We start from the raw sequence: 72,089 nt of genomic DNA on the forward strand, positions 1-72,089 counted from the left end.
CCAGCCCAGCTTCAAAAGGCATCTCTTCCTCAAACCCCCAGCACATAACTTATTCTGAGGCCTAGTACAGATAGCAGTTTACCTATCACATACATGCCTCCACCCAGGGGGTACCCTAAGGGAGAGAGTGAGTCTGACCAGCTCCTCCCAAATATTTATTTCTTCACTAGCCATACCTTCTGAGCTAGCCTCCCAGGAATTGGCGGAGTTGGATAAATTGATCATAACTCCAGGGGTTGATCCTCTCAGTCTGCTTTCTGGAACATTCTTCCAATATCAGGCAGGAGCTATAAGCCAACAGATTTAGGGAGACCCAGAAGCATAGGCATGCACAGGGGGTGTGCCAGGTGTGCCTGGGAACACTGTAATCACTCTGTGCTGTGCCAAGTTCCCCTGCTGCCCGGGCTTTGCCCTATGTTATGCCCCCACAATGCTGCTGGCTTCCCTCCTCTCCTCTTCCCCCGGCTGCTGCAGGGGATGTTTCAGGATGGAGAGCAGGGGAAGGGGCTAGTCAATGTCATTTGTCAGCCCCTTCCTTTTCTAAATGAACATAATGAACACACTCACTCATTGTGTTCATTCATAGCTGAAGCATAGTAAAGAGTTTTACTTACTGTTTACTATGCTTCAGTTTGGGAATGAACAGGAAGCCGCTCAGCACAGAGTACTTCCCATTCAATCACTGTCTATTGCAGCTGAGGCTGCAGAAAAAGGCATGTGTGTGTGTGTTTGAGCTTTGAGGTGCCCACCCTAATGCAATAAGCTGCGCACACCTATGCCCAGAAGAATCCTAAAAAACAGATTTAATCTCACCTGGCTACAGCTCAGCCATAACACTGAATTTAGTTAGTTCAGTGCAGAGTACCTACTTATTCATTGGCCTGTCAATTGAAGTATTATCTGAACAAAGTGCTGGTGCTGCAGTAACAAGTGAATTAGCTACCTACCTACCCCCAACTTCTACAGTGCACTGTGGCCCAATGGAACATTTTCTGATGCAAATACTTATACAGCATAGGTAGGTAATGTGACAACATTCCTGAACATCATATTGTACAACCAGGTCTATGTCATTGTTGACAGATAGTACATATATTTCATGGCCCTTTAGACCTGATAATTAACTGATAGTACAGTATGTGCTAAGAGGGCAGAAATTCAACCTTTTTACACTTCTGCATTTTATCAAGATGACTGGGTGACCACTGTGGGTAGATTTTTATCCTTCATATCTACTTCTAGCCATGTGTGATGCATGTGATGGTTTTACCTAAAACAGGTAAAATAGGTATGATTCAATTTACTTAGGGCTTTAAAGTGCGACCTAATCACCATATGTATTTTCATAATAGTTTTCCCCCAAACCTTTTCCTGGAGAGAAATGCAATCAAGTCATGGTAAGGACAGGTTTATGTGGAATGAAGAAGTTAAAGCATGCAAAATATACCATGGTGCTGTAGTGATTATTGAGCACAGTAAAATGTTTTTATTCTAAGTTTTTTTGTAACACTCCTTTTTACATCTTCCTGCGTCAGCTTCCTTTGAGACTCTTGTTATTTGGTCACATGACATCTGCAAAGGAAGCCAGTGCTGAAGATCGCTCTTTGGCAGTTGCTGTGATCACAAGTCTGAATGATAAACAATAGCTAAATAATGCCCACCATGCTCTGATCGATGTCTGAGTGGAGAAGTATCTCCACTTTGGGGATCCAGCCCAACACTATACAGGCATACCCCACTTTATGTACGGACACGTTGGCGTCTATGGGAAATACTGGTCAGCTTGACATGGCACTGCTCCCAGTTTTTAACATTGGTGTCTATGAGAAATCTTGGTCTTCTTGACATGACACTGCTCCCTGTCTTTAACATTGGCGTCTATGGGAAATCTTGTCAGCATGGCACTGCTCTCGAACCATAAGTGACAGGGACAGCAAACTTAGGGAGCACGGAGAAGGGACCCAGGACTACAACGTAGCTGATTTTGAGGTCGGCCAGTTTGGCTAGTTAATCAGTTATGCCTGTAAATGATTATTGTAATGTTGTACATGCATTGAGTAGTGAAAAAAAGTGTATTGCTTCATTGTAAGTACATTTTCATTTTACATTCATGCTCTGGTCCCATTGTGTACTTAAAAGTGGGGTATGCCTGTATACACTATATTGCCAAAAGTATTGAGACACCTGCCCTTACATGCATATTAACATTAATAGCATCCCAGTCTTAGTCCGTGGGGTTCAATATTGAGTTGACCCACCCTTTGTAGCTATAACAGCTACAACTCTTCTGGGAAGGCTGTCCACCATGTTTATGAGTGTGTCTATAGGAATATTTGATCATTTTTCCAGAAGTGCATTTATGAAGTCAGGCATGTTGGACGAGAAGGCCTGGCTCGCAGTCTCCCCTCTAATCCATCCCAAATGAACTGGGTTGAGGTCAGGACTCTGTGCAGGCCAGATAAGTTCCTCCACCCCAGACTTGCTCATCCATGTCTTTATGGTCCTTTCTTTGTGCACTGGTGCACAGTTATGTTGGAACAGAAAGGTGCCATCCCCAGACTGTTCTCACAAAGTTGGGAGCATGAAATCATCCAAAAATGTCTTGGTATGCTGATGCCTTAAGAGTTCCCTTCACTGGAACTAAGGGGCCAAGCCCAACCCCTGAAAAAAAACCCCACATCATATTTCCCCCTCCACCAAACGATTTGGACCAGTGCACAAAGCAAGGTCCATAAATTTGGCCAAAAAACAAAACTGTAAGGCAATGGCATAATGTGCTAGTATGCATCGCATACTAGCACATTATGAAATATTTACCTTACAATGAAGCCCTGCAACACCACTCTGTCACCGCTGAGAGGGCTGACATCTTCCCCTGGGGTAGATAGCACAAAGGGTAAACAGTGGGATTATAGTGGTGCCAATAAACAAAAAACAGCTTAAATCCTAACAAAGTTTATTCAATACATAACTAAAAGGTATAAAAGTTTGATATATTTGTTTTACACATATCCAAAGGAAGGTCGCAATAGATGTTCACTTTACACGTATGGTAGAAGTGTAATATCTAATTGCAACATGTTTTACTGAAATTGGCTTCCTCAGGGGATTAATAGAATATCACTAACAGTTAACCAATTGTTCACCCAGGACTGAAGTCATGACCATCTACACCGTCATGGTGAAGAACACCCAGTGACCGCAGGAGACACAAAAAAGATCAGGATAGTGTGTAATTTGGTAAATAGAGATGGGGGCGTCTATATGTGCATGGCTAATGCCCAAAGAGGCTACGATACTATAGCAGCGTGCAAAATTCACCCCCACTGTCCCAACCACTGTCCCAGACATGGTGCTCTTTTCGGAGATATTCATTTTACTTGCAAGTAAGCATTATTATAGGCTTACCAGTAGGTAAGAATCACAAAACGGGCGTTAATATTGATTCAAAGTGTATTTTTAGTTTTGCACTAAGACCCCTTTCACAACGAGGACGTTTTGCAGGCACTATAGCTTAAAAATAGCGCCTGCAATCTGCCCTCATACAGCTGCTCCATTGTCGAGGGCTTTCACACTGGAGCGGTGCACTGGCAGTACGTCAGAAAAAGTCCTGCCAGCAGCTTCTTTGGAGCGGTGAAGGAGCGGTATGTTTACCGCTCCTCCACCGCTACTCCCCATTGAAATCAATGGGGCAGTGCTGCGATACTGCCGGCAAAATGCCGCTATTGCGGCGCATTGCGGGCGGTTTTAACCCTTTCTCGTCCGCTAGCAGGGGGTAAAAGTGCCCCACTAGCGGCCAAAATGTGGCGCAAATCTGACGGTAAAACGCCACTAAAAATAGCGGCGTTTTACCGCCGACGCTATGGGCGGCTCGGTGTTAAAGCCGTCTAAATGTCACTTCTGGTCTGTATGACCTATCTATAGCTGCTGCAGTCTGTTCTTTAGTCCACCAAAATTCTATATATACAGAGTTTATTTCTTATCTTTTACAGCTTTTCACATTTGTTTCACAAAAGGGTTTTTCAGGACAATTTTCACTGCTATGTCATTTTTGAAACAAAAATATTTGTGTGTCTTTTGGAATAAGAAAATGTTACGTTCTGACATCTATTAACAGCTTCACTTTAATTACCAAACAAGATCACTACTTCTAAAGTCAATACAGTGAATAATGGACAGAAACACCTTGCAGAAAGCATATATGTACACATTTTATTAACTTGCAGAAAGCACAATTTATACAGTATATAAACAGAGTGTGAGAACTTTTTAGTATCTGAAGCTAAGGTTGTGTTTTTTTTTCCAGTTAGACGTTATGTGGGTTAGTAAGTCTTGATTTTTCTACCCTAGCTGGCCACAATCTTTCGTTTTTCACTGTTAAAACTCCATCAAATTAGCAAAGTTTGCAAAGTATTAACCACAGACATGGCAGTGATAGAAATTTCCTTATGCAAGCAGCCTTTATAGATTTCTGCTATTTCAATGCAAGTCTCGGAGGACCATTTGAATCCATATTAATTTCCTTTCTGGCAGTTATATGGCTGAGTATGAACTGCGCTATTTTACGTTTAATATGTCAGTAATTTAGTAATGTGTAAACTAATTATGCACAGATATTAATGTAATCGGTTTGGGGAGCTATAAAATCAATGTGTTTGTACAAGCAGCATTTAGTCCAGCAATATGTTGTACAGTCATAAATCAGATCCTGATAATTATGTTAAAAGGTTGTATTCATATTTTGATTTCAAAGATTTTTATTTTGAAATACAAGAGAAATACATATGAGAATGACATCATGTATACAACAACTGTTGAAATGCATTGTAACTGTGCAGCATGAAAAGCAAATGGGACATAAAAACAAGACCTAAACTTGAGAACCTGGAGATAAGAGGATCATGGCGTGAATTAGGATAAAGAAAAATTTCCAGAGAGTCGTGTGAAAGGACCCCCCGCCTTCCGGTACCCCATATGGGATCTAACTGTACCGGATTAGGGGTGTCCGTCCCCCGACCCCTGTCAAACCCTGCCTAAGAGGGAGAGAGAGTCGCCATGAGTTGTGTTACCCGTATTAAACTTCTGAGTGCAGGAATGATATGAGGCTACCTGTCGTTTTCTTCTGTAAATATTCGAAACATAGGGGGAATAGAGTGGAGGGGGAGGAGGGGAAGAAGGGGAGAAGATCCGGAGGAGAGAGAAGAAATGAGGGAGAAGAAAGAGAGGAGCAACAAACCAATATCATCTTAAAAGTTAAGCTGGGTTTGGGTTAGTGGACAATGGGGTACCCACATGGTTAGCCCAGGGTGGTTGTATTCAGATTTATGAGCTCATAGTCTATTAACACACATACATACCTTTATCTAAATACTAGTAATATATACATACATGCAGGGGGTATATAAAGTTTTACAATAACAACTAATGGATCTAGTTAACACTATAATGTTCAAAGAGGGGCATTTAGTGCTTGGAGATTGGCAATGGTACCTTTTTGGCACAGGAACAATGGTTCCCAAGGCAGAAAATATGAGTATGCAGAAGAAGGAGTTACTTTCAATAGGGAGTATTTTAGGAGTTGGGTTTATTCACCATTGATTCAGTGGTTCTGGGGTCTAGTTTAGTGTTAAGTGATATGGCATTGCATTAACTTCAGGCAAAAACATTTTTCTAGTTTAGCTTATATTGGAGAAGGGATAAACGCTTTGGCTGTCTGTTCCCCATTGGGCTAATTCCCCCCAGCTATTTCTATCTAGAAATGACATTAGGAGGTAAAAACTTTCAGAGTTTTCATCTGAATAGGTCTCCTCGGTAGACGGTCTTTATTGTTCACTTCTGTTCTGGTGACAACTGAAAACACTTAAGATTTATCCCCACTCGATAGTGTTCACCATCCTGGAAAGGGAGCGTGATTTTGACTTGCATGGATAGAGACAGCAATAAACACCTAAATGCAATTAAAACCAAAAAGTGAGCACTACACCAATTATCATAGAGTCCAAAGATTTACAGTAATCATTCCATAATTGAGATAACACAAGATGTCAACCACCCAAACATTTCAGGGGTTGCCAATATCTCTTTGCATCAAGACAGCTATTTCTGTCTGTATTGAAAATAGACTTATATGACTGTACTCTAGAGCAAAGTAATTATTTTCAAGAAGTCCTTGTGTTCTTCTTTTGGGCTCTACTTTTTTTAAAAAATGTTGGCTTTCTTTAAGGGTAATTCTTCTTAATACGGATGCAAATAGCAATACAAATTTGGCAGAAGCACAGATACTCCTCCAATCTACTCAAAACCAATTTGGACTCTACTGCAATTAAATACAGTACTGTATATTATTTTAGGTTAAGTGTTTGGGTGGGGATAAGTATTAAAAGGTGATTTGAATCCTCCTGATCTGGAAGGAGGGACACTTGTACAATAGATAGAGGGTGCACAGTTTTTATCTTTTCTTTTCCTTTCAGCCTTTTATCTTCCTTTTATTTTTTCTTTACTTTTTTCTTCCTCTCCTCATTCTTTTGCATGCTGGTTTAACTCTTATGCCATTGTTGGTCCTGTGTGACTTCTTTTTCATATGTACCGGAGAAGGGCTAATAGAATTCCACAGAATCGTAAAGGTTGTAGTTAACTACATGATGCAACTTTAATCAACATTGTATTGTTTTCTTGATGATTGTGTTATTGCTGTTCTCAGTGTGTTTAGGTTTTATGTCGATTACAGCCCTGTTACCTGACCAAATAACAGGAGGTTACTCATAGGCTGTTTGTTATTTGCTGACACTTTTCTGCAACCATTACTATGTTACAATTCTGTACCTTTTTGTTATTTCTGCTAACACTAAAAAAGAAGATGTTTTTATGTTGGCAATATTTTAATGATATGCATTAAAAACATTGCAATTTTTTACTTGTATTGAAAATTATTGGTGCCTCATGCCCTGTTAAAGTGCCCTAGTAAAGTACACTCTGAGAACCATAAATTATCTTTGTTTGCTCTTTTTAAATTAGAACTGTGGCCAAACTATGGAAGTAAATATTTATATACTCTTTACAAGTAGAATATAAGCTTTAAGGGGGGGCGTGGCTACCGTGCAGCTGAATGGACGACCTGAGCAGACAGCACCGCTCCAGAGATAGGAATCCTAGCATGCCAAGGTGCTCCTAACAAGCCCCCACCGCACCAACTCACCCCCAAAATGCTGGACGACACATTGGGATGCCCCGCAAGAGGAAAGAATCGTCTGAACTGAAGAAATTACTACATTTCTTCCCTCCGACAGCCCGCAGCCCGATCCAAGATGGCGCCGGCGGCGTCTCTCCGGCCTCCTCCAGTGGTTCCAGCTTTGCCACACAGAACCAGGCCTCATAGGGAAACCCCAGCCGCAGATCTCCTGATGCCTCCATGCCATTATCCTGCAGCCCGGCTAAATCAAAGCCCCGCATGGCATCGGATTTCTGCAACGACAAGGTGAGCACATGTCATGAGTCCATGGAAGACACCAGAGAACTTCCTGAAATAATTTACACTTTCCCCACTGCAAATCAGCCCATATCTGAATCCACACTAAAGGATATGCTTGTCTCCCTCTGCAACTCCCTTCATGCTGACATGATGAAGTGCATGAGAAGTTTTAAAACCAAAGTAAATGAATTAGGGGAGAGGGTTGATCATGTGGAGCAGAAAATGGGGGAACATGCTTCTTCATATAATTTACTGGTAGATGCCCATAATGACCAATCTGATGAGGTGACCTGGCTGAAGGCCAAGGTGGCTGACCTCGAAGACAGGTCAAGAAGGAACAACTTAAAACTGTGAGGTGTCCCTGAATCCACACTACCTGTTCAATTGCAGCAATATGCCCAGGACCTCATGAAAGCTTTTCTACCTGAATTATCTGAATCAGACTTGGTAATAGACAGAATTCATCGCCTACCCAAGCCATCCCATCTCCCTGACAACATCCCAAGAGTACATTTTTTTCATGTAAAGGAGTGTTTTATGATGGTGTTTCGCAAATATAGACATCCACCTGAGAAATACTCCTCCATTCAACTTTTTGCTGACCTTTCACAATTTATATACAGAGGCACAAGTCCCTATTACCTATCACAAAAGCTCTACACAATCATGACATTGCCTACCGCTGGGGATACCCATCTAAGCTGACTATCATACGAGATAACAGCACATCTGTAATCAACTACCTTGAAGAAGGGCTCAAACTGCTCCGGGCCTGGGACATCCTTCCTGAACAAACCAATGAAGGATCACCCTCCACATCTAAGATGGAGACCCAGAATACCTGGCAAGTAGCTTCATGCAAAAAGAGTAACAAAAAACAAAACCTGAACACCTTGGCTTCCAAACTTATCTTATTTCACTTGATTCCTATAGCACTGTGGAGTTCTCAGTGCACAAACATCCCCCTCCTGACTAATGTGCAGTAATACTGCCATCAGATTCACATTGGAATCTTCCTTTTTACCCTGTTGGTTTAAACTGTTTGAAATGACTTGTTTTTGTTATTATCACTTTTTGTTTTTTCTTTTCTCCCCTCTTTTACCACATCCTATCCGAGATGGACTCTCTTCTGATATGGAACAAACTACTCAAGTTATCACACAGTCTGCAATCGATTGGATGCCACCCAGGATCAAAATTTCTGGATCTTCTTGAGGTACTGTCTTCACCACTCACACTGACTAACCATGGTGATTAACATAGTCTCCTTTAATTTGCACGGGCTGAATCACCCAGCAAAAAGATGCTCTCTATGGAGGGAAGCCCTGAAACTGCACGCTGATATCCTGTGCATACAGGAGTCACACTTCCTTACCTCTAACCCACCCCGTTTCCAACACAAAAACTACCCTCATGTATATCTGGCCTCAGCTCCATTAAAACAAAAAGGAGTGATCATCGCTATTAAAGTCTCTGTGGCCTTTGTCCCTAAAGAAGTAATATAGGACCCAGAAGGGAGATATTTGATCCTTGTTGGAGAGTTCAACAACAGGACTTACACAATAGCCAATCTTTATGCACCCAATACCCATCAAATAAGATTCCTTAAAAGAATCCTCAATAAACTCACAGCGGCCAAGAAAGGTGCCCTAATCATTTGTGAGTACTACAACATCACAGCGGACTACACTGTGGACACAACTACTAGATATACATGCCCCTTGCCTATGCTACAGTCTATACTCTACAAAGAGGACCTTTATGATGTCTCACTATGTCTATGAATCATTACTTGCCAACAGTTATGGCTCTAGGAAGAAATTTGGCATGCAATGGGGGATCTGGAGGGAGAGGCTTAATATGACCCAATGACATATACAGTGGGGACGGAAAGTATTCAGACCCCCTTAGATTTTTCACTCTTTGTTATATTGCAGCCATTTGCTAAAATCATTTAAGTTAATTTTTTCCTCATTAATGTACACACAGCACCCCATATTGACAGAAAAACACATAATTGTTGACATTTTTGCAGATTTATTAAAAAAGAAAAACTGGGGGCAGAGTTTGCCACAGAGGAAGATGGACGCTCACTAGAGGAGCTCCACAGTGCTCAGGAACAAACCGGCACACATCGACTGACTAACCTAAATCTGCACAAAACCACCCAGCGGACCTGTCGCATAGCCCGGGGACCTGATCGATCATGCCACTGTAAAACAAAGAGCCCCGGAGGCCGCAAAAACTTACTGAATACTATCCACTCGGGCCTAAGCAAGATTGCGGCGGTTGGACAGCAGCCCGAGGTATGTCTAGCACTCCCCTATATGACCCAGGCAAAGGTAATCCTCACAAGAGGAATGCCCCACAAAGAAGTACACAGTCTCCTATACATACCCCTACCTCAGGGAGCCCAGAAAAAGCAAGATTGAGCCTGAATGCTTCGGATTCTAGTCAAGACCTAGCACAAGGCCTAGACTCAGGGGAAGACACCAGAGATCTCCCTGATTCAATAGATCTCTTTCCCACTAACAACCAACCAGTCCTGAATACCACATTAAAGGACATGTTAGTTTCTCTTAGGAGCTCACTGCATGCTGATATGCTGTCATGTGTTCACAAGTTTGGGGTGGAACTGAAGGAAACTGTGTCCAGAGTAGATCACATAGAACACAAAATGGGGGAGTTCGCAACCACCATCAACGATCTTGTGGACGCACACGATAGTAATGCTGATGAATTGGATGCCCTTAAAGCTAAATTAGCAGATATTGAGGACAGCTCCAGGAGAAATAATTTAAAAATAAGGGGGGTCCCCGAGTCGGTCCAACAATCCGACCTACGCACCTACACAGCCCAACTTTTCCAGGCCATACTACCTGACCTAACAGACCTGGACATTACAGTGGACAGGATTCACCTCCTTCCCAAGCCATCTCACCTACCTGACAACATACCCAAGGATGTTATACTCCGGCTACACTTCTTCTAAACGAAGAGCGCCTGATAGCGGCTTCCCGCAGCAAAGATCTCTTCCCTCCACAGTATAAGGATCTGCAATTTTTCGCCACTCTATCACAATTTACTTTGCAGAAGCATAGGAACCTAAATACAATCTCCAAGGCACTAAGAAATCACAAGATCACCTACAAATGGGAGGTTTCCTACTAAATTGATCATCACCAAGGAGGGGAAGGAACATGTTGTTGACACTCTTGCCAAAGGAATGCAGCTACTCCAAAGATGGCATATTATAACGGAGGCTACCCCAAGGGCTCATGACTCCCGCAGCCTTGAACACATTGCAGAAGATTGGAGCTTGGTCACCTCCAAAAACTCCCGCAAACATACCTGAACCGACTGCAGCCAGTGCAGGGTATACTCTACTATTCCCTGAGCAGAGGAAAACACTAAGCTGAACTGTTTCTTAGTTTATCCCCCAAATGCAATTTAAGTGACTTCAAGTCAGACTCGGATCACACCGACCTATACCTGGTTTTGTTTAAAGCCCTCATATGGTTTTTCTTTGTGTTGTTTCTTTTCTCTGTTAACCACTCTATATGTCCACAGCCGCAAAACTTACCATACCAAACATTCATCTGATTGACCAAGCCGAACCTCAGAAACACTATGATCACAAAGAATCAAGCCTTCGTCGTATTTGGATCAACTTTACCGAGCCTATTACCACATGTAAGTGTTACCAACACATGCCATATAACGCACTCCAACCCAATCTTGCACAATGACTATTACCTTTTTAACAATCAATGCCAGAAGACTTAAAAGGTGACATCATTTGCGTACAGGAAACGCACTTAAAAAAAACAGGCCCAGCCTACATGCTCTCACCCCAAATTTCCATATGTCTTCTTTGCAAGCTCAGACGTTAAAAAGAAAGGGGTATTTACGGCAATAAAAGACACAGTAGGCTTTTGCCTTCACACGGAAGTGCAGGACATGCAGGGTAGATACCACATTCTGATTTGTGACCTCAATAATACTACCTATACGTTAGTGAACGTCTATGCCCCAAACACCCATCAGACTCGCTTTCTTCATAAACTCATGAAAAAGGTCTCACGACTACAGAAAGATCACTTGATCCTGTGTGGGGACTTTAACCTGCCACCCAACCCAAAAAATGGATTCCAGTTCACTAACTACTAGGAAAACCCAGACCTTACAACCACTTTTGAGGAACTATGACATATATGATGCATGGAGGTGCCTTCATGCCACGGAGAAGGACTACTTTTTTGCAGTTAGTCATAAAATTTATACAAGACTTTTTTGACAGACAAATGGTTATTAACCAAAATGAAAGCATCTACAATTAATAGTATCACTTGGTCGGATCATGCTTCGGTGTCGCTACTGGTGGATGACACATCCAAAAACAACTCCACTTATATTTTGAGATCCAATCCGTGACTATTCCAGGATGATCCTTCCAAAACGATATTACAGAAAAATCTAACTGAATTTTTTGAACATAATGTAGACTCAGTTACTGACCCCTTTGTGACATGGAATGCACACAAGGCATTTATGAGAGGTCTCCTAATTTAACTGGGAGCAAGGACTAAGAGGATAAGGGGGCAGCGCATACTGGATGTCTCTAGGCAAACTCAAACATTAGAAACCCCAAAACAAAGCAAATTTTTCCCCTGATTTATCAGAGCAATTAACCAAATTGAGACTTGATCTCCGAATGATACTGCTGGAGGACTTTGAAAAGTCTTCCAGGAGGTTAAAAATGACATATTATGCAAATGGTAACAAAGCAGGGAAATTATTGGCAGATCGACTACGAGGACATAGACACAAAACTAAACTTCCTTACATCATACATCCAGAAACCCAAACTAAATTATACCATCCCCAGGCCATAGCGGATGCCTTCAGTACCTACTACGGTTCTCTAAATAACCTGAAAAAAGACCCAAACACGATTCAACCACTATCCCACACAATCTCTGAATTTCTTAGCAAAATTGAACTCCCTCAACTCACAGAAACTCAAAACACTACACTAAATTCTCCATTCATGACACAAGAGATATCAAAAAGCGATCGACTCTCTGCCCAGTAATAAATCTCCTGGACCGGATGGTTTCACAGGTGAATATTTCCAGACGTTTAAGGACATACTAATTCCTAGACTCACAGAGATATTCAACCAAGCTGCCTCTTCCTCCTCTTTTCCACCTGAAATGCTAAAAGCAATGATTGTGGCACTACCGAAGCCGGGGAAGGCCTGCAATACCCCTCAAAATTTTCGCCCAATATCGTTACTCAGTAATGATCTGAAAATCTATGCTAAATTAATAGCTAGCAGATTGGTGGATCTTCTTCCATTATTGGTTCACCCAGATCAATCTGGTTTTACTACAGGTTGTCAAACAGCGGATGCGACCAGATGTCTGATCAATCTCATACACCTAGCTAACAAGACTGGAACGCCTTCTCTGCTCCTTGCTTTGGACGCAGAGAAGGCATTCGATAGGATTCATTGGAAGTATCTAGAACAAGTTTTAAGCAAATTTGGTTTTCAAGGCCAGATGTACCAAGCTATTATGGCACTATACACAACCCTGTCAGCACAAGTTTACGTATCAGGTATGCTATTTACCCCATTTAACATAACAAATGGTACCCGTCAAGGTTGCCCACTATCCCCTTTAATTTTTAATCTGCTGATGGAACCTTTGACAACTTACATTCGCCAACACCCCAAAATTAACGGGATCACAATTGGGGGGTAGGATGCATACCATCAGCTTGTTTGCAGATGACATCATTCTGATCCTTACTGATGTGCTGTCCTCCCTGGCTTCGGTTCACCAAGCCCTACAATTATTTAATGCAATATCTTATTATAAAGTTAACAAAACCAAATTGTATCTCTTAGGATTGGGTCTAACTGACACTATGAAACAACACATCAGCAATAACTTTCCTTACATGTGGAAAGGAAATGGTATAGCATATCTAGGCATTACACTTACTTCTACAGTTTCTGATCTAGTCAAGGAAAACTATATCCCATTTCTGAACTCCCTGAGATCCAAACTAGACAGGAAGGAGGCTTGCTGCATTCAAAATGCAGGTCCTACCACAATTCTTATATCTGTTCAGGACTCTACCCATACCAGTACCTAAATCCTTTTTCCAGCAGGCACAATCTGAAATAGATAGGTATCTGTGGTTAGGGAAAAAAGCACGATGCGCCTTCAATAAGCTTATTAAACTCAAAAAAAATGGGTGGGATAGGTCATACTTTAATTAAAGATTATCACCTTGCTACCATTTTAGCCCAGGTGAAAGATTGGTTCCCTTCCCACAATAATACCCTATGGACAGAACTAGAGAGTTCCCAAATTAAAGGAGGAAATCTATATAATTACCTAATAATTAGTCCACACCACTTACCTAAATTATCTACAATTGCACCTACCATACAGGCTTCTATCGAAGCCTGGCAATATCTCCTTAAATATATAACACCCGAAGATCCCCAAACCCCTCTAAAATTCCTGATCACTGCTCTGGAATTTATGATACCAGACATCTCACTAATTAACTGGTGTTCCAATGGAGAACTCTTATTGGAAGATCTTTTTGTTGGGCCTACGATAAAAACATTCAGAACATTACAGATTGAGTACGATATCCCAGCTTCTGACTAGGGATGAGCTTCGAGTTCGAGTCGAACTCATGTTCGACTCGAACATTGGCTGTTCGCAAGTTCGCCGAACAGCGAACAATTTGGGGTGTTCGCGGCAAATTCGAATGCTGCGGAACACCCTTTAAAAGTCTATGGGAGAAATCAAAAGTGCTAATTTTAAAGGCTAATATGCAAGTTATTGTCATAAAAAGTGTTTGGGGACCTGGGTCCTGCCCCAGGGGACATGGATCAATGCAAAAAAAAAGTTTTAAAAACGGCCGTTTTTTCAGGAGCAGTGATTTTAATAATGCTTAAAGTCAAACAATAAAAGTGTAATATCCCTTGAAATTTCGTACCTGGGGGGTGTCTATAGTATGCCTGTAAATGGGGCGCATGTTTCCTGTGTTTAGAACAGTCTGACAGCAAAATGACATTTTGAAGGAAAAAACTTATTTAAAACTACCCGCGGCTATTGCATTGCCGACAATACACATAGAAGTTCATTGATAAAAACGGCATGGGAATTCCCCAAAGGGGAACCCCGAACCAAAATTAAAAAAAAAAAAATGTTCTAAACACAGGAAACATGCGCCCCTTTACGGGCATACTATAGACACCCCCCAGGTACGAAATTTAAAGGGATATTACACTTTTATTGTTTGACTTTAAGCATTATTAAAATCACTGCTCCTGAAAAAACGGCCGTTTTTAAAACTTTTTTTTTGCATTGATCCATGTCCCCTGGGGCAGGACCCAGGTCCCCAAACACTTTTTATGACAATAACTTGCATATTAGCCTTTAAAATTAGCACTTTTGATTCTTCATGTTCGTGTCCCATAGACTTTAACGGTGTTCGCATGTTCGAACGAACTTTTTTCCTGTTCGCATGTTCTGGTGCGAACCGAACAGGGGGGTGTTCGGCTCATCCCTACTTCTGACTATTATAAATATATTCAACTATTCCATTTATTAGACAAAAAGGGCAGCAATCTTCTCACCCACCTACCCTGGCAAATCGTCACCTTCTTTACAACCAAAAGCTCAAAACTCAAAAGGTACGTCATTACTTTACAAATTCCTTCAGAATAAACAATCCTACAGCAAAACCACTAACATAAAAGCATGGGAAAGGGACTTTGAGAAAAACTATACAGAGGATCAGTGGAAGAAAGCCCTTAGTGTCACATATGCATCAACAAGAAGTGCCAACTTATGGGAACTGCACCACAAAATCCTGCTGCGGTGGTATCTTACCCCTTACCATATCTCAAAATTTGCACCAGGAGCTTCTCCAGAATGTTGGAGGAAGTGTGGGAAAACGGGTACACTTCTACACGTGTTGTTGTGGTTGTGTCCACGCATTCATAGGTTCTGGGCGCTTATATTCCAGATAATAGAACAAATTACAGGTATAAAAGCTGCATCTTCCCCGGGTATGGCACTTCTTTCTTTAGAAATAGATTCTTTTTTTTTTAAATTGTTTATTTATTAAGTATATTCAAGTATACAGAAACAAAGTATACATTCACATAGAAAAGTCATTGATAGCAGTATAGTCTCAATGAGAAAAAAATTCTGTAGCTTATTATACAGCAAGAAGAAATAACATCAAGTGTCAAATGATTTTCAGACACTACTTACACATCATGGTAGAGAATAAGAGGGTCAGTTAGTGAAACAAAGCAATGTTATGGTCATTGGCCCTGCTTTACTCATACAATAAAGGAATCTGTCATTACACCTCATTAACTCTGGACTACCTGGGGAGTCTCTATATTGTATTCAGAAGAGTCTCAGTGTCCCCATATAGCATCAAATCTGGAAAGGGAGTCATCAACTGACAAAAATTGTGCAAAAGTAGGGGGGGTATTGGCTAACCAACATTGGGGTATAACCCGTTTAGCCGCTAGTAAAATGAAGGCCATAAGTTTCCTAAGGGTTTTTGGCATCTTTGGGAGGGGCAGGCCTAGCAAGAGATGTACAGGTTGGTGGGGTACAGAGAATTTTAGGATCTTTTCCAGTAGGGCATGGATCTGTGACCAGTATGGCACTATCCAAGGACATTCCCAGAATATGTGGAAATGGGTGCCTAGAGATGAACTACATCTCCAGCACTGTCCAGATGTAGTCAGTTTCTGTCTTAAAAGAAATTCCGGGGTTCTATACCAGAACATCAGTATTTTATAGGTTGTTTCTTTCTGAGCCACACATCTAGATGTCTTAGATGCACTTTCCCAAATATTCTTCCATTCACTTAATAGGATAGGTCTGTTTAAAATGTGGGACCATTTGCGCATATATGTGTGAGTCTGTTCTGTGATAGGAGAGGCAGCATGTAAAATTTTATAAATAGTGGATATTAGATGAGAATCATGAGGACCTCTGGAGCACACCATTTCAAATTCAGTAGGAATAGATAGGGTCAATTGTGGTATTTTGGTGAAGAAGAAATGTTTGATTTGTAGAAAGGAGTAAAAAAGGTTTTTTGGGATTTTATATTTAGTTTGTAGGTCAGGAAAAGTGAGGATTTTATGTGTCACTGGGTTAACCAGATGGCGTAGTTGGAAAAGAGAGGCTATCAGGGATCTCTGGATTAAAGATAACATTTGTTAAAGGAGAACATGGGGATGAAAGCTAGAGCAACTTTTCCATATTGAGAGTGTAAGTAGCATCGGGTTTAAGCTGATTTTATCTGAGGATGGCCATAGCATGTAGCATGGATGTGCGGGTACCGTAATACCCATTTCTATCTCAGACCATCTGTTAGAGGCATATCTAGATGTCCAGGAGGTTATTGCTCTTAGATGTGAGGCGTAATAATACTTGATTATGTCGGGTGCTCCCAAACCTCCACCAGCTCGGGATGCAAAAAGTACCGAGCTAGCTATCCTATGGGATTTATGATTCCATATAAAGTTTAGGAAATTTCGTTGGATTAGCTTTAATTGGGACATTGGAATCTTGATTGGAAGGGTCTCAAAGAGATAGAGGAGCTTAGGAAGCACCGACATTTTGAGGACGTTTATCCTTCCAAGAAGGGATAAGGGAAGAGTTGTCCATGTCTTTAATAATTTGTTAATTTATATAAACATAGAAGGAAAATTGGCCTGAAAAAGAGTGGAATATGAGGAAGTCAGGTGGACCCCAAGATATTTCAAAGAGTGGGGGCACCATCAATATTTGAAATTTTCCTGTAAAGTCGAGAGCATATCTGTGGAGAGGTTAAAAGGAAGGGCTTCAGTTTTGGTCGAATTTATTTTAAAACCTGAAATACTACCAAATTGATGTAGGATTGCATGGAGAGAAGGGAGTGATATATGGGGATGAGTCAATGTTAGTAGGATATCATCAGCGAATAAGAACAACTTGTATTCCTGATGTCTCAGCGCCACTCCCCCTATGTCAGGGTGGGAGCGAATAGCTTCGGCCAGAGGTTCCAGGCTTAGAATGAAAAGTAAAGGGGACAGGGGGCATCCCTGTTGGGTACCGTTACTTAGGGAGAATAGCGGGGAGACATGGGAAGACAGCTGTACCTGGGAAGTGGGCGTGGAGTAAAGCGCTTTCAAAGCGTATATAAAGGGGCCTGAAATTCCATATTTAGCCAGAATGGCGAACATAAAAGGCCAGTTTAGGCGATCAAATGCCTTCTGGGCATCTAAACTAAGGACTATCGCAGGTTTCTTAGTTTTAGTCAGTAAGTCAATGAGATCGATAGTTCTTCTAGTGTTATCTCCTGCGTGTCTAGTGGGAACAAAACTGACCTGGTCCTTATGTATGAGTGAGGGGAGAAGTAGGGACAGTCTGTTAGCTAAGATTTTAGTGAAAATTTTATAATCAGAGTTCAGGAGGGCAATGGGGCGATAGTTGTCTGGTAATGATAAGTCCTTATCCGGTTTCGGAATAACCGTAATAAAGGCGTGGAGATTTTGGGAGTGCGGGACTATCCCTGACATCAGAGAGGTAAACAGACTTATCATATGGGGCATTAAAACTGATAGGAAGCTTTTAAAGTATGAGTAAGGGAGTCCATCGGGCCTTGGGGATCTGTGGGTCGGAAGTTGGTTAATAACCGCAGTAATTTCTGCAGCAGATATGGGTGCATTGAGTCCTGAGCATTTCTTAGGAGAGAGTGTAGGGAGATTTAGAGTTTTAACAAAGTCATCAAACTTTTGAGTGAATTCGAAATTTTGGTCTGTTGCCAAGCAGTTATAGAGTTTTTGGTAATAATCACCAAAGACCTTGGATATGTGTTGGGGGCAATAGGTAGGTTTACCATTGGGTTGTAGTATTAAATCAGAGATTGAGGCTGGAGGTCTAGGCTTTAATTTATTGACTAGCATTCTATGGGGCTTATTAGCAAATTCATAAAATTTTTGCTTGGTCCAAAACAAGGATTTAGCAAATGTATTCAGATCAAGAGATTTGATGCGGTTACATAATGATACCACTGATCTAAGGCGCTCCACCATAGGAAGGCTGACAAGGGACTCCTCTGCTTTAGATAAATCATGTAAAAGTGATGATCTTTAGAGAGCTTGGTCTCGCTTGAGACGGGAGCTTGAGGAGATACATTAACCCCTGAAGAAGGCCTTATGAGCCTCCCACAGAGTAGAAGCCCCAGAAACCGAACCCTCGTTGAGTTAAAAAAATTCTGTCAGTTTTTTCTGGAGATGAATATAAACATCAGGTATTTTAAGAAGGGTCTCATTAAGACACAATGACATGTCCTAGATGTAGATTTGGTTAGGAGAAGGTCAAGTACTATGGGGGCATGGTGAGCTCTGATAAGTATTCTAAAAAATGTAGCCAATTTTTAAACCTGGGGAGGTGGGGTGTGTGCAAAGAGAGCAAATCTGTCTTTAGTCAGGGACATGCACAGATTGAAATCACCCCCGATGACCATGAATGGTTGAGAAAAAGATTGCAGTTTTTCAAAAAATATCTCAAGAAATCCAATCTGTCCTGTGTTGGGTGCATACACATTGGCAAGGGTAAATGAGACATTTTCATGATCACAGCTCAGGAGAACAAAGCGGCCTTGAGGGTCTAAATATGTCGATTTGACACGTATATTAGAATTACGTTTCAATAATATGGCTCCTCCAGCCTTTCCAGAAGGATCTGATGCTATATAAGTGGTAGGGAAATGTTTGGTGGCAAATTTAAAAGATCCCTCCGCCTTGAAGTGAACCATGATCACTTCTGCTTTGGATGCCCTAAACTCTTTCAATGCCAGCCAACGTTTGCGGATGGAACCTAGACCTTTAACATTGCATGACAATATACTTACAGCCATAGCTCAGGTATATGAGTAAAGCATATATTAAATTTAAAGGGTAATAAAGAAATGTGTACCATGATGTATAAAACATAGCAATAAATATATCATAAATGATCATATGACAGTATAGTATAATTTTTGAAACATAACTGTATTTTGAATATGGGTCAGAAAAAAAAAAAACATGTGTAGGAAAAAATCAGTCGAAACAAGGGATTGGGGAATAGAAAAAAAAAAACAAGAAAAGTAATAAAGAAAAAAAGGGATCTAGGTTAGGACCAAAAAGGGTCTCTAGCAAAAAGACAAAAAGAAAAAATATATACCAATTAGGTATGAGGCCTGAGGAACGTGAGAGCCTCAGGAAATCACAGTCTCGATTCAAGACCATGTTAACAGGGGGCGTGTCAGCCTAAAAAAATCAGTCGTGTGGGCCTCCGCCCAATCCGAACATCTTATAATAAAAAAAAAAAGAAATCAAAAAGAGAAAAAACAGGGAACCACCAACATGGAGGTTACATGCGGAATTATAGCAAAAAGGTCAATGTGTAAGGTACTTCAGGTGTAGAAGTTTGACTCTGAGCCCAGAGTCTCAGAACACATAAGTCAAAAAAAATAGGACCCATGTGTAAAGAGGGACTAAAAGGACATGTCACATGACGTTTTCAGGTAGGGCCTTTGAATGGAGCAGCTCTTTGAGGAGTAGCTGGTGTCTTCCTTGACCTCTGGCGCACTGGGGTCCAAATTTTCCCAGGCGTGGACATCTGTCGAGAAGGCGGGATTTGTATCTGCAGGTCTTCATCTGGTATGGGAGGGAGACCTAGGTTTTTGATAAAAGTCTCACATTCTTGCAGGTCTCGCGTGGAGTATTGTGAACCGTCTTTAATGACTGATAATCAGAACGGGAAACCCCAACGATAAGGGACTTGGTATTGTTGCAAGTGAGAGGTAACTGGGCATAAGGCGTGGCGTTTAGCCAAGGTGATGGGCGATAAATCATTAAAAATTTGAAGTTTTGTGCCTTTGAATTCAACCCTTGATCTGTTTCGAGTAGCAATGGTCAAGGCCTCCTTACTCTCATAAAAATGGAAACGAGCGATGATGTCCCTGGGATTAGCACCCTGAGGAGGTTTAGGAGCCAGTGATCTGTGTGCTCTATCCAGGCGCCATTCTATGTCAGGAATATGAGGTACTAACATGACAAATAGAGCAAGGAGGTAGGGTCGAATCTCTTTATCTGGTATGGATTCAGGGACTCCACGAATGCGTAGGTTCTGGCAGCGTTCTCGATTTTCAAGGTCTTCTTGCTGCATTTGTAATTGTGAGACTGTGTTTTTCAGGCCTGCATTTTCCTCCTCTAGGACATGGATATATTGAACCATGTCGTCGAATTTAGTTTCCAAATGATCTGTACGTTCACCAAGTTGATCTATTTCACCCCTAAGCTCGTGAGCTAGCTTATTTACTTCTTTGGTGATGTTATGGGTGATACTGTGAAGCAGAGCCTGCAACTTAGTATCTAAAACGTCCACTGTCATGGGTAGTGATATTGCGGGGGAAACAGGTGGTTGTGGGCGCTGTGAAGAGTCTTCAGTAAACAGAGAGGGGTCAACCAACGGAAAATTGTCCGTTTGATTCATGGCTGCCTCCGGAGTACTTGAGGCCGGGGAGTGAGGCCTCCGTAGGTATTTCTACATTGAGTGGGCTTGCCGGAGTGTGGCCTGCGAGGCTTGTTTTGAGTATATGGTGCGTTGGTCTCCAATTTTACCTATACGCTGTTTGAAAGATAACTATGGGGTTCCCTGAAAGGTTAGCGTGTCTCCCGGGTCTTGAAAAAATAGCGTTGCAGAGCGAGAGATTCGGATATGCAGGCGGAGGCCAGAGCTTAAATCTCAGACGTCTTCCATTTTTGCAAGCTGCACATGCGTCTTACATTTGACAGTTGTAAGGGCAATTTTTTAAGTAGCTGTTACAGGGCATAGTATTCCCAGTGGTGGATATTATTGAGGAAGTGTGAAGAAATGGACTATAATGGGTAAGGACAGCAGAGAGGGACAGAAGCAGCTGGGTGTATCTGGAGTCCCAAGAAGGCCGCCGGCCTCCGTGTGTAGGCCGAAGCCGCGGGCTTTCCTATGGGCCGGCCGGCCGGCCGTGTAAGTTCCGCTTCGTCTGGGCCAAAGGAATTCCCGAAGAACACAGCTAATGGGGCAGTGGGTAGTTGTTGTCAGGGGTATTTAACTTTGGGATGATAGGTGTGGAAACTCCACTACTCACTGTGCCCACGGGAGGATGATGCGGCCGCAGGCTGCAGATGGATGTCAGGCCACGGTATGTCAGGGCTCACGGCTGGAGATCTACAGGCAGCACGGCTCTGCTGTAGGTCTAACCAGCGTCCTCCGGAGGTACCCTGCTGGAAGGCTGAGATGGGACGGTCGGTGATTAGGAGCGAGGGAGCCGGCAGGCCTCAAGATGGCGGCGGGCCTCGAGCCTCGAGCCCAGGAATCAGGGAGCCGGGCCGGGGTGTACACAGCCGTGTAGATTCCGAAATGGAAAAAATTTTTTAGCTGCAGTTGCAGTAGAGAGTGTTCTGGGGAGTATGCTGTGGTTTTGGAAGATCTCCAGGGTAAGAGAGAGGAAGGATGGCAACGGATTCTTTGCTGGCTGTGCAGAGCTCAACACAAGCACATCTTCCTTGCTCTGTGTCCGGACACGCCCTGTAGAAATAGATTCTATCCCAGCATCTATGAGAACACTAGTGTCCCACTTACTCATTGCAGCTACACTCACTATAGTACGCCACTGGAAAGACATTGACCCACCTCCTATAGCATAAACTCTACAAATAATAAACACACATAGGGTTTATGAAACACAATTCACTTCTAGGTCATCAAGAAAAGGTTTCTAAACTATGGAGTACCTGGCTAACATGGTATCCATAAAATATTGGTCTCAGATTTTTGGGGAAAAATTAAATAAAAACTACTACAGTATGATGCAATAGGATTAGTTTGATATCCATAACAAATCTTCACATATTGGCTGATCAACGGACATACTCCTGTATTGTTGGTTTATTTTAGTTAATATCCCTTTTATTTTCTTTTTTGCCATGTCTAAATTTGTTATCAATATGTTGTCTAAATAAAACCAATTGTAAACCAATTAGGGACTATCGTGAATACGATGCGACCTGCTAGAAAATGACAGTTTATCATCAATACTTGTGGCCAAGGATAGGAAAATAGATCCTGAAGAGTGCGCATGAGGTATGATGTCCCTCCCTCTTTGGACACAGCTAGCTCCCATATGGGGTGTCAGGGGATGGGAGGAATGCTTGCTGCATAGATGCGTCAGCATGAGGCTACTAGTATTGGTACGAACTATAAATATATAAGTATAACTACTGTTACACCAAATGTATGTAGACAACATTTATTGATTGTACTTTATTTGAATGTTCATGTTACTCTTTTTGTAAAAACTTTAATAAAAACATATTGAACTAAAAAAGAAAAACTGAAATATCACATGGTCCTAAGTATTCAGACCCTTTGCTGTGACACTCATATATTTAACTCAGGTGCTGTCCATTTCTTCTGATCATCCTTGAGATGGTTCCACACCTTCATTTGAGTCCAGCTGTGTTTGATTATACTGCTTGGACTTGATTAAGAAAGCCACACACCTGTCTATATAAGACCTTATAGCTCACAGTGCATCTCAGAGCAAATGAGAATCATGAGGTTAAAGGAACTGCCTGAAGAGCTCAGAGACAGAATTGTGGCAAGGCACAGATCTGGCCACGGTTACAAAAAAATTCCTGCTGCACTTATGGTTTCTAAGAGCACAGTGGCCTCCATAATCCTTAAATAGAAGATGTTTGGGACGACCAGAACCCTTCCTAGAGCTGGTCGTCCGGCCAAACTGAGCTATCGTGGGAGAAGAGTCTTGGTGAGAGAGGTAAAGAAGAACCCAAAGATCACTGTGGCTGAGCTCCAGAGATGCAGTCAGGAGATGGGACAAAGTTGTTGAAAGTCAACCATCACTGCAGCCCTCCACCAGTTGGGGCTTTATGGCAAAGTGCCCCGACGGAAGCCTATCCTCAGTGCAAAACACATGAAAGCCCACATGGAGTTTGCTAAAAAACACCTGAAGGACTCCAGGATGGTGAGAAATAAGATTCTCTGGTCTGATGAGACCAAGATAGAACTTTTTGGCCTTAATTCTAAGCGGTATGTGTGGAAAAAACCAGGCAATGCTCATCACCTGTCCAATACAGTCCCAACAGTGAAACATGGTGGTGGCAGCATCATGCTGTGGGGGTGTTTTTCAGCTGCAGGGACAGGACAACTGGTTGCAATCGAAGGAACGATGAATGCGGCCAAGTACAGGAATATCCTGGATGAAAACCTTCTCCAGAGTGCTCAGGACCTCAGACTGGGCCGAAGTTTTACCTTCCAACAAGAAAATGACCCTAAGCACACAGCTAAAATAACGAACGAGTGGCTTCACAACAACTCCATGACTGTTCTTGAATGGCCCAGCCAGAGCTCTGACTTAAACCCAATTGAGCATCTCTGGAGAGACCTAAAAATGGCTGTCCACCAACGTTTACCACCCAACCTGACAGAACTGGAGAGGATCTGCAAGGAGGAATGGTAGAGGATCCCCAAATCCAGGTGTGAAAAACGTGTTACATCTTTCCCAAAAAGACTCATGGCTGTATTCGATCAAAAGGGTGCTTCTACTAAATACTGAGCAAAGGGTCTGAATACTTAGGACCATGAGATATTTCAGTTTTTCTTTTTTAATAAATCTGCAAAAATGTCAACAATTGTGTTTTTCTGTCAATATGGGGTGCTGTGTGTACATTAATGAGGAAAAATGAACTTAAATGATTTTAGCAAATGGCTGCAATATAACAAACAGTGAAAAATTTAAGGGGGTCTGAATACTTTCCGTCCCCACTGTATGATCTGCAAACTAACCAAAAAACAAAAACTACATAGTTACCTTTCCTTATTAAAATGATAACTTAAGATTGTCCATCTCACTACAACCTTACCATTACCTTGTTTTATGCCCATTATCTTCCTTTTTTTATGTTTTCTTGTCCCTTATATTATTTTTCTCGTAACCTATATTTTAAATATTTTTTTTTCTAACATTTTATTTAATTCTTTCCCTTAGCATACTCTGATTAATATTACAGCCAATTACTTATTGTACATTTACATTGTTCATGACATATTTTGACAGATATTTGTTGATGCTGTGCTTCCTTTCTGTACTTTGTATACAGTTCTTTCATTTGTTCTATACTGTGAAAACTTTTCAATAAAAAAAAAAAAAAAAAGAATCTAAGCTTTAAAACAACCTGCGATAACCTCTGAAGCAATTCATTCTCAAATGTTACCATAGACTGCAAACTTTGAGATTAATTTGCTCCATAATGACTACAAATACAGAAGTACAGCGAGGACTTTTTATAAACTTTATTTACAGTTTGGTAGATTGTATGTCACAACAAAATGTAAAAAAAAAAAAAAAAAAAAAGCATAGGGCCTACATCTTTGCAATATATGCATATTTCCCCAGGTTGCATCCATTAAAAACCCTGCAAAAAAAAAAAAAAACAAACAAAAAAAAGCATGCTATATATTTGGTTGTACTCTGCGCTTAGGTATGGGCTGGGCTGCTGCCTCCCTTGAGGTAGTCCCAACTGGAACCCCCTTAAAAAGAATTTGTAGATAGGTATAGGTTTGTTGGTGCTGCTCGTCACCCGAAGAGTGATTCTCCACAGTAAGTCACTCTTTCGGGGTGAATGTGCAAGCAGGGAGGGTTTTTTTTCACTTCCGTCACCTGAAAAGTGAACCACTAATTGGGTCGCTTATCCCAGGTGGACAGTGGGGGGAAAAGTATTATCCGTGTTCTCTTTAACAGAGGGTGTTTGTATATTAATTTGTGTTCCTATTTCAGTGATATTTGTATCCCTGTGATAACTTTGCGCTATAGACCCCCGGTCTATAGTGCCTGGCTGCAGTGGCTCTGGTATAGCGCCTATGGAGAGAGCTGAGGTCTGGTCTTCTATCTCCACATATTTGTGGACAGCACTCTGATTTAAGATACACACTTTTATCCACTTTTGTTTTCCATCACACAGAAGCTGTAACCATACTACAATAAGCAATCCTAGGTTGCATGTTCCTCATCTATAAGGATACCCTCTAGGGACCCGCAGAGATCTTTCATTGCAATATATCCTTAACCCTGGATGGGCTAAGGTGTCTAAACACCCCAGCATCTATTGAGCTAAGGAGGAGGTGATCATCCCGTGAACTACCTAGACACTCACTACATGCTTTCTACCCCGGCAGGGGTGCAGGGTTCTGGTGAGTGGGGAACTGAAGGGGAGCACGGAAGTCACTTGTTTTATGGTACACTTGTGGCCAAAACCAGGCACTGACCACACTGGTTAAAGCACAAAAGACACTGAAAATTCTGACACTACATGCAATATTTTTTGGACTTCAAAATAGAAATATTAAATTTAAGTGTACCAGACTCTGGTGTTTTTTAGAAATCTTTCACTGGACTTTTATTATGTCTTTTTCATTGCACTTACTTTTACTGCATTTTTAAGTTTATCTTTTATCACTTTCTAAAGATTGCATTTATATTGTTTACAAGGAACTATTAGTTACGCATGATCAAGGCCTTCACGTGGTAGATTTCCAATCTAATTGGAAGGCACATGCAGACCTGATAAGAAATATATTATAAAAATAAATGTTTTTTTTTTTTCTGAGAATGCAAACAAAGATAATGACATTGTACACCTATTTAGAAAATGAAGTTATCTTATGGACAAAAAGGGCAATATATGGTGGGATATGTCAACTATGGAAAAATATTTAAAGGTAATATGGTCCCAAAGAGATTAAGATGGGATATTGCCATTAATGATGGTATAATGGGGGTGGATGATGTTGAGGAATGGTATACATTTTTTGGTGGTAAAGGAAAGGAGGTAATAGAATTTTTAATAAAGAGAAAACAGAGAAAAATGAGATTGATAGAGGCACAGATAAAAAAAAAATAAGAGATAAGATGAAGGAATCGGTTGAATATATTAAACACATGGGGGAATTCCATAAGGGTATGCAAAAGAAAGACTTGGCAAATAAAAATTTAAAGAAAAAGAAATATCTTTGCGCTTTGAATGACTATCACTGCCAACAATAGTACCATGTCCCATGCTTCTCCTGATAGAGGTGGGCAGAACACAGGGGATAGGAATGTGGAATTTAAAGCCCAGAATGAACAAACATTACAACAGCAGGTTAATTCCCATCAAGGGTCGGTCCCTTAAGGTAGGGACAATAGGAATTTACACCTCCCAATAGAGGGCAAGGCATTTATTTAGCTCCACCATACAATAAGAAACCTAATCAACCCCATCAATATGATGATAGAGGTAATCACCACAATGGAGGGAAACCCCCTTTTCAACAGGGGTATGCTCCCAAAAGAGGCCCCTGGAATAAAGGTCACCAAGGAAATAATTACCAAGTGAGAGGGAATCCCCATTGGGGTGTTCACTATTACAGGGGTCAACAACAGGTGGGTCAGTATCAACAAGGTTATCCGAATAGAACCCCCATTGGGTGATTATCACACCTATGGAGGACCCCCTCTTTATAGGGGTCCTCCTCAGGGTGATCACCCATATTATTCACCCAAACCCCAAACATTAGATATAATGAACCTCCACAGGATGTTTATGAGGTTGCGACCCATAACAGATATCAACCACTCTATGAGAGGGACCAGGACAGTGTGTACGGTGACTCTTTTTTAGAGAAGGGTTGGGTAGACCCCACCCATGGAGGAAGACATGTAGAAAAAGAGGAGGGATGGCAGATAGAAGGGAACAACAGAAAAAGAAGGCGGGAGAATTAGGTTCAGGGATCTATAATCTCAGTGGGACAAATTTGACTAGGGAAGAATTGATTACTCTTGATAAGGGGATTAAATATGCCCCTAAGAAAGGTCTTAATACGTTCGATACATATGTGGGAATGCAGAAATTCATCAGGAAACTAAATATTAAAAAATATTATGCACAGAATCCAATTGAGAGAGAGCAGTAATGGAGGGGAGTCACTCAGGACTAAGGCTAGGTTCACACTGCTGCAAATTTTCTTGCGAATTTGAGCCGTTGCGATGTCTCAAATTCGCAAGTCATGTAAATTACATAGATTAACATTAGTGCCGTTCACATCAATGCGTTGCGAATATAACCTGTGGGAAAAAAAGGTCCTGTGCGAGTTTGATCCGTGGGCGATGCGAATTCAGCTCCATAGACTTCAATTGAATTCGCAATGAAAATGCAATAGGACGGTCACATCACTGCTATATTCCTTTTTTTTTTTGCTTCCCTCTCCAACTCCTCCCATCCATTTCCTCTCACAGCCCCACCCTTCCCCTCACTAACTCACTTCCTGTTTTTCTCCATGTGCTGTGCTGTTCAGTCATATTTCATACCAAAATGGCTAACAGGCGCACAAAGACTGGCATAGAGAATGAAGATCTTTTAAGGCTGGTCCAACAAAGGCAATACCTCTGGGACAGCAGGGACCCACGTCATAAAGATACTGGGAAGAAGAACCAAGGATGGCAGGAGATAGTCAAGGTCCTGTTTCCAGAGTGGGACAGCCTGACACCTAATATCCAGAAAGACCTGCGTAGGTACAATTGCCCCCTGCACTATGTGCTTAGCTTGGTAACAAATGGTGTTAGGGTTAGGGTTCGTATTAGGGTTAATATTAGGGTTAGGGTTAGCCTGGTTACAATTAGTGTTAGGGTTAGGTTTCGGATTAGGGTTAGGGTTAGCCTGGTTACAATTAGTGTTAGGGCTAGGGTTCGGATTAGGGTTGAGATAAGGGTTAGCCTGGTTACAATTAGGGTTAGGGTTTGGATTAGGGTTGAGATTAGGGTTAGCCTGGTTACAATTAGTGTTAGGGTTAGCTTGGTTATTGTTAGGGTTAGCTGTATTAGTGATATGGTATTTGAAGATCTATATGTACACAAATACACACAAACACCCTGTAAAATAATGACAAGACACATATGTGAACTGTAGCTAATGTAATATTTTATTTTACCCAAATGTAATTTAACACCATGTAGTATGTTCAGCAGAGTACAGTGTTGTAAATTTGTAAGCCTCAATTGCATCTAGCTGCCATGATAGCTGCCCATTTTCTGACATAAAGTACACTGTGATGTCCTGGCGAACATTTTCCCCACTGTAGTTGCCACGGGTTGCGATCCACGTTGGCTCTTCGAGGTCATGCATCAAAGTGTCCTCAAATATGTATCCATCTCGAGCACGAACAAAATTGTGCAATGCACAGGCTGCTTGCACTGCACTGATGGCGTGCTCCATACTCAGGCAGATAGATGAGTGCAAGAAATGCCACTTATTAGCATGTATGCCAAAAGCACACTACACTACACGTCTTGCCCTTGTCAGTCGGTAATTAAATACCCTCTTTTCAATGGTAAGTCTTCTTTTGGCATATGGCCATAGAAGTCGCTCAGATATAGGAAATGCCTCATCCCCAACAAAGACATAAGGCTCCAGAGGTTGATTGGTTCCAGGAAGTGGTTGACTATCAGGAAGGTTCAATGTGTTTTCACAAAGCATCTTGCCAAAGGATAAATGAGAGAAGATGCTTGAGTCAGAGCTACTTCCATATGAACCTATATCCACGTAGGTTAATGAATAATTGGTATCGGCTACCGCCATTAAAACAAATGAGAAATACTTTTTATAATTAAAGTATTTGAGCCACTACAAATTGGGCTGATTATTCTGATGTGCTTTCCATCTACTACACCCACACAATTTGGGAAATTGCACTGCTGCCAAAAAACTTCGGTTATTTTAGCCCAGTCTTCCCTAGTCAGCTTCTTCATCACCAACTCTTTTAACACTTGCCAGATAGCTGCACAGGTTTCATGCACAATCGAACTCAATGTCGATTTTCCCAGCTTGTATTCAAATTGTAAACTAGCAAATGCATTGCCGGTAGCTAGGTACCTGAAAGGAAAGAGAAGCATAATTGATAGTGTTCCTACTTTTTTCACAGTTTTCGCTCTCAAGACGAGATGGCGGAGTCTACGTGACACGTATACAAAGTATGTGAGAAATCTGCGGGAGACCAAGAGTGGCTCAGCTGCCTCAAGAAAAAAGCCCTATGCCTTTGATGGCTACCTGGCTTTTCTAAAACCAGTCCTGGAACTGCGGAAGTAAGCAATTATTAACTATCCCTCCCCCTCCTTCTTACCCTCACTCCTTCCTTCCCTATACCTCCTCAATTTACCTCATTTCCATTTTAATTTGTTGTTTTTAACATATAAATTACCCTCTATTTACACAATAATTTATTAGTAAACTTTTATATTTTACAGCACCGAATCCAGTTGGCAGGAGGAGGAAGTTATGGTTCCGGGAGACCAAGTCGAAGCTCCTGCTGAGGAGGAGGAAAGTGTGGGCTGCAGCCCTTTGCTCCAGTCTCCAATGGGGCAGTCTGGTCAGGAGGAGCCCTTTGCTGCTGAAGCTTCAACAGCTCCCATCCAATCACAGTCCAAACAGTATACTAATAATCCTGTACTGCAAAGATCTAATAGGCGCTCCCAAAATAAACAGGAGCGCTCCATTGCAAGAGGAGGATGATGGCACTGGGCAGCTGCTAAGCATTGTGTCTGGAATTTCACAACAAATGGAGGCACAGCGCTTTCCTCACACTCTATTCATAATGAGTTTACTTCCTCTTGTAAAACAGGTCCCAGAGGATAGATATTTTGCAATGGGAATGGCTGTCCAGCAGTGCATATACTCATTCACTGTTCCCAGACAGCCATCCTCATTATCCAACCATCCTCCTCCACCCCAAAAAGTACCAAACCCTTACCCTTCAAGTTTTGAAAATGTAAGAAGTATTTATGACATCAATACCTCGGACATCCCACATCCCTTTCCGTCACCTATTCCTACTGTGATTCCCCCCCCCCCCCCTGTCAGGCCTCTAAATATCACACCACCAATGCCTCCCACCAATTCTGAAATCTCCATAAACATCAAACCACCCAATCTACCCATTGTACAGCCTTCTATATCAAGAGAAGCCCATAGCAACAACTATTACACCACATTACCTCCCGTGTCCTCCAATAATCCAGTGGCCTCTACCATCCCTCGAATGGCCTCCAGGAAGCCTCTTATTGATTCACAATATGGCACCCAATCCAGACAGCAAACATACTGTAATTTAGTGCACCTTTGCCGAAATACTCTGAGGTCCCTGGGCCGAGTTCTGATGTAAACACAAAGTACAATATGCATAATATTTCAAAAAAGGTGCAGAGACTTTTTATAATCTGTGAAGACTATTGTTTAATTTTGTGTTTGTTTCTTTCTGTTAATATTATATTTCTGGTACAGTTACATGTTATTTAAGATGCTAAATAATATTTCTGAACAGGGTGCCGAGACCTTTCATAATCTGTGAAGACTATTGTTTTATTGTGCATTTGTTTATTGATGATAATATTACATTTCTGATACTGTTACATGTTATTTAAGATAGTTTGTGTTATTTTAATAAATTACATTCTCATGAAAAAGTTTACAGCCTTTTTTGGCTTATTTGATTTCTACCAAAAATAAAAAATAATAAAAATATTACTATAGGATACTTTGCAGTGGTTTCCTTTTTTCTATGAGAATAGGTACTATATCTTACCTTAAGGTTACTAGTAATCGCTCTGCTGGTTCCACACTCTTCCTGAAGTTGGTGTTCTGATGTTCCAAATAGCTGTAGGTCAGTCGTAGCTAAAATTTATATATATACAAAAAGGGTTGAGATTACATAGAAAACGGGAAGATTAATCAGATGAGAAAGTGGGGTGAAAGGGAGGATAGCTAGGATATATCTGAAAAATGTATTGAGGAGAGGGAGGGAGGGAGGGAGGATGGATGAGAAGAGGGATGTACTGTGTGTTAGGGAGGGCGAGGGATAGTGGGGGGAGGTTATGGTTATAGTTATGCCTCGGTTTAATTTTAGGGTTAAGCCTAACTCCAAACCCTAACACCTGCCATAACCTCTACCCTAACCCTAAACCAAGCCCTAACATCAACCCTAACCCTAATCCTAACACTAACCCTAACCTAAACCCAAACCCTAACCTTAACATAACCCTGAGAGTTTGTGTTAACATTGGTGTTAAGGTTAGGGATATGAATCAGGTTAGGGTTGGGATTAGGGTTAGGATTAGGAATCCGGTTAGGAGTAGGGTTAGGATTAGGGTTCCGGTTTGGGTTAGAGCTGGGATTAGGGTTAGGATTGAGGTTAGGGTTAGGATTGGGATTAGGGTTAGAATTCCGGTTAGGCTTAGAGCTGGGATTAGGGTTAGGATTAGGGTTCCAGTTAGGGTTAGAGCTAGGATTAGGATTCCGGTTAGGGTTGGGATTAGGATTAGGATTCCGGTTAGGGTTAGAGCTGGGATTAGGGTTAGGATTAGGGTTAGGATTCTGGTTAGGGTTTGGATTCATGTTAGGGTTGGGGTTAAGGCTAGGGTTAAGGTTAGGGTTCTGGTTAGGGTTAGAGCTGGGGTTAGGATTAGGGTTGGGATTAGGGTTAGGATTCCCGTTAGGTTTAGGGTTGGGATTAGAGTTATGATTAGGGGTGGGATTGGGGTTAGGATTCAGGTTAGGGTTAGGGTTCCGGTTAACCCCAACACCTGCCATAACCTCTACCCTAACCCTAACATTAACTCTAACCCTAATCCTAACACTAGCCCTAACCTTAACATAACCCCGTAGGTTTGTGTTAACATTGGTGTTAGGGTTAGGGCTATGGTTCGGATTAGGGTTAGGATTAGAGCTGGGATTAGGGTTAGGGTTCCGGTTAGGATTACGGTTAGGAATCCAGTTAGGGGTAGGGTTAGGGTTCCGGTTAGAGCTGGGATTAGGGTTAGGATTCCAGTTAGGGTTTGGGTTAGGATTCCGGTTAGGGTAATGTTAGGGTTGGGGTTAGGGTTAGGATTCCGGTTAGGGTTAAGGTTAGGGTTCCGGTTAGGGTTCCAGTTAGGGTTCTGGTTAGCGTTAGAGCTGGGATTAAGGTTAGTATTAGGGTTGGGATTAGGGTTAGAGCTGGGATTAGGGTTAGGGTTAGGGTTCCGGTTAGGGTTAGGATTACAGTTAGGAATCCAGTTAGGGGTAGGGTTCCAGTTAGGATTAGAGCCGGGATTAGGGTTAGGATCCCGTTAGGGTTAGAGCTGGGATTAGGGTTAGGATTAGGGTTAGGATTCTGGTTAGGGTTCCGGTTGGGTTAGGGTTAGGATTCCGGTTAGGGTTAGGATTCCGGTTAGGGTTCGGATTAGGGTTAGGGTTAGGATTCTGGTTAGGGTTGGAATTAGGGTTATGGTTAGGGTAGGGTTAGAGTTCCGGTTAGGGTAGGGTTAGGGTTGGGATTAGGGTTAGGATTCTGGTTAAGGTTAGGATTCCGGTTAGGGTTAAGGTTAGGGTTCCGGTTAGAGCTGGGATTAGGGTTAGGATTTGGGTTGGGATTAGGGTTAGGATTCCGGTTAGGGTTGGGATTAGGGTTGCGATTAGGGTCAGGTTTGGGATTAGGGTTAGGGTTCCGGTTAGGGTTAGGTTTAGGGTTGGGATTAGGGTTAGGGTTAGGATTCCAGTTAGGGTTATGGATCTGCTTAGGGTTACGGTTGAGGTTTGGGTTTGGGTTAGGGATACAGGGGGGAGGTAGGTAGGGGAGGCCTAAGGAATTTTACTCACCTGCCCACTGACATATGAGTGTAGTTAAAAAATGTTTCATTATGAGCACGTAGATCATTATAGATTAGCTTGAACTGGCCTCTCTCCTCCCTATTTGCAATTACAGGGTGGACCCAGTATCTTCTACTTGTCAGCATCATCCTCCTCCTCAACCTGGCTTTTTTCTTTTTTATCATGACTGCAGCTGTAGCAGTTACAACTGCTGCCATAACCAAGGGCAATGACTGCTGATACATGCTGACACACAAACACACGCTCTTCTCCACACACTACACAAACCAGGAAGAGAACAGGAAGTGATATAGCTCTTTTTATGTCAGCATAAACACTGGACTCTATTGGACAGACATAAAAATCGTTTTACCCTCCCAATTTGACAACCAATTCGCCATGTTTGCCGTAGAATCGCAGTAAATTCGCCAGAACAAATGAATATTTGCAATGCAATCGGATCAAAATCACGCTAAATTCGCACTGCAGCAGTGTGAACCTAACCTTGGGAACAAATCTGTTTTTAATCCTAAGATTGTGAATAATAAGTAAGTTGACATGTTCAAACAACTTGTCACAGCTGGCCATGAGAAATTACTGATTAAAAAAGTATATGAACAGAGGGATATCAAAAAAGGTATCAAACTTTTGGAAGCACGTAAAGATATTGTTGTTCGCCCAAGGGGGAATTGTGGCGCTATCTACTAACCAGTATAAACAGGAAATGAATAAGATATTGGAAGATAAAGCGACTTATGAAATTCTAAATACAAATCCTATAAAGCAATATAAGAAAGAATTAGCAGAGTTAGTCCAATATGGAGTGAATAAAAATATATTAATAAGCATGAAACTATTTAGTACCTACCGCATGCAGAACTCCAGTTATATATTATATACCAAAAATTCATAAGGACAGGACAAACCCCCCAGGTAGACCAATTGTCAGTGGGATTGAGTCTCTAACCGCTAGGTTGGGGGAGTACATAGATCTCCATCTCCAGCCCTTAGTAAGGGATACTAGAGCATGCCTTAAAGATGCAAAACACACGTTACAATTGCTTAAACAATGCAATGCAGGCGATGGTGTAGTGTTGGCAACGGCTGATGTAGCCTCATTATATACTAATATAGATCACCATGGAGCTATACAAGCAGTTAAGTGGGCATTAAAAAGAAGGCAGAAGTATATATGTAAGGGATGAAATCGGAGGTAATATTGCCACTGAACGCTTCCAGAACATGGTGACTGCATTGCGGAATTCCTCCACCTCCCGATCCCATTCCCCCCATGAATAAACAAGGGATGGGGGCCATAATATTCCTGAAATGTTCCGCAGCAACAGAGGGAACATGGTGCCTTCCCGCCACAGACGCTCTTACCCTCAGGCGTCTGAGTCAACTCTGACTGAACCACCACCCGCGGGATCTCCAAGCCCCCACACAGAGAGGAATGGCATCAAGCTCTCACCCCAGCCGCACTTAAACATGCAGGACCTGCAGACCATCGCAGCAGGTATCAAAGACACTTTATCTGCTGCCATTTCAGAGCTGAGGCTCGATATCCGTGTGCTCAGTTACAGAGTCCTTACAGTTGAAAAAGTGACTGAACGCCATGATGCGACTATCCGCAAAACCGCAAATCGCATTGACTCCCACATGTTACAAATGAGAGATATGCAGCGCCATCTGGAAGACCTCAACAACAGGGGTAGGCGTCACTATCTCAGAGTCAGAGGCCTACCGGAGGCCATTGAGGGAGAACAAATAGTCCCCACCATGACTGGCATCTTCAAAGGTCTGCTCAATAGTTCACCTCATATGCCCATTGACATGGAAAGGATCCACAGGGCCTTACGACCCAAGGGAAAGGAGATGGATCCCCCGAGGAACATCATTTGCTGCATAATAGACTTCAAGCTGAAGGAAGAAATTATCAGACAGGCTAGATGCAGGCCTCAAATTCTCCATGATGAGAGAGCACTTCAAATCTATTAGGACCACTCAGGCATCACCTTACAACACCGGCGTGACCTGAAGCCCCTGCTGGATGGTCTTCACACGAAAGGTATTCCATATAAATGGAAATTCCTGTTTTGCCTTTCTGCCTCCACCTAGGGCCGCACGGCTCTCCTAAAAGTACCAGAGGATCTTCCACACTTCCGCAGAACCCTGGGCATACCCCTGGTAGATGTTCCTAACTGGTATGCAGAGTTTTGCCGCACAGTGACATGCAAAGAAGCACCTCAAGAAGAACCCATGGAGGCGCAAGATTCCAGGTACCGTAGATGAAGGTCTCCATCTGCCCCCCAGACACCTTGCCGGTCCCCGCATTCACTATCCAGATGGCAGCCCCACAAACTCGCTGAGGCTCCGGAGAGCTCGCCAAGACCGTTAGCAAGCCTCAGATACCTGCTACCATACAATCCCAGTTTGCACTGTTCGGCTTTAACTAGTTCTTTTAGACTGTTAACCTTTAATCTCATGTTCATGTGATTGACTTTCTTCAAGAGATATTCAGCACAATGGACATTTTTCTCCCATTACTGGATACAGACAGTGTCCTTGTCATGGACATTACAAGTTCAGACAGAAAGCGGTGGCACCCGCCCACAGAAGGAACAACGCCCATATGTATCATGGAGTGACCAAAACTACATGACCCACAACTCCCTGCGGTTTGTAACCGCCCCTGGCTGGGCAGCAGTTCTGTACAGTGTCACTTAGGCCAACAAGCCCTCTGAGGTGAGACATACTTCAAGAACGCCCGATGAACACCGCGACTGTTACCCGGACAGCACTTCATACAGAACGTCGTACTCAATGCCGACATCAAAAAACGCGTCTCACACGGCCTCCTCCTCACCTCCATCTCTTGCTGCTATGACTCGTGCACTTACTGAGGAGCCTACGCAGACTGCCCCCTTCCATCTACATGCCCAGTACAGGCACTCCCCGTATGGAACTGCTGCTATACCTACCTGACGGATGATGCGGAGTGCACTGCCTCAATTAAGTGGCCTGTGACCTTACCCAATCACTCTTGCTGGCATGTTAGACCACACGGCGAGGAATGAGGTGTCATCCACACTCACTCTATGGTAATCTTCCAGTATGCAAGTATAGTACTACTCAGACTTTCTAGTTTGGTATCTGTCACTGCGAGCACGGTCAGCTATCTGACCGATTTACTTGTTTATTTACATAGCATTCAGATTAAAGTGTACAATCCCTCTACTGATATTTTTGTGATGTTTTTCTGCTCTAGAAATGATTTATGTTTAATTATGTTTAATTACCATATATGTTCTGGGGCCAACGCTTGGCCCATGAGAGGGCACCCACTTCTAAAATCCCCGGGATTAGACGGGTTAGTCTTTGATAGCGATTTGAGTGCCTTCAGGTGTCGGGACTGAGTGATGGTTTCAGAAATTTCAGAATTTCTGTATGATCATTCTCACAAGATGATTTAGTACTGATGCATTTGCACACCCAAATCCTGCCACCCAGCACTCACTCTTCTTTGAGAGTTTCCCCTCGCCCTGTCAAACATCCCCCAGAAAATACGTTCTCTAAATCCTCCTCCTCTTTATCACCTGGACATCCTGTGGCATCGGAATATACCATTCTTTCCTTTACTTATAGTCCTCCTTCACTGTTTCATGACTGCTAACCCCCACACAGTTGCATGTTTGCGGTGCTGTCACACCCCTCAGGGTGCAAACACCGTGCCCGCACTGTACTTTACCAATACTGTACAGTTTAGAGGTAGATGGGCAAGTCACCCCCATACTTCATCGGTATACTCCCAGTGAGCTTAACAATATACTTAATCCTGCCGTACGTCAAACAGATCCACATACTGATTGCCTAGGTCCCCCCTCTCCCTTTACTCGTAATTATGGCGGAGGTCACAGATCCCTGGGCCTCACCGCCCAACCCACACAGGCACCTCCAGACACTCAAACTCTGCTCAATCAATATACAAGGCCTTAACATCCCAGAGAAAAGATCTAAACTGTTATGTTTCCTACAACGATCGAAAACACATATAGCTTTTATACAGGAAACGCATTTCAGGACGGATAGCATCCCTAAACAGATTAATCACCATTTTCCACATGGGGTACCACGCCTCCAACACTGAGGCCAAATCCAAAGGAGTTTCAATCTTAATTTCTAAACAATGCCCCCTGCAGGTGATGAATGTCCAAAGAGACACCCAAGGGAGATTCCCATTTATCAAAGGCACGCTACACTACAGGCCCATCACAATAGCTAACGTTTATGCACCAAACTCGCAACAAGTGGCCTACTTTAGAGACACCTTCCAACAACTTCTCAGCTTCCAATCGGGTACTTTGATAGTAGGAGGGGACTTCAACGTTGCTCTGAATCCCTCCCTTGACACATCCAATGGTGCATCCTCCCTAACCTACAGAGCCTTCACGATGCCTGACGCACGTTGCACCCCAACATGAAAGACTTCTCCTTCTTTTCCGCACCTCATAACAAATACTCCAGAATAGACCACTTTTTCATATCCCAAAATGATCTCACATACCTTTCAAAAGCCACGATTGACCCCATGGTACTTTCCGATCACAACACCAAATCTATAACTCTAACCCTCCCGACAACCCACGGTAGGTCCAAAGTATGGCAACTTGACAATTCTCTGCTGACCAATCTGGACCATATACAACAAATAACTATGAGCCTCACCCAATACTTTGCAGAAAATGCAAAAGAGGACACCTCTCCCATCTCTGTTTGGGCAGCACACAAATGCGTCATAAGGGGGAAATTTATCTCCCTTGTGGCCCAATGAAACAAACTTAGAATAGCATGCATTACTGAGCTGACTAACCGCATACTTGTACTCGAACAAGCACACAAAGCATCGCTAGCAGCCTCATCCTTGACGGAACTGACTCAGACCAGAAAAGAACTCCTAGAGGAACTCAGTCACACACTGAAACGGAATTATACCCTGACACAAAAACTATTCTAAGAATTCGGCAACAAGTCGGGTAAACTTTTAGCCAGAGCACTTCAAGAAGAAAGAGGCCCATACCATTCACAAAATTACAACACCCTCCGGTGACACCCTTGTCATAACTGAAGACATCTCTGACCATTTTGTTCAGTACTTCTCCAAACTTTACAACCTCCCTGCCTGCCTGCAACCACCTCAGACAGACTCACAGCCATTACAGACTTCCTAACACATTACTGTCCCTCCCCCCTCTCTCCTGATGAATCCTCTGACCTTGACCTCCCGCTCTCGGGGGATGAAATTCGGACTGCATTAACACAGATGAAACCAGGCAAAAGCCCCAGCCCAGATGGCCTGACAGTTAGCTATTATAAGTCCTTCCCAGACACCCCCATTCCCCACCTCACCAAAGCCTTCAATAATCTATCACCAACCTCTACTACGAAGAGAGACATCCTTGAAGCATATGTCACTCTCATTCCCAAACAAGACAAAGACCCCTCATTGGTCTCTAATAGGGATAGCTTCGAGTTCAAGTCGAACTCATGTTCGACTCGAACATCGGCTGTTCCAGGTCTGGTATGTATTTGAAGGGGAACCCCGTGCCAAAATTTTTTTAAAAAAATGGTGTGGGGTCCCCCCAAAAATCCATACCAGACCCTTATCTGAGCACGCAACCTGGCAAGCCACAGGAAAAGAGGGGAGACGAGAGTGCGCCCCTCCTGAACCGTACCAGGCCACATGCCCTCAACATTGGGAGGGTGCTTTGGGGTAGCCCCCAAAACACCTTGTCCCCATGTTGATGAGGACAAGGGCCTCATCCCCACAACCCTGGCCGGAAGAAACCAAAGGAAGATAGAAAATAGAAGAAAGAAGAAGCATTTAAATAAAGGAATTGTCAAAAACTGTCTCTTGTCATTTTTAACATTTTTCACAGTTTTTTAGTGAAATGGTAGGGGTAGCCCCTTACCATTTCACACAGGGGGGTGGGCTGGGATCTGGGGGTCCCCTTGTTAAAGGGGGCTTCCAGATTCTGATAAGCCCCCCGCCCGCAGACCCCCACAACCACCGGCCAGGGTTGTGGGGATGAGGCCCTTGTCCTCATCAACATGGGGACAAGGTGTTTTGGGGGGCTACCTCAAAGCACCCTCCCAATGTTGAGGGCATGTGGCCTAGTATGGTTCAGGAGGGGGGGGTGCTCTCTCATCCCCCCTTCTTTTCCTGCGGCCTGCCAGGTTGCATGCTCAGATAAGGGTCTGGTATGGATTTTTGGGGGACCCCACGCTGTTTTTTTTTTAAGTTTTGGCACGGGGTTCCCCTTAAAATCCATACCAGACCTGAAGGGTCTGGTATAGATTTTGAGGGGGACCCCACGCCATTTTTTAAAAACATTTTGGCCGGGGTTCCCGTTAATATCCATACCAGACCTGAAGGGCCTGGTATGGAATTTAGGGGGACCCCCACTGCATTTTTTAAAAAAAATTTTGGTTTGGGGTTCCCCTGTAGGGAATTCCCATGCCGCTTTTATCAATTAACTTCTATGTGTATTGTCGGACCGGCAATGCATTAATAGCCGCGAGTAGTTTTAAATTACTTTTTTTCCTTTGAAATGTCATTTTGCTGTCAGACTGTTCTAAACACGGGAAACATGCGCCCCTTTACAGGCATACTATAGACACCCCCCAGGTACGAAATTTAAAAGGGATATTACACTTTTATTGTTTCACTTTAAACATTATTAAAATCACTGCTCCTGAAAAAACGGCCGTTTTTAAAACTTTTTTTGCATTGATCCATGTCCCCCGGGGCAGGACCCAGGTCCCCAAACACTTTTTTATGACAATAACTTGCATATAAGCCTTTAAAATTAGCACTTTTGATTATTCATGTTCGTGTCCCATAGACTTTAACAGTGTTCGCGTGTTCGAACAAATTGTTTGCCTGTTCGCATGTTCTGGTGCAAACTGAACAGGGGGGGTGTTCAGCTCATTCCTAGTCTCTAACTACCGCCCAATTTCGCTCCTTAACGTGGACCTAAAGCTCTACACTAAGGTGTTGGCAAACTGCATTCTCCCTCTGCTACCCAAATTAATCTCTTGATCAAGTGGGTTTTGTCCCTGGTAGGGAGGCCAGGGACAACACTACCAAGGTGCTAAATATCCATCTGGCTCTCCAAAACATCCACACAAGGTTTTTTCTTGTCCTTAGATGCAGAGAAGGCGTTCAACAGGGTGGCCTGGGACTACATGGAAGCGACTCTAAGAGTAATGGGTTTCCCATCGCATCTACTCCAAATGATCCTAGCGCTATAGTCTTCCCCTACAGCTAAACTTAGGATCAACAGCCGCCTGTTGAACGCCTTCTCTATCTTAAATGGAACCCATCAGGGATGCCCCCTATCCCTGCTAATATTCATCCTTACTATGGAACCACTGCTCCGCAGACTCAGACAACCTGGATGTCAAAGGCATTGACATTAGTAATGAACACTATAAAATAGCAGCCTATGCGGATGACGTTTTACTCTTCCTCACAGACCCTATCGTCACTATCCCCAATCTTCTTAAAGACTTCTCACTTTTCAAAACCTTATCAAACCTTCAAATTAACTTTACAAAATCGAAAGCACTGAACATCACCCTACCAACTACACTGGTCACCCAATGCAAGCATAACTTCCCATTTTCTTGGGAACCACATGACATTACATACCTGGGCATCAAAATACCTACTATATTACAAGACCTCTACATGAGAAACTTTCAACCCGCGCTTTAAAACATACAATCTGATTTAACTAAATGGAACTTTGGCTCCTTCTCCTGGTTTGGTAGGACGGCCATACTAAAAATGAACATACTGCCCAGACTTCTTTACCTTTTCCAGGCAATCCCCATAAAGATACCCACCTCCTTTTTTACATCATACAAACGAATGTGTAGGACTTTTATCTGGGCATCCTAGATCCCAGACTAAGCTGGGATAGATTGGTACTTCCCAAACTACTAGGGTGCCTTAGCCTTCCTGACATTCAAAATTCAAAACACTGGGCATGTTATTTAACTAGGATTGTGGATTGGCATCTATATCATTCCAATAAAGCCTGGATCACACTTGAGGACTCATTTGCTAAATCTCCGCTGTCATATAAACCCTGTATTAATCACAACTCCATTCCTAGAGATTTGAAGACACATCCCTATATCGGAGCCACATTGACCCACTTTAAATTAGCCTGCAAAGCCCTTGCCCTCATACCTCACCCTTGACCTCTGACCCCCCTTTTACATAACCCTGATTTCCTGACAGGTCTTGCCTTGAGAGATCTGCCCAGGGAACCACGCACAGCCCCCACCAGGGCATACCAATTCTTCCAAAATGGTGAACTCCTCCCTCCCAATTTATGTCAGCTAAACTCACTGAATACAACATCCCTTTTATAAGTACCTACAATTAAGACACTTCTTTGCTGACGCCAATCCACCTCACTATGGTACCGAGATTGCACACCCTTTGAATTGCTATGTGAGAGTGCAGAACCCCAACGTCATGTGATCTCCACTGTCTATGCACTCCTATTTTCAACTCGCAAAGTTAAATACGATAAGATTATCCAGCGTTGGGAATCAGAACTGTTCATAGATTTAACCTCCACTGGATGGGAACGTATACACATCCATATTCATAAAGGCTCCATTGATGTATCCACCCAGGAAAACAGATACAAAATATTCACCAAATGCTACAGGACACCTGATAAGATCCACAAAATTCACCCCTCAGTCCCCCCGACATGCTGGCATTGCAATGCGGCACATGGCACCCTCCTCCATAACAGGCGGGTGTGTCCTCTTACCCAACCGTACTGGATGGCAATTCACCGCCTGATCAACCAAATTACCTCTTACGCCCCAGACTTTACTCCGGCCCAATATATGCTCCACCATATCTCCATGCCACTCTCCTCATACAAAAAATCCCTTACCCTTCACCTTATCAATGCAGCCAATCTCTGTGTCCCAGTGCACTGGAGAAGCTCTACACCACCTACAGTGTCTGAATGGTTCAAAAGAGTCGATAGAACGGCAGAGATGGAAAAACTAATTTCCCAAGCGGAAGACAATCCAACAAAATTTAGTACTACATGGGCATGCTGGCTGCCCTTTAGAGATTCCTCGCCGCAGGCCAATCTGCCCGGTGACCCATCCTCTCAGCCATGATGGATGCTGACCTGTCTCAGAAGAGCCAGAGTGCCTGGCATATCACACTCTCTCTCCGCCCTTACCCTTCCCCTTACCCAATTGCTCCTCACTGATCCTACTTAGGCGATCCCCACATCCGCTCAATTTGACACCAACATGTCTCCTTCACTGTTCTGGCAGGAGCACACACCCTAATGGTCTCTGGATTCCTTACCCCCCCTACTCCTGGATAACATAATACTCTAACAGAGCTTCCTCTCAATAATATGGTTACGGAACAGGTTTAAACCACATACATTGCTACTCATGGCCCCCATCATTCACAGTTAGATTCCTTTAGGGGTGAATGGGTTCAAGGGTGGCCTTGATCGGTACATAACATTACTCCGATTGGACCCCTACCCCCACACCCACTCCTTCTCCCTCACACGGAGATGCTTAATGATCCTCAGTTAATACACTTGTTAACTAATGTACTCCCACTTTACCATAAGCAGACTTTACTGGGTTGACATTTCACCTGCACCACTACTGCAGAAGTAACTTAGTAGGAAGCTCAGTTTGTCGTGTTTTGAACTCGTTATTACATTTCTGCCAGATATGTTGATTGTATGACTTTTTGCTTGTATTAGCAGTTTCTGTTTCAATGTTCACCCGACAACTGTGATTTTATGTATATCTGAAAAATTTTAATAAACATTTATTGAAAAAAAAAAAATAACATTCAGAATAAGGATGAAGAAAGGATTGTTACTAAGAATTGGCAGGTGCTAAAGCAGGATGCATCACTATGTGATTCTTTACCCAATAAACCAAAAATTGTTTATAAAAGGGCCCCTAAACTAAGGGACAGAATTACACAACGTAGTAGAACCTCCGCCATCCATTTATGGATGTGGCCGTTGCTATAGCTGTGTCCGAGTCCCAAAGAATGTTAAGAAATTAAAAACCTTTATTAACCCCAAGAATAATCGGGCATACAACATCAGGGATTTTATTTCCTGTGAAACTAAAGGGGTAGTTTATGCCATCAAATGTCCCTGCAATTTAATTTACATCAGGAGAACAAAGAGAGCTCTCAAGGTCAGAATGAAAGAACACGTAAGAAATATTAGACATGGATTTGACAAACACCACCTATCCATTAATTTTAGGGACAAACACAACAAAAACCCAGAGGGGATACAATTTTGGGGGACAGAGGCCCCTAAGCATCATTGGAGAGGATGCAATTATATTAGAGAAATCAGCAAGCGCTAGTCCTGGTGAATACACCAATTGGGGACTTTATTACCGGGGGATCAAACAAAGAGTTTGATCTCCAGTGTTTTTTAAGCAATCATTAGAATTAGATGATTTCAGCCCCTCTGATTAATGGGTTTATATGGCTGCACATAAATATATATTTTATCCTTCCTTCTTAATTCCATTGTGATATGGGTAATAGATATGTCACTGGTAAATAGTCTGATGATTGATTTTATCTACCTATTGGGGGGCTTTTTAAAAGTTTTGTAATTTTATATTCTTATATTTATCACATCATTTATTGAGCATGAGTAAACTATAGTAGCTAAGTGGTTAGCACTTCTGCCCTTCAGCCAGTGGGTCATGGGTTGAAGTTCCACCCATGACACTACGCGCATTATTTTAGAGGGATTATTACATGGGGGTTATTGATGCATTTCATTTAATTTATATTTGTTATTAGAGGAACTATAAACAGGCTCTTATTGTAATTACTAGTTGTTGAATGGGGAATATATTATATGCATTGTATTTATTTCTCACTAGGTGGTTTCCTTCTTATGTGTCCTCCCCGTCCTATATTTAGGGAAGTTCTTCATATTATTTGTAATTAGCTTTGTCACTGGCGTTTTTTATTTATATGGCCGTGGATGTGTTTTATCTTTCGGGCAGAACCACAATAAAATGGTGCCTATTGTGGCGACTTGCGGCTTCATTAATATGGCCGTGGTTGTGGTTATAATTGGAATACACCTACAACAAAATGGCGCATATCGCGGCTACACTTCAATTGCTGCTGGCATAGTATATGTTCTAGTAATCTCCACCATCCAATCAGATCCCCCTGAGGAAGTACGTGATTAGCCCTGTGTCATCACATGTAGGGGAGGGGCCAAGACGGTGGAGGAGATTGGATACATGCTTGTTTGTACAAGCTGCTGACACATTCAAGTTTCGAAGTCGTTTGGAGAGGAATCCTATGCTTAATGCTTTTATAGTTTGGTGTGGAAGCACCTAAAATGTGTGAGTACCCTGATGTTATGTTTTCTAAAGAAATGTTTAAACTAGCAATAATGCACTCTCCAGCCTTTTCCTGTGGGATCCTGCTGAGCCAGCTTCACTTAGAGCCCAGGAGTGGTTCAACTGCTTATGTGGACCAAACTTAAGTGTACGGTCACACTGTTGGAGGTGAGCACATTCAAGCTTGGGGGGGCGGGGAAGCGTGTGTGTGAAGTCACCCTCTTCTGATCAGGATTATCATCACAAGAGTCACTTTTTGGACAGTAATACGTATAATACCCCAATTTGCACTTTTGTCTCTGTGGCTTGATAAAAATTTGGAGAAAAAAATCTTTTTTTTTTGGACACTTGATATTAAGGAATAATACTAAATGTCTTTCACTGTGAGCTTGCTTGTTACACAAAAAATATTTTTTTTATGTTTATAGTTAAATTTTTTTAGCAATATTGATTTTCATTGTTTATGGTACTATCTATCCATTTGTATGGTTCACTATCGCACAGCGCTGCATTTTTTTTTTTTTTGAAGAAATATATTATAATCTTGGACGTGCACTTGCACTTTCAATTCTATAGCGCAAAGTTATCACAGGGATAAAAATATCACTGACATAAAATATCACTGACATAGGAACACAAATTAATATACAAGCACCATCTGTTAAAGAGAACAAGGATAATACTCTTTTCCCCGCCTGGGATAAGCGACCCAAATAGTGGTTCACTTTTCAGGTGATGGAATGAAAAAAACACCCTCCCTGCTTGCACATTCACCCAGAAAGAGTGACTCACTGTGGAGGATCACTCTTCGGGTGACGGGCAGCACCACCAAATCTATACCTATCTACAAATTCAAAAAAAAAAAACATGCTGATCTGCCCTAAATGCAGCACCTAAGTGTGAGTATAAACAACACTGTGAGGTTGATTTTCTAAAACTGGAGAATGCAAAATCTGCTGCAGCGGTGCATGGTAGCCAATCAGCTTCTAACTTCAGCTTGCTCAATTAAAACTGGAAACTGATTGGTTTCTATGCAGAGCTGCACCAGATTTTTTACTCTCCAGTTTTAGTAAATCAACCCCTCAGAAAGGTAGCAAAAGTAACTATTTAGCAGGTTGTAAGACCTTCTGCAAAACAAAAGTTTACCATTTACAAATATGATTCAATTAACAATGTACATTTACTGAGGTCATAGGTGAAGGAAACGGCTATTTTTTGCAGTTTATTTGAAAGGGCTAATTAAGACTTTGTGCATTAAATAATAATGGTCAAGCACAATCTACAAATGATTTAACCTAATTTGCTGCCTTTCAATTGCTCAGTTCAATGTCAAAGTTTATTTATTTCACCTGAAAGTCTATACTTGCCTGCACTGACAGCACTACAGACTTTGGAGAAAAGTGCAGTTGCTACATTCTACATTTATTGCTGCATTGAGAGTTTGTCCTGTGACTACATTCTTTAAAGTGGTATTAAACCCAAAATCAAGCATAATATATTGCAGCTTACCAATGCTTAGATGTGATGGCTGCATTCATTTTCTTTTTTAGGTGTTCTTCCTTTTATTTTAATCTGGTGATCCAGATGTCTGTTGTTTTTCAACAGACCAAGACCTCCTGAAGATGTAGCAGTTAGAGGAATGAGACAAACAATTTAGCACTGACAGGGGTACTTACAACGGTCAGCTTTTATTTATTCATGTAAAACCTTTTTCCAAAAGAAAAAAAAAAAAACAGTTGCTGTAAGGATGCACCTTGACCTATAACCACTAGTCCTGACTATTGTTTACATAAATGTATGACTCAGAGGGTTGGCCGTGTCATTGCCAGCATCCCTTGTAATTTTTAGAACTAGATGTGTACCTCAAAATGGGATTTTAAGGGCAATGCAGAAATTGGCAGTGTTGAATTATAGTTAAAAAGAAGTTTATTGATACAAAAACGAATAGGATATACATGAGCATACACATTGATCTAGTTAAGAATAATTATAAAAACATCAGATATATGGAAACATATGATGCATCCTACTGCTAGTTACAAGTACCACCCCCGATAGGTGTGATGGCGTCCTGATAGCAGATTTCCAACGCGTTTCAACTTATTGTAAGGATAAAGTCTTCCTCAGGGAGGGACTGCATCACATTCTAAAATTTTAGGTAACAGCATGATTATTGGTATATACTTAAATATTTGTTTGTTACCTATATCTACAGAAATCGCATTACAACAGAAAAGTATTATATGCGACTTACATTTGCGACTACAGAAATCGCATTACAACAGAAAAGTATTATATGCGACTTACATTTGCATTTAACTGTGAAAAATCACTTTCCCAGTGCTGGCAGGGGTCCTAACACGTGATTGTCAATGCTGCTCAAATATCCTCTACGGGATGGCCTGGTATATTGTGAAGAAACCAGTATTTGGCAGTCGTGATAATTAAACAACTGAAAAACATGAAGGTATAAGGGAAATGCTAAGAAATTGAACATCAAAAAGGTCAAAGAATGGAAATAATGGTGATTCGTAGGGGAAATAAGGTTCCCCAGAGCCATCATAGAGTAAAAGAGATCAAATACCTTAAATTGATTGTGTCAGGTGTATTGTTCCAAGTGGCAGGGAGCTCTGGTCCTGGCGTACCTCTCTGTAACAAAGCCAGTTGTGGAATGCTGCCTGTGGCCATCCCTGGCGTCCTAATATATGGGGTGTGGGCGTGGCTAAGTGATGGGCGTAGCCCTATTCTAGGTAGAGTCTCACATTCATTGGTGGTGCAGTGGAGGGGGTGCGACTTCAATTGGCTGCTGTCACTGTTTAGAGGAAGCACCTTTGTACAATGTATTGAGGGGAAACGTCCAGAAGCTTCCCTGTTGTCTAGGTAGCAGACGCTTGGACCTCCTCCAAAAAAAAAAAAAAAAAAAAAAAAATTCCTTTTCTCCTCCCCGTGACGTGAAGCCTATTGCTTACACGTAGCCCATGTAGTATGGGCTCGGGGTGAGGCGGGGAGAGAGGTGCGTCTGGTTGCCGGGGCAATGTGCATATGACGTTGGGGTCACATGGCCCCGACGTCAGTTCCTAAAAGAGGGAGGGGCGCCGTGTGACTCCACAGCGCTATTGAGCAGTCTTATCCATGTTAAACCGGGCATCGGGGCATAGTAGCCCCGCTGTCTGACAAAAAAGTATCAGACTATGCACAGCGGTATATGGGGTACTGTTCTATGCTGATGTCATAGATGTCACCAAGATATACAGTGACAAGTATGACAAAAAGTAGCAGGTCTATACTCCCTCATTAGAGATGGAAAAAGGAAGGAAGAAAAATTGTATAAAAGAATTGCAAAGAATTGATTGAAATGGGGATAGTACTGATGAAATATGAAATATATATAATAAGAGAATGTGAAGGGAGATTTTTATTCTTAAATATGCCCAAACCTCTTTATGATGATTGTACTGTCATTGAGCGAATGGCAGAACATCAAAATTAGGGCTTATAACCACCGACACAGTAGGAAATCCCGGGGCATCAAAATAAGATCTGACGCCTTCGGGGTATTCGGGCCATGATGTTGCGTCATGGCCCCCCCCTGTGCCGGGTAGGGATAGTGGGCAGAATGGCAACGGTATCATTGGCCCTTTGTTTCAGCACTGAGAGGCGGATTCATATGGCACAGTCTCATGCGACTGTGCCATATGAATCCGCCTCTCAGTGCTGAAACAAAGGGCCAATGATACCGTTGCCATTCTGCCCACTATCCCTACCCGGCACAGGGGGGGGCCATGACGCAACATCATGGCCCGAATACCCCGAAGGCGTCAGATCTTATTTTGATGCCCCGGGATTTCCTACTGTGTCGGTGGTTATAAGCCCTAATTTTGATGTTCTGCCATTCGCTCAATGACAGTACAATCATCATAAAGAGGTTTGGGCATATTTAAGAATAAAAATCTCCCTTCACATTCTCTTATTATATATATTTCATATTTCATCAGTACTATCCCCATTTCAATCAATTCTTTGCAATTCTTTTATACAATTTTTCTTCCTTCCTTTTTCCATCTCTAATGAGGGAGTATAGACCTGCTACTTTTTGTCATACTTGTCACTGTATATCTTGGTGACATCTATGACATCAGCATAGAACAATACCCCATATACCGCTGTGCATAGTCTGATACTTTTTTGTCAGACAGCGGGGCTACTATGCCCCGATGCCCGGTTTAACATGGATAAGACTGCTCAATAGCGCTGTGGAGTCACACGGCGCCCCTCCCTCTTTTAGGAACTGACGTCGGGGCCATGTGACCCCAACGTCATATGCACATTGCCCCGGCAACCAGACGCACCTCTCTCCCCGCCTCACCCCGAGCCCATACTACATGGGCTACGTGTAAGCAATAGGCTTCACGTCATGGGGAGGAGAAAAGGAATTTTTTTTTTTTTTTTTTGGAGGAGGTCCAAGCGTCTGCTACCTAGACAACAGGGAAGCTTCTGGACGCTTCCCCTCAATACATTGTACAAAGGTGCTTCCTCTAAACAGTGACAGCAGCCAATTGAAGTCGCACCCCCTCCACTGCACCACCAATGAATGTGAGACTCTACCTAGAATAGGGCTACGCCCATCACTTAGCCATGCCCACACCCCATATATTAGGACGCCAGGGATGGCCACAGGCAGCATTCCACAACTGGCTTTGTTACAGAGAGGTACTCCAGGACCAGAGCTCCCTGCCACTTGGAACAATACACCTGACACAATCAATTTAAGGTATTTGATCTCTTTTACTCTATGATGGCTCTGGGGAACCTTATTTCCCCTACGAATCACCATTATTTCCATTCTTTGACCTTTTTGATGTTCAATTTCTTAGCATTTCCCTTATACCTTCATGTTTTTCAGTTGTTTAATTATCACGACTGCCAAATACTGGTTTCTTCACAATATACCAGGCCATCCCGTAGAGGATATTTGAGCAGCATTGACAATCACGTGTTAGGACCCCTGCCAGCACTGGGTAAGCGATTTTTCACAGTTAAATGCAAATGTAAGTCGCATATAATACTTTTCTGTTGTAATGCGATTTCTGTAGTCGCAAATGTAAGTCGCATATAATACTTTTCTGTTGTAATGCGATTTCTGTAGATATAGGTAACAAACAAATATTTAAGTATATACCAATAATCATGCTGTTTCTTAAAATTTTAGAATGTGATGCAGTCCCTCCCTGAGGAAGACTTTATCCTTACAATAAGTTGAAACGCGTTGGAAATCTGCTATCAGGACGCCATCACACCTATCGGGGGTGGTACTTGTAACTAGCAGTAGGATGCATCATATGTTTCCATATATCTGATGTTTTTATAATTATTCTTAACTAGATCAATGTGTATGTTCATGTATATCCTATTCGTTTTTGTATCAATAAACTTCTTTTTAACTATAATTCAACACTGCCAATTTCTGCATTGCCCTTAAAATCCCATTTTGAGGTACACATCTAGTTCTAGTCCTGACTATTTACCTTTTATTATATAATTATAATTACCTCATCGCTGGCCGATTCCATTGTTCACACCCAAAAACTTCTATGCATAGGGATCAGAGTATATAAATGATTGACACAACACAGGTTGATTCACAATACACTGTTCGGTTTATTCCGGCTGAGACAGGGTGTTAAATAAGAATGAAAGATGGGCGTTACCAACCATTTTCCACCAATAAGGGGTACATGCTCAAATGATATATTTCCTTTCCTTTCCTTCTTAACTGATTATAGTGACATATATAATTAACTCTTTACATCTCTGTATCAAAACTCATTATGTCACTTAGAAAACTCCCTTATAACTCCAGATAGACTATCTCATGACACACACGTAAGTTCCTCATTTCGGGTTTTGATTTCAACACAAGCTCACTGCCTACACAGCAATATATTATAATGTCATTGTTTAAACAAAATACACTTAAAGGAACACAGTCCAGCCTTAAATCGCAAAACGCAGTATGAACATAAGGGGGGCTTTTTACATGACTTTTTCAATCCTCTCTTTTGTCACAAACCCTATTGCCCCAATATGCCCCCAACATTCACCTGGACTACTCTCCCATAAATGTACCACTATCTCAAGCATGTAAAAATAGAGAACAATAAACACATCAGAATTAGTAGATATCAAAATCTCAGCTGCATAGCAATTGTCCATAAAATATAAAGGGGGAAGGGGCGTGATTGTCCATAAAAGCAAGTGGGAGGGGCATGACAGCCTTTAGGACAAATGAAAAATAGTCTCAAAAAAGAACACCAAAAAAAGAAGTCTCTTGTATGGCTTATGAATGTCCATTAAAAAAAAGTCCACATTATAATTTTCATTTTCCCAAAACTTTTCCCAAAACTTTTCCCAAAACTTTTCCCAAGATCCCATAAAATTTGGTTTGATTCTGTGTTCATCCACATAAACAGAAAATTCTCCACCCCAAACCCCGCCTCCTTGTAAGGACAGAACTGGACATCTACAGACAAACTGGAACTGATGCATTGGGCTAGACTTGCACCTTTGGGCTGGCATCTGGATCACTCCCTTGTGTTGCTCACTGGAATTCGTAGACCTCAGGTTACTTATCTCAGCACCTCCCATGGCATTAGAACAACAAAGATGAAGAAGATTTCCATGTAAAAGATGTAGTCATTTCTTCAAGTAACTTGACATCTGGATAGGGTATAGCGTAGGGTAGGGTATAGTATGAATAGGGGGGGCATTTCATCATGTGCATGGGGCTGGGGGTGAATAATACTTGCTGGGGTGGATACTCCCCATTCAACATGAATAACCACAGAATCTACCTGATCAATTCAGGCCTTAATCATTGGAGGTATTAAAAATAATTGTCCTCATTAATTCAAACATAAACACCTAAAGGATGCAGAAATATAATGTTTTTCAGCAACAGTTTTCATTATATAGATTCAATATATTTAACTGAACATTTTTCCCAAGTACAGTATTACAGCAAGATTTGAACAAAACATAAACACCTTTAGTTCCTTTTATCCCCTGGATCCAAGTGGACCCGAGGGTCTCAGAACAGAACATTTTACCCAAACACATATTCTGACTCAGAAGTCAGCCTCCCAACTTTGCAAATATATCTGATCATCAGCAACAAACAAAGGATTGATGAATAAACAACATTACATTATTAACACTTTACGGTTGAAATTCTGGAAATTCAAAAAGTAATATATCCAGAATAGTCATCCTGACTGTAATGTAATGTGAAATGTAAACTTTCCCCTCAAATTTTAGCACTTCACGGCAATAATTTATTTTGGTCCTGATTATTATCTCATTATCAAATTTTAATTTAACCCCAAACTTTTAGGGAATTTTTTTTAAATACACATATATATTAGCAAAATGGGCCTAGTAGCCTCTACTCCCAAAATAAGAGAACATAATATTCCATGAGAGAAACCATCTCTTTGTGTACATTTTAAAACAAACAGAAGCCCTTGCCCTAAGTACTTTACTAATCAAATAATACCTTGTGCATTTATTAAACACAATACAATACCACTTTCTCATTCCACATTCATTGGCCATTTCATTAATTCTCCATTTAGAAATGTTTCCATATTTTCCCCTAAAACATCTTTTCCCATACACATTTATATCAAATCAGTGTTATCAAAAAGTATATTTTTTGTTACTTAACCTCCCTGATGGTATTCCCGAGTGTGGCTCGGGGTTAAATTTCAGCACCATTAGCGGTAACCCCGAGCCACACTCAGGATTACATCTCAGGATCCTGGAGCGGTATACTTACCTTGTCCCCAGGATCCTGCAATGTCCCCCCGCGCTGTCTGCAGGCTCCGTCCTCTGCCCGAAGCCTCTCTGTGCCAGGCTCCGTTCCCTGCGAGCATCGCGACTCATGGGGGCGGAGCCTGGCAGCAAATTAAAAAATGTCAAAATCATAACACATACAGTACTATAATCTTACAGATTACAGTACTGTATGAAATCATTTCACTTCCCTTCTGTCCCAGTGCTTTGGCCCCTGCCCTGCATACAGTTTTATATTATATATACTGGTCTTTCTGCCTGGAAACTTGAGATTGTCCATAGCAACCAAAAAGTGTCCCTTTACATCAAAAGTGGCTTTAGACCAGCTAGAAAACAGCGATAATAAATTAGAACACTTGCAGAATTGAGCAATAGTGAATCGTGGGTAAATTTATTTTATTATTATTATATATATATTTATATTTATTTTATTTATTATAATTTATGATTTTGTGTTTCAAACGTCAACTTACCCGGAATATCTACTAGACTCTTGGTGGACAAACATAAGTGTGTTATTGCTAAGAATTACAGACCTACAATATAAAATGCCAAATTTCTATGCAAAATATTTGTACCGCTTTGAGACGCAAAAATCTGAAATAATCATACCGCCAGGGGGGTTAATACATAAATTACACAACCTTAACCACTTGCCAACCGCCGCACGACTATATACGTCGACAGAGCGGCACGGGCAGGCAAAAGGACTTACAGGTACGTCCTTGCCTGCCCGCGGGTGGGGGTCCGATCGGACCCCCCCCCCCGGTGCCTGCGGCGGTCGGCAAATCTCCCCCGGCGATCGGTGGTGAGGGGGAGGCCATCCATTCGTGGCCCCCCCCTCGCGATCGCTCCCAGCCAATGGGATCATTTCCCTGCCTCTGTATTGTACACAGAGGCAGAGGAAATGATGTCATCTCTCCTCGGCTCGGTATTTTCCGTTCCGGGCCGAGGAGAGAAGACTGCAATGTGAGTGCACAACACACACACACACAGTAGAACATGCCAGGCACACAAAACACCCCGAACCCCCCCCCGATCGCCCCCCGATTCCCCCCCCCAATCACCCCCCCCCTGTCACAAACTGACACCAAGCAGGTTTTTTTTTTTTTTTTTTTTCTGATTACTGTATTGGTGTCAGTTTGTGACAGTTACAGTGTTAGGGCAGTGAGTGTTAGGCCCCCTTTAGATCTAGGATACCCCCCTAACCCCCCCTAATAAAGTTTTAACCCCTTGATCACCCCCTGTTACCAGTGTCGCTAAGCGATCATTTTTCTGATCACTGTATTAGTGTCGCTGGTGATGCTAGTTAGTGAGGTAAATATTTAGGTTCGCCGTCAGCGTTTTATAGCGACAGGGACCCCCATATACTACCTAATAAATGTTTTAACCCCTTGATTGCCCCCTAGTTAACCCTTTCTCCACTGATCACTGTATAACCGTTACGGGTGACGCTGGTTAGTTTGTTTATTTTTTATAGTGTCAGGGCACCCGCCGTTTATTACCGAATAAAGATTTAGCCCCCTGATCGCCCGGCGGTGATATGCGTCGCCCCAGGCAGCGTCAGATTAGCGCCAGTACTGCTAACACCCACGCACGCAGCATACGCCTCCCTTAGTGGTATAGTATCTGTACGGATCAATATCTGATCCGATCAGATCTATACTAGCGTCCCCAGCAGTTTAGGGTTCCCAAAAACACAGTGTTAGCGGGATCAGCCCAGATACCTGCTAGCACCTGCATTTTGCCCCTCCGCCCGGCTCGGCCCAGCCCACCCAAGTGCAGTATCGATCGATCACTGTCACTTACAAAACACTAAACGCATAACTGCAGCGTTCGCAGAGTCAGGCCTGATCCCTGCGATCGCTAACAGTTTTTTTGGTAGCGTTTTGGTGAAATGGCAAGCACCAGCCCCAGGCAGCGTCAGGTTAGTGCCAGTAGCGCTAACACCCACGCACCGTACACCTCCCTTAGTGGTATAGTATCTGAACGCATCAATATCTGATCCGATCAGATCTATACTAGCGTCCCCAGCAGTTTAGGATTCCCAAAAACGCAGTGTTAGCGGGATCAGCCCAGATACCTGCTAGCACCTGCGTTTTGCCCCTCCGCCCGGCCCAGCCCAGCCCACCCAAGTGCAGTATCGATCGATCACTGTCACTTACAAAACACTAAACGCATAACTGCAGCGTTCGCAGAGTCAGGCCTGATCCCTGCGATCGCTAACAGTTTTTTTGGTAGCGTTTTGGTGAACTGGCAAGCACCAGCCCCAGGCAGCGTCAGGTTAGTGCCAGTAGCGCTAACACCCACGCACGCACCGTACACCTCCCTTAGTGGTATAGTATCTGAACTGATCAATATCTGATCTGATCCGATCAGATCTATACTGGCGTCCCCAGCAGTTTAGGGTTCCCAAAAACGCAGTGTTAGTGGGATCAGCCCAGATACCTGCTAGCACCTGCGTTTTGCCCCTCCGCCCAGCCCAGCCCACCCAAGTGCAGTATCGATCGATCACTGTCACTTACAAAACACTAAATGCATAACTGCAGCGTTCGCAGAGTCAGGCCTGATCCCTGCGATCGTTAACAGTTTTTTTGGTAGCGTTTTGGTGAACTGGCAAGCGCCAGCGGCCTAGTACACCCCAGTCGTAGTCAAACCAGCACTGCAGTAACACTTGGTGACGTGGCGAGTCCCATAAGTGCAGTTCAAGCTGGTGAGGTGGTAAGCACAAATAGTGTCCCGCTGCCACCAAGAAGACAAACACAGGCCCGTCGTGCCCATAATTCCCTTCCTGCTGCATTCGCCAATCCTAATTGGGAACCCACCACTTCTGCAGCGCCCGTACTTCCCCCATTCACATCCCCAACCAAATGCAGTTGGCTGCATGAGAGGCATTTTCTTTATGTCCTCCTGAGTACCCCTACCCAACGAACCCCCCCAAAAAAGATGTTGTGTCTGCAGCAAGCGCGGATATAGGCGTGACACCCGCTATTATTGTCCCTCCTGTCCTGACAATCCTGGTCTTTGCATTGGTGAATGTTTTGAACGCTACCATTCACTAGCTGAGTATTAGCGTAGGGTACAGCATTGCACAGACTAGGACACACTTTCACAGGGTCTTCCAAGATGCCATCGCATTTTGAGAGACCCGAACCTGGAACTGGTTACAGTTATAAAAGTTACAGTTACAAAAAAAGTGTAAAAAAAAAAAAAAAAAAACACAAACAAAAATATAAAATAAAAAATAATAGTTGTCGTTTTATTGTTCTCTCTCTATTCTCTCTCTCTCTATTCTCTCTATTGTTCTGCTCTATTTTACTGTATTCTATTCTGCAATGTTTTATTGTTATTATGTTTTATCATGTTTGCTTTTCAGGTATGCAATTTTTTATACTTTACCGTTTACTGTGCTTTATTGTTAACCATTTTTTTGTCTTCAGGTACAGCATTCACGACTTTGAGTGGTTATACCAGAATGATGCTTGCAGGTTTAGGTATCATCTTGGTATCATTCTTTTCAGCCAGCGGTCGGCTTTCATGTAAAAGCAATCCTAGTGGCTAATTAGCCTCTAGACTGCTTTTACAAGCAGTGGGAGAGAATGCCCCCCCCCATCGTCTTCCGTGTTTTTCTCTGGCTCTCCTGTCTCAACAGGGAACCTGAGAATGCAGCCGGTGATTCAGCCAGCTGACCATAGAGCTGATCAGAGACCAGAGTGGCTCCAAACATCTCTATGGCCTAAGAAACCGGAAGCTACGAGCATTTTATGACTTAGATTTCGCCGGATGTAAATAGCGCCATTGGGAAATTGGGGAAGCATTTTATCACACCGATCTTGGTGTGGTCAGATGCTTTGAGGGCAGAGGAGAAATCTAGGGTCTAATAGACCCCAATTTTTTCAAAAAAGAGTACCTGTCACTACCTATTGCTATCATAGGGGATATTTACATTCCCTGAGATAACAGTAAAAATGATTAAAAAAAAAAAATATGAAAGGAACAGTTTTAAAATAAGATAAAAAAGCAAAAAAATAATAAAAAAAAAAAAAAAAAAAAAAAAGCACCCCTGTCCCCCCTGCTCTCGCGCTAAGGCGAGCGCAAGCGTCGGTCTGGCGTCAAATGTAAACAGCAATTGCACCATGCATGTGAGGTATCACCGTGACGGTCAGATCGAGGGCAGTAATTTTAGCAGTAGACCTCCTCTGTAAATCTAAAGTGGTAACCTGTAAAGGCTTTTAAAGACTTTTAAAAATGTATTTATTTTGTTGCCACTGCACGTTTGTGCGGAATTGTAAAGCATGTCATGTTTGGTATCAATGTACTCGGCCTAAGATCATCTTTTTTATTTCATCAAACATTTGGGCAATATAGTGTGTTTTAGTGCATTAAAATGTAAAAAAGTGTGTTTTTTTTCCCCAAAAAATGCGTTTGAAAAATCGCTGCGCAAATACTGTGTGAAAAAAAAAATTAAACACCCACCATTTTAATCTGTAGGGCATTTGCTTTAAAAAAATATATAATGTGTGGGGGTTCAAAGTAATTTTCTTGCAAAAAAAAATAATTTTTTCATGTAATCAAAAAGTGTCAGAAAGGGCTTTGTCTTCAAGTGGTTAGAAGAGTGGGTGATGTGTGACATAAGCTTCTAAATGTTGTGCATAAAATGCCAGGACAGTTCAAACCCCCCCCCAAATGACCCCATTTTGGAAAGTAGACACCCCAAGCTATTTGCTGAGAGGCATGTCGAGTCCATGGAATATTTTATATTGTGACACAAGTTGCGGGAAAGAGACAATTTTTTTTTTTTTTTTTTTTTGCACAAAGTTGTCACTAAATTATATATTGCTCAAACATGCCATGGGAATATGTGAAATTACACCCCAAAATACATTCTGTTGCTTCTCCTGAGTACGGGGATACCACATGTGTGAGACTTTTTGGGAGCCTAGCCGCGTATGGGACCCCGAAAACCAAGCACCGCCTTCAGGCTTTCTAAGGGCGTCAATTTTTGATTTCACTCTTCACTGCCTATCACAGTCTCGGAGGCCATGGAATGCCCAGGTGGCACAAACCCCCCCCAAATGACCCCATTTTGGAATGTAGACACCCAAAGCTATTTGCTGAGCGGTATAGTGAGTATTTTGCAGACCTCACTTTTTGTCACAAAGTTTTGAAAATTAAAAAAAGAAAAAAAAAAAATATTTTTTTTTGTCTTTCTTCATTTTCAAAAACAAATGAGAGCTGCAAAATACTCACCATGCCTCTCAGCAAATAGCTTGGGGTGTCTACTTTCCAAAATGGGGTCATTTGGGGGGGTTTGTGCCACCTGGGCATTCCATGACCTCCAAAACTGTGATAGGCAGTGAAGAGTGAAATCAAAAATGTACACCCTTAGAAATCCTGAAGGCGGTGATTGGTTTTCGGGGTCCCGTACGCGGCTAGGCTCCTAAAAAGTCCCACACATGTGGTATCCCCGTACTCAAGAGAAGCAGCAGAATGTATTTTGGGGTGCAATTCCACATATGCCCATGACCTGTGTGAGCAATATATCATTTAGTGACAACTTTGTGCAAAAAAAAAAAATAAATAAATTGTCACTTTCCCGCAACTTGTGTCAAAATATAAAATATTCCATGGACTCAACATGCCTCTCAGCAAATAGCTTGGGGTGTCTACTTTCCAAAATGGGGTCATTTGGGGGGGTTTGTGCCATCTGGGCATTTTATGGCCTTCAAAACTGTGATAGGTAGTGAGAAGTAAAATCAAAAATGTACGCCCTTAGAAATCCTGAAGGCAGTGATTGGTTTTCGGGGCCCCGTATGCGGCTAGGCTCCCAAAAAGTCCCACACATGTGGTATCCCCATACTCAGGAGAAGTATCTAAATGTATTTTGGGGTGCAATTCCACATATGCCCATGGTCTGTGTGAGCAATATATCATTTAGTGACAACTTTTTGTAATTTTTTTTTTTTTTGTCATTATTCAATCACTTGGGACAAAAAAAATGAATATTCAATGGGCTCAACATGCCTCTCAGCAATTTCCTTGGGGTGTCTACTTTCCAAAATGGGGTCATTTGTGGGGGTTTTGTACTGCCCTGCCATTTTAGCACCTCAAGAAACGACATAGGCAGTCATAAATTAAAGGCTGTGTAAATTCCAGAAAATGTACCCTAGATTGTAGGCGCTATAACTTTTGCGCAAACCAATAAATATACACTTATTGACATTTTTTTTACCAAAGACATGTGGCCAAATACATTTTGGCCTAAATGTATGACTAAAATTGAGTTTATTGGATTTTTTTTAGAACAAAAAGTAGAAAATATCATTTTTTTTCAAAATTTTCGGTCTTTTTCCGTGTATAGCACAAAAAATAAAAACGGCAGAGGTGATCAAATACCATCAAAAGAAAGCTCTATTTGTGGGAAGAAAAGGACGCAAATTTCGTTTGGTTACAGCATTGCATGACCGCGCAATTAGCAGTTAAAGCGACGCAGTGCCAAATTGTAAAAAGTGCTCTGGTCAGGAAGGGGGTAAATCCTTCCGGGGCTGAAGTGGTTAAGTTACTTCCCTTTTTCTTTGGCGTAACGCCTGGAACAGAGACTTCCCCTATTTTTTTTTCCTTCACCAATATTGTACCAATTGTATTAACCCTATAGGCTAGCAACACAATTGAAACACTTCATGCCTCTAATAGTGAGACCCCCCCCTGTGTGTAACAGTGGTATATCCAGATTTTGGCACTCATATGTAGGGATGAGCTGAACATCCCCCCTACCCCCCCAGTTCGGTTCACACCAGAACCTGCGAATGGACCGAAAATTTGCACAAACTTTAGAACCCCATTGAAGTCTATGGGATTCGAACGTTCAAAATCAAAAGTGCAAATTTTAAAGCCTAATTTGCATGGTATTGTCCTAAAAAGGGTTTGGGGACCCGGGTCCTGCCCCAGGGGACATGTATCAATGCAAAAAAAAGTTTTAAAAATGGACGTTTTTTTGGGAGCAATGATTTTAATGATGCTTAAAGTGAAAAAAAAAATGAAATATTCCTTTAAATATTATACCTGGGGGGTGTCTATAGTATGCCTGTAAAGTGGCACGTGTTTCCCGTGCTTAGAACAGTCCCTGCACAAAATGACATTTTTAAAGGAATAAAAGTCATTTAAAACTGCTTGCGGCTTTAATGTAATCTCGGGTCCCGGCAATGTGGATGAAAATCAGTGAGACAAACGGCACCCCCCCAGTACCCCCCCAGTCCATTACCAGACCCTTTGGGTCTGGTATGGATATTAAGGGGAACCCCGCACCCAAATTAAAAAAAGGAAAGGCGTGGGGCCCCCAGGCCCTATATACAGCAGTATACAGGCGGTGCAAACAAGACAGGGACTGTAGGTTTGTTGTTAAGTACAATCAGTTTGTAATTTTGAACTGGTACATTTTTAAAGTGTAGCTCCAGCCAAAAAATCTATTTTAAGCTTTTTGCAAAACATAGGGAAGGGTGACATTTGTTTTGCTGTCTGTGCACCTCTTCAGAAGATTTCACCTCACTTTCTTTCCCAATGACAAATGTTTTTTGACAATTTGGGGTTTTTAGTGAAACAAGGATTGTTGATAAAGCATCAGTGGAGAGGAGACATGTTTTTCCATATTAACTCTTACAGGAGAGAATTTCCCTTCCTAGGGGTAGATTTCATACCACTTCCTGTTGTCTCCTTCCTTTGCAAGTAGGAGTCATTTGTAAGTTTAATGTTTGAAAGTAGGGGCCTGCCCTATATACTCTGCAGAAATTGGGGCCTTAGGTATTAGTGTTGCCACAACACTGTAAGCCCTCACAGTTACTCTTGGTGGGAGCAGGAACGGGCCCTGCTGTGAAATATTAGATCAAGAATTGTAATTACATGCCCCTGTTGAACAGGGTCAGAAAAATTGGGCATTTGGTGGTGGTGGTGCTGCCACAACATTGTAAGTCCTCACAGTTACTCTTGGTGCATGCATCCCTGATCATGGCACACTGGCGTGGGGAAAAAAAACAAACTCCCCTGACCCTGTCCTGGTGCCATAGTCGCACAGGTACTCATTGATGGCCCTCTGCTGCATGTGCAGCTGCTGCAGCATGGCCAACGTTGAGTTCCACCTGGTGGGCATGTCACAGATTAGGCGGTTCTTGGGCAGGTTAAATTCCTTTTGGAGGTCAGCCAGCCGAGCACTGGCATTATATGACCGGCAGAAATACACACAGACTTTCCTGGCCTGCCTCAGGACATCCTATAAGCCTGGGTACCTGCCCAAGAACTGCTGCACCACCAAGTTAAGAAAGTGAGCCAAACAGGGCACATGGGTCAGTTGTCCCTGTCGGAGGGCGGAGAGGAGGTTGATGCCATTGTCGCAAACCACCATTCCTGGCTGAAGCTGGCGTGGCATCAACCACCTCTGAGCCTGCCCTGCAGAGCTGACAGAATCTCTGCCCCAGTGTGGCTCCTGCCCCCCAAGCACACCAGCTCAAGCACTGCATGGCATCTTTTGGCCTGCATACTTGCGTATCTCCTTGAATGCCTACAGAGCACCGCTGGTTCCGAGGACAAAGCAAAGGAAGAGGCAATGGAGGAAGAAGAAGAGGAGGGGGTGGAGGAGAGAGGTGTGGCAGAATCACCAGTAGTAGCATTTTGGAGGCATGGTGGCAGAACAACCTCCAACACTACTGCACTTTGTCCTGCATCCTTCCCAGCTGCCAGAAGAGTCACCCAATGCACCGTGAAAGATAGGTAATGTCCCTGTCCATGCCTGCTGGACCATGAGTCAGTGGTAATATGCACCTTGCCGCTGACCGCCCTGTCCAGCGAGGCCAAGACATTGCCTTCCACATGCCGGTGGAGAGCCGGAATCGCCTTCCGTGAGAAAAAGTGGCGTTTGGGAACCTGCCACTGAGGAACCACACATTCCACAAACTCACGGAAGGGGGCAGAGTCTACCAACTGAAAAGGCAGCAGTTGAAGTACTAGCAATTTGGCCAAGCTAGCATTCAACCGCTGGGCATGTGGATGGGTGGGAGCAAACTTCTTTCGGCAGTGCTGCAGCTGGGGCAGGGAAATTTGCCTGGTACAATCTGATGTCAGTGTACCAATAGCAGATTGCCCGCAAGTACTTGGCTGTGACACACCTAATTCTACACCTTCATTTCTCACAGTGCAGGTCTCAGAGAGGACTAAAGGTATAGCAAGGAGAGGTCCTCTTTGTTCTTTGGTGTGGGTCTTTTAGGTACGCTTGCCAACAAACTGCATGGCAGGTAAACATATGTCTGGCCAAGCATGTGGTGCCCAAGCAGGTGGTGTTTTGGCCACGCGAGATACACTTCAGACACATTTTTGCAAATAGCAGCAGTGGGATCTGATGCACTCATCTCCAAAAAGGCCCAAACCAATGAACTTTTGGAATAACGTGCAGAGACAGCAGCGCCCTGCACATGCGGAGCTCTGCGGTGTGATGCGGTCGGTGTGTTGCCCTTAAGCTGGCCCCTGGAGGGCATCCTGCCTCATTGGTAATGTGCCTCCTCCTCCTCCTCCTCTCTCCTATCAGGCACCCAAGTGGAGTCAGTGACATCATCATCCCCTCCCTCATCACTGGAACAAAGCTGGCAGTATGCTGCAACTGGGGGAACATGACTACAGATTGCTGTCCTTCTTGGGCACTCCATCTGTCTGGGCTCACGTTGCTGCCTTCCTCTAGCTGAGTAAAATCATCGGAGCCTTCAAAACGCTGGGCATCCTCCTGGAGCATGTACCCAACACTGTGGTCAAACAGTTCGGGGGACACCTCAGGAGGACATGGCTAGGGAAGGAGTGACTGATGCCATTGAGCCAAGGGAAGAGGCCGCATTGGCAGCTGCTTTGCCAGAAAAAGTACACTGAGCCTGGGTGAGAGAGGGTGAGGAGGATGAGGACGGCTTGGTCATCCACTCTACCAAGTCTTCCGCATGTTGCGGCTCAACACGGCCAGCTGCCGAAAAAAAGGACAAGCGTGTCCCACGGCCACGTGCTGATGAGGATGCACCGTGTCCATGACCAGCACTGTTGCCTCTAGACACAGAGCCTGCTTGCCCTCTTTTATTGGACTGTGACTGTCTGCCTCTCCTTGTTTGCCTTCCAGACATACTAATGGCCTGCACTGCAGTGAGATGTAGCTGCACAAAACTGGGATGTATTTATATACTGATTATACAGCAGCTAGCAGAATGCCTGCCTGTGGTATTAATAGGATCAGAAGAAGCACACCAGCACTTGTCTTCATGTAGCTATAGGTGCAAATGTGCAGGGTACACAGTACACTAACTGTAAATACTTCAAGAGCCTGCCTGTGCTATTAATAGGATCAGAAGAAGCACACAAGCACTTGTCTTCAGGTAGCTATAGGTGCAACTGTGCAGGGTACACAGTACACTAACTGTAAATACTTGAAGAGCCTGCCTGTGCTATTAATAGGATCACAGGAAGAACACAAGCATGTGTCTTCAGGTAGCTATACTGTAGGTGCAACTGTGCAGGGTACACAGTACACTAACTGTAAATACTTCAAGAGCCTGCCTGTGCTATTAATAGGATCAGAAGAGGCACACGAGCACTTGTCTTCGGGTAGCTATACTGTAGGTGCAGCTGTTCAGGGTACACAGTACACTAACTGTAAATACTTCAAGAGCCTGCCTGTGCTATCAATAGGATCAGAAGAAGCACACAAGCACTTGTCTTCAGGTAGCTATAGGTGCAACTATGCAGGGTACACAGTACACTAATTGTAAATACTTCAAGAGTCTGCCTGTGCTATTAATAGGATCAGAAGAAGCACACAAGCACTTGTCTTCAGGTAGCTATACGTGCAACTGTGCAGAATAGACAGTACACTAACTGTAAACACTTCAAGAGTCAGCCTGTGCTATTAATAGGATCAGAAGAATCCTGCATTCTACATATTTTTGGTAAAAAAAAATCGCAATAAGCGTTTATTGATTGGTTCACGCAAAAGTTATAGAGTTTACAAAATGGGGGATAGTTGTATGGCATTTTTATTTATAATTTTTTTTTTTACTAGTAATGGCAGCGATCAGAGATTTTTATTATGACTGCGACATTATGGCAGACATGTCGGACATTTTTTACACATTTTTGAGACCATTTTCATTTATACAGCAATCAGTGCTATAAAAATGCACTGTTTCCTGTGTAAATGACACTGGCAGTCACGGGTTAACCACTAGGGGGCGGGGAGGGGTTAAGTCAGTACTAGGGATGTGTTCTAACTGTAGGGGGGATGGGCTGTGTGTGACACATCACTGATCTCTGCTCCCGATGACAGGGAGCAGAGATCAGTAACACTGTCACTAGGCAGAACGGGGAGATGCTTGTTTGAAGGTGCAACTGTGCAGGGTACACAGTACACTAATTGTAAATACTTCAAGAGCCTGCCTGTGCTATTAATAGGATCAGAGGAAGCACACAAGCACTTGTCTTCAGGTAGCTATAGGTGCAAGTGTGCAGGGTACACAGTACACTAACTGAAAATACTTGAAGAGCCTGCCTGTGCTATCAATAGGATCAGAGGAAGCACACAAGCACTTGTCTTCAGGTAGCTATAGGTGCAACTGTGCAGGGTACACAGTACACTAACTGTAAATACTTCAAGAGCCTGCCTGTGCAAGTAATAGGATCAGAAGAAGAGCACAAGCACTTGTCTTCAGGTAGCTATACTGTAGGTGCAACTGTTCAGGGTACACAGTACACTAACTGTAAATACTTCAAGAGCCTGCCTGTGCTATTAATAGGATCAGAAGAGGCACACGAGCACTTGTCTTCGGGTAGCTATACTGTAGGTGCAGCTGTTCAGTGTACACAGTACACTAACTGTAAATACTTCAAGAGCCTGCCTGTGCTATTAATAGGATCAGAAGAAGCACACAAGCACTTGTCTTCAGGTAGCTATAGGTGCAACTGTTCAGGGTACACAGTACACTAACTGTAAATACTTCAAGAGCCTGCCTGTGCTATTAATAGGATCAGAAGAGGAACCCAAGCACTTGTCTTCAGGTAGCTATACTGAAGGTGCAACTGTGCAGGGTACACAGTACACTAAATGTAAATACTGTAAAAATACCTGCCTGCCTGTCAGTATATTAGGAAAAGAATAACAGGAACGGATCTAGCTAAACTGAATACAGTGTGTGTATATATATATATATATATGTGTGTGTGTGTGTGTGTGTGTGTGTGTGTGTGTGTGTGTGTGTATATATATATATATATATATATATATATATATACACACACACAACACCTGGGATGCATATATATATACACAATACACTGTAAGTGCAGCTAACTGACTCAACCTGTCTACTCTATCTAACTTTAATCAAATGACACTGTCTCTCTGTCTATCTATCTCTCTCCGCTGCCACAATACACTACACAAGGCTGCCACGCAGGTGGCCGTATATAGTGTGGGGCGTGTAATAAACCCCCCGAGCCATAATTGGACCCACCCTGGCTTTGGCCAATTACAGCTCTCTGTACACACGGCACTGTGATTGGCCAAGCATGCGGATCATAGTGCATGCTTGGCCAATCATCAGCCAGCAATGCACTGCGATGCCGCAGTGAATTATGGGCCATGATGCGCCACTCGAATTTGGCGCGAATGGCCCATATCGTTCGCAATTCGACGAACGGTCGAACAGGCGACGTTCGAGTCGAACATGGGTTCGACTCGAACTTGAAGCTCATCCCTACTCATATGTATAACAGCTTAAACACAATTAAAAAATATTTGCACAAATAAACCATTCCCTTTGTTTTGCAACAGGCAATGTCTTTGTGCAATGCCAAGTTCCCATTTTTTTATTTCAATATCAACAAATGGCCTCTTTGTTACAATTACTTTTCAAACATATATTCTATTTTTTTCATAATTAATGTTGAACAACATATTTTTCCTACATATAACACCACCCTAGGCTCCTCTACAAAAACTATAATGGCATTTAATGTACACTTCGGAGTCCAGGGCAATTATATCAATCTGAAGTACAGTACACTTGTTGATATTGAAAAATACCTTCCAAACCTTCAACAATGTAAGAATAGTTAATTGCACAAATAAAACCATTCCTTTAAAGTCAGACTTTAACTGAAATAATCAAAATACCCCAGCTATAAGTTAAAATGTTACTCTTAAAAATGTTCAGGGAAACAGGGTATATGTGTTAAAATTAAGTGTTATTAATTTAAGAAATAAGTAATAATATTATGTTCAATGTAAAGTTCCCCCCTTTTCTTAATTTCAATATTATATATATATATATATATATATATATATATATATATATATATATATATATATGTGTGTGTGTGCATATATAGATATATAGATATATATATATATATATCTTAAAATTTCTCAATGTCTCCTGTGTGGCTTTTTTAAATCAGTAAAAACATAAATATTCTCAACCCTAGTTTAGAATCAACAGCAACAGATTGAGGGTTCTAGTTATAACTAAATAATTCTATTCATCTGTAATATCGATAACCTCTCTTTTGGCTGCCTATTTTATTAAAAAAAAAATGTCTAAAAGGCTAGTTTTAATTGACAATGTAACTATACCATGCAACTACGTCTTGAAATTATAAGTTGCACACCCAAAAGTACTCCTGTAACATTTTCCTAATTCCAGCTAACATCCTAGGACCTGGACAGCCCTTGATGATCTCATTTAATTCCTGACTATCCCTTGGTTATAGTAAATTTCATTATCCATCAATGTATGAAAAGGAATTCTGCTGAGCTACAGCAAACATGGCTACTTGCCTAGAATGGTATGCTCTGCCGTCAATGTTTCCCATGTCCCCTTTAAATCTCAAAGCTCTGTAATGTCACTTGTTTTTAAATCTATTTCATTTCTGAGTGTCTTGTCTCTGAACTGTATGGCGTCAATATGTCTGATGAAAATTTTTAATCTACAGATCGGTAGCATACTCATCTCCCTCACATAATGGATTAGCTGCAGAAACCGTGTTCCTGAGTTCTGGGTGTGAGCTCTACCTGGCCTAGGAATGGTAAGTTCCATTAACTTTTCCACTGCAATCCTAAGACCTTAAGGCTCCCTAAGTTTCTGGCTTCTCTCCTTTAATTTTATTTAACTTTACTTATAAATCCTGTCTTTCTTTTCCTTAAAATCTTAACTTACTTTAACCAGACTACAATGTAGGGTGTTTTTATTAAAAACACTTTTAAACCCACTTACTTTAGCCTTACCACTATGTAGGGTGTTTTCATTAAAACACTCCCTCTCTACACAACCCTCCTGCAAACCTAAAACACCTTTGTTTGTAACCTTGAGATTATTCTATGTCTTCACCTTTTAAAGAGTCATCAAAACACATTAAACATGTATTTAAACAATTACACACCATTTGCAAGCAATTTAAGCACTTATACAATATCATTCTATTAACAGATATTTGTAAAGGGAAGACCTTTCTCATATACTACTTGACTTTTACAGTGACTGGTCCATTAATGTTCATTCTCTTTATATACTGCATGTCTGTTTTATTCTCTTTAGATATTTGTTGACACTCAGTAATAATATAAATATCCGTTTCTACCCCTCTGTTAGAATGTACCAGTGGCTGTGGTAACTTAATCAAAGAAGCTTTCTCTTGTTTAATCCTTAACATATCCCTTCGAACTCTCCATGTAACTCTGGTTATTATTTTTTGTATGGTAGTTAAAGCTTTACGTTTAGATTGCACAGCTAAAACTCTTTTTTCCCATATGCATCATAGCAACATAAGTCTCCTTATTTTATCAGTCTTTTTAACACCTTAGTTGATGTCCTACCTACATTTGAGATCCTCCCCATACCTTCTTTCATTCTTTAACCACTTCCCGCCCGGCCTATAGCAAAATGACGGGCAGGCGGTGGTTCAGTTATCCTGAATGGATGTCATATGATGTCTTTCAGGATAACTGCCAGCACGCGCAATGGGGGCATGCAGCGCGGCAATCTGTGGTGCAGCGTGTCAGTCTGACACACCGCTACACTGATCTCGGTAAAGAGCCCCTGATGGAGGCTCTTTACCACTTGATCAGCCGTGTCCAATCACGGCTGATCACAGTGTAAACAGGAAGAGCCATTTATTGGCTTTTCCTCACTCGCGTCTGACAGATGCGTGTAGAGGAGAGCCGATTGGCGGCTCTCCTGACAGGGGGTCTGCGCTGATTGTTTATCAGCGCAGACTCCCCACGGATGCCCACACTGGACCACCAGGGATGGCACCAGGACCACCAGGGATGACTAGCTCACATGGATGACCAGGTTTGCCCCTCATGGCCACCAGGGATGCCACACAGTGCCCTAAAAGATGCCAACCAGTGCCCAGAAATGGTCCCAGTCAGTGCAAACTACAAATGCCTGCCAGATGTCTCCTCATCAGCGATGCACATCAGTGCCACCCATCCATGCCCACTTATCAGTGCCCATGCATGCCCATCATGCCCATCATTGCCCATCCATGTCACCTATCAGTGCCACCCATAAGTTCCCATCATTGCGCATCCGTGCCGCCTATCAGTGCCAATCAGTGCTGCATACCAGTGCCACCTATTAGTGCCCATCAGTGTCGCCTATCAGTGCCCATCATCAGTGCCCATCAGTGCTGCTGTATCAGTGCCCGGCAGCGCAGCCTCATCAGTGAAGGAAAAAACGTACTTACAAAATTTTATAACAGAAACAAAGAAAACTTTTTTTTTCTAAATTTTCTGTCTTTTTTTATTTGTTGCGCAAAAAATAAAAACCCCAGCAGTGATCAAATACCACTAAAAGAAAGCTCTATTTGTGGGAACAAAATGATAAAAAAATTTGTTTGGGTACAGTGTAGCATGACCGCGCAATTGTCATTCCAAATGCGACAGCGCTGAAAGCTGAAAATTGGTCTGGGCAGGAAGGGGTGAAAGTGCCTGGTATTGAAGTGGTTAAAGAAAACTTAGCAGATTATATGAACATACATACAAAAGTACTTACCACTCTCATGATATCTGGGTGTGAGCAAGGGAGATTCCTAATTTATTTTGTCCCTATTTCTGTCTAAAAAATCTCTACCTGCTTGAGCTTCTTACCTGTCCCGTGAACTCCAAGCTACCAATGGGCATGTACACTGTAACGAGCCCCTTGCTCGCTCAGTTCCACTCTCCCGACACTCCTCTGCTGCTATTGAATCCGATTGCAACGTCTGATGGTTCAGTCATCCGATGCTCTGGGACTAGAACTATAGCTCTGTGCCGTTCTAGTCCAGTTGTGATAGCTCAGAACAAACACCAGGCAGGCTGTATGTAAGTTCAAACAGGAATCTATCTTTTATTGCAAAATACAGGCTTTTATACACTAAAAGTGGAGGTGCAGACCTCCTGCTCATATTACTCTAACAATACAGCTGTAACCTAATTAACCTAATTAACATGAGCTAATTAACTAATCCCTTTAGACAGCCTAGATGACTCAGACATGACCGTTAGGCCAGACTGGCCGTCTTGTAGTTCAGAAAATCCAATCAACATTATCACACTCAACATAGACTCTTCTTCACACAATAGCAGAGTTAATTAACACAAATAACAATGGGGATCTAATGACTCTTAGATCCCATAATAGACTTATTTACAATACACATTTTAGCAGACAATAGACAGACAGGTGTTGGAATTTACATCAGAATCTCCTAACAGTATCTGTCCCAGCATTATGAATCAGCCACTATTCCAATATGGCAAATCCAGGGTCCCCAGAGTCTGTGTGTCCTGGGAGACCAGGACCCGAATCCACAGTAATACCACCTCAAGGGTCCCCAGGCATACAGCTCACAAAGAGCAACGTTCCCCCAAATGCAAGGGCCCCCGATCGATCAGCAAGAGGCTAGCATACAGTCCCCTCCAAAGGTCTCTTTCCCGGCTAGGTCTGTCACATACACTTTCCACAGCGTTCCCGGAAAACTTAAAGCCAACCTGGTCACAACATTATAGAAGTCCCAGTAACTGATTGTTTAACTGCAGTGTGGGCTGCAGTTACGTTTTAAATTGTTGGTGTATCTAAATCTGCTAGTACATTTAACACTCCCCCCCAGACTGACAATGTTGCTGTCTAAAGTGTCCTTGTGCTCCTTCATCCAGAGTGTAAGCACGCTAATACAAAAAGTTTGTTACTGGCCAGATCACCGGGTGAAAACATAAGGTAAAAGCCTAAAAAAGGAAATGTAATGTAGCCACTACATCTAATAATTTGTAAGATGCAGTATATTACATTTTTGGTTTTGGGGTTACTACTGCTTTAATAAGTAGTATGCTAAATTTTTTTCCACACATGAACAGCACTATCATTTGCTGGTTGTAGAATCCACCGTATTTTAAAAGTCTTATCTAGTTCTTACCAATAATGCCACCATTTAATAAAGTGGCCGAAGAGTCAAATCATCCCACTGAGGTTTGTTAGTGCAGGAGATTAAAGTAAATAAGAAAGAGTAGTATATCTGAGCAATCCATGTGTAAAGGCATATGTGTCTATAGTGTGGGTTTGTCTCAGTCCAAAGCTTTAAGCATCATTTTTGTCTGCTGCCTCATTTGTCTGCTATCTGAGTCACTACTAAAAAGTTTTCCTGACATCAAAATAAAAAAGGTGACAAGAGAGGGAGCTTCAGCACACCGACTGTGATTGACAGCCTCAGCTCTGCTTCTGTGTGATGTGTGAAGGGGGGTGTGTCCCTTCCCTCCAATCAGCTCTCAGATCTCCTCACTGAGCTCTGCAGAGTGTTACTTCAGCTTTCCACCCCCTGCTATTCAGAGCTGAGAGATTTTGAGTCAATTCTGAACCTTGGATGTACAGGACAGATGGCTGCAAATTAACAGGTACAACTTATGCAACTTATATTTCTGGGTATTACCTGAGGCTAGTCACTTCACTGGGTATATGTAAGGGTTTACATCCTTGAAGGTTGAATTCTGGTTAGTAGTTTTGAAAGTGGATTGTTCATAGCTGATCATTTTATCACATGCATCTACCATAGCAGCATGTCTGATTGAAAACAATGGATTCCATACAGCTTTTAATGATGTGAAACAATCATAATTCTCCTAGTGGCCAGTGATCTAAATCTTAAATTAATCTTAAATCAAAATAATATTTTGCCACCTGAGGGAGTTTGGAAGCATAACTTTTATACATGTCAAGGAAATGGTATTTTATTCTCAAAATCATAATGTAAATTTCATAATACTGACATGTGCCCCATTAGTTCATGTAGAAAGTTAAATTTAAGGTGTGCTCCCATTGAATTGTATAAAACGATGTGTTTTCATGAAAGAGCACCAAAGTCCTGCATGCTACAACTTTTGTGCACTTTCAGAAAAAGCACAATCTTATAGAATTAGGGGGAAAGCACCTGAAACTGTGGATAAATCGCATATACAATCACACTGCGGCAAAATCACAGCACACCAATGTCAACCCGCTCTATGGCATCCTTTCTCTAGTCAGCTATAGGGTTAATCACACACTCCAGCAAATCACCTTGCAAGTGAACTAAAATATTTATTGTATTCTGTAAATAGAATTGTGCCATCAATCCTTCCAAAATGTAATTGCATTTCATCCTTTATGGCAATTAACCAGAACCATCCCAGTGATAATTACAAATAACAATTATAAAGGCTTTTGCAGCTTGCATTAGAAGCAATTAAGAAGATCTGTTTCTATTTGCTTACCTTTTAGAAGTCAATGAAATATTTGTGCAGATTGCTTGCTGCCTGAAACATGTAAATTAACAACAGCTTTTAGAAAGGAAGATGAATCAATAGCAATTCAGCTGAAGTTAACATATTTTAAAAGGACAAAAACTATTGCATCTTACTTTCAATTTGAATCAATTTGAACCACATATAAGTAGAAAATGAATTATGTTACAGTAGGGCGTATAGTTTAAATAGTTTTGCTTTCAAGCTTGCAGTAGTGATAAAATAATTAAAACTATAATGAAAATAAAATAGGGAGAAGAGAAACATTGAAGACCACCTGTGCATTCTAAATAGATATTTTTTTAGTTAAGTTAAGTTAAAATTCATGAATTTGTAATGTGGCTAATGTTAAATGGTGGCACACTGAAATGGGGATAGGAGCATGGCTAGTAGTTATTAAGTCACATGAATGCTGAGATTTTGAAGTATATAAAAGGAAGGAATTAAAACAAATGTAATGGGACACCCTCTTACTACCAATGTAAAGGGGCCCTACACTAAACAACACAAGGGGTACCTCTGCATTCTGTAAATATTTACATACATCACTATGTTAGAAACGTTTTATTCTTAGATATATCATTGGATCTCTAAACGCAGTTATCTTTACAGACCAATTGTCATAATGCAACATCAATCCAAAAGTGTCTGATACAGAACTATTCAAA

This window comes from Aquarana catesbeiana, linkage group LG11 (assembly GCF_042186555.1).
Source record: "Aquarana catesbeiana isolate 2022-GZ linkage group LG11, ASM4218655v1, whole genome shotgun sequence".
NCBI lineage: Eukaryota > Metazoa > Chordata > Amphibia > Anura > Ranidae > Aquarana > Aquarana catesbeiana.